The 63,100-nt window shown below is 42.2% G+C and overlaps 3 protein-coding genes across 4 annotated transcripts; all 3 read right to left on the bottom strand.

Annotated features, from left to right (window-relative positions):
- Positions 1–10,098: 10,098 nt before the first annotated feature.
- LOC112259898 (cytosolic phospholipase A2 gamma) lies at positions 10,099–24,389 on the bottom strand. Its single transcript, XM_042328263.1, has 14 exons — positions 24,336–24,389; positions 23,816–23,871; positions 20,816–20,923; positions 20,384–20,526; positions 20,042–20,237; positions 19,735–19,834; positions 19,267–19,407; positions 19,099–19,176; positions 17,868–17,903; positions 15,510–15,662; positions 15,241–15,408; positions 13,606–13,686; positions 10,638–10,721; positions 10,099–10,386 (listed from the first exon to the last, which is right to left on the bottom strand). The coding sequence occupies exons 2-14, from the start codon at positions 23,840–23,842 to the stop codon at positions 10,178–10,180; spliced, it is 1,524 nt and encodes a 507-aa protein (XP_042184197.1). The 5' UTR covers positions 23,843–23,871; positions 24,336–24,389; the 3' UTR covers positions 10,099–10,177.
- A 12,033-nt stretch (positions 24,390–36,422) lies between these two features.
- On the bottom strand, positions 36,423–39,994 carry LOC121847580. The gene is made up of 3 exons (XM_042329342.1): positions 39,865–39,994; positions 37,324–38,415; positions 36,423–36,436 (listed from the first exon to the last, which is right to left on the bottom strand). The coding sequence occupies exons 1-3, from the start codon at positions 39,938–39,940 to the stop codon at positions 36,423–36,425; spliced, it is 1,182 nt and encodes a 393-aa protein (XP_042185276.1). The 5' UTR covers positions 39,941–39,994.
- A 5,361-nt stretch (positions 39,995–45,355) lies between these two features.
- On the bottom strand, positions 45,356–61,996 carry LOC112259896 (cytosolic phospholipase A2 zeta). 2 transcript variants are annotated; one of them, XM_042328261.1, is made up of 15 exons: positions 61,893–61,996; positions 61,399–61,454; positions 60,777–60,884; positions 60,380–60,522; positions 60,026–60,221; positions 59,668–59,773; positions 59,142–59,282; positions 58,874–58,951; positions 53,977–54,159; positions 53,727–53,894; positions 52,169–52,240; positions 51,906–51,989; positions 49,613–49,767; positions 48,583–48,757; positions 45,356–46,074 (listed from the first exon to the last, which is right to left on the bottom strand). In XM_042328261.1, the coding sequence occupies exons 2-15, from the start codon at positions 61,423–61,425 to the stop codon at positions 45,890–45,892; spliced, it is 1,821 nt and encodes a 606-aa protein (XP_042184195.1). In that variant the 5' UTR covers positions 61,426–61,454; positions 61,893–61,996; the 3' UTR covers positions 45,356–45,889. The 2 variants fall into 2 exon arrangements, with proteins under 2 accessions (XP_042184195.1, XP_042184196.1); XM_042328262.1 differs by having other exon boundaries at positions 61,399–61,484; positions 61,893–61,989.
- Between the last annotated feature and the right edge of the window lie 1,104 nt (positions 61,997–63,100).

Here is a 63,100-nt window from a genome sequence, read left to right as displayed (position 1 = left end):
AGCTTGAACGTCCTGGCTGATCTGATCTAACTCCATTCCAACAGCAGGCAGTAATCATGGTCAACAGATGTGAAAATGAATGGGATTTTGGCGCCGACAGGCAGCATCTCGTGGTGGGATTAGCGGCTGTGAGTATACTGTATATGTCATTACAATCTGAAATCGGGAATAAAGTAACCCATGATCAATACAGCACTGATTTTGTGTGGCACCTGACCTCCGGCTTGACTGTCATGCTCATGACAGGTTTAGGCAACAAGAGGAAATGTTGGTGGAATTAGTTTCCAGATTAGCCAACACAGTTTGAATGTTCATTGCTTGCTACTTGATGAGGCCCAATCCTTCAGTAGATTCAGACTGGCGCTTTGCTTTGGTGTATGTCCCAAAATGATGTATTCTTATTCACCAATGGAGGAGAGGATAAGGTTTTTATTTTTTGCAAGGCAATATAGTTGGCAATTAAGCTTTTCTCTGCAATTTCAGTTATGCCAGAACTGTGTTTTTGATCTGCAGTCATTTCTGGTTTCTATCAGGACTGGTGTTATTCTGTTATGATGTCAATCCAGTCAGGTTTTGGGGCATTTAGTAGAATTTATGGATCTCGCAGTACTGGACCTGTTGGAAAACCCTATTTTCTTGGCAAACTGTTGCCTTTGACTGGTTTAATTAACTATAGCATATAGGCTAAGGTAATGAAATGCATTTTTGTCCAAACATTTCAGCAGGCTGTCCACCCATATAATCAGTCAATCACGAGCCGCCACTCATATGAATGTCCCTAAGACTGATTGGACTGATTGTACCAGAGTAAGTGCTCCTCTGCAAATTTAAGCAAATTACAAGGCTAAGATTTGTCTGTATCCTTTACACACAAAAAAGTCACTAGAAATTTGCATTTCACCCCCCAAAAACAAATCTTACCTGGTGGGATACAAAACCAGACCTTTCAATATAGTTCTGAAACACCCTTTTGTGCTTTCCCAATGGCAGTGAAATTATAGACAATCGAAGATAAGTATGTTCATGCATGCTTATTTCATTAATGTAATGGTGCTGAAATGATTGTAACATGAAAAAACCCTTTCTGTTCTGCACAATTTTATTTTTTATGAATATAGCTATATACATTTAGATTTGCACCTAAATAGACATGTCCAAAATTATTTTTTTTCATGTGTTGGCCATGCTGAATAGTTCTAGAAAGGTCTGGAACTCACCTTTCTGTGAAACAATGGTTAGAAATTGCTGAGGTGTACTAACTTGAGGTCACGGGTTCAAGTACAAATATTATGGAAAATATGAAAAATTATTTTCTTCCCCCTATTCAGCAACAGGCCTTTCTAAATATAGTAACGACAAATAAAAAATGACCAAGATTTTACCTTTCTTACAACAAAAATAAATGTTAAGTGACAAATTGCCACCATTTTACATTACTGTCAGAAAGTTCTGCGTCACACAGCTACCATTCACATGTCTTCACTTAACGCTGAAGTTGTAAGGAGTCTGATTTCCTCCCTCTGTGAGAAAGTAGAGTCATCATATATACATTTGACAGGAAAAAAATAATTTTGAGAGCTTAATCCATCTGAGAAGACCACAGCAAGTTCAAATGGTGGGAGAACGTTCACAAATGCGCACCACTCTCCCCTACCAGAAAACAACCCATGAGGGACTGCGACATACTGAGCCAGAGGATATCAGTCCTTTGTCCGAATAGGCCAGAAAATGTGACATCACTCCCTATGCAAATGAGGGATGTGAAACCTGACACTTCAAGTCTGCTCTGCACTGGAGAATGGCGGCGGAATAAAGGATTGGACCCTGTGACGTTCACAAAGCTCTGTAAACAAAAATATAGGTCGGAAGTGGTCCAGAACGACTACTAATATCCAAGAGGAAGACCATTACAGCACTTTACTGTGTTGTAGTGGAGCCCTGGGGAAGAGTTGCACTGGACAGAAGAGCGGGTGAATGTAGGGGATGATCAGGTGACGATGGTACACACAAAAAGTAATCATTAGTATCAAAGTAGGGTTCTTAATTTTCCCCTGTAGGAGCCAATGGTCAGAGCATCCTTTTGAAGAGTCCTGTTGGGTTCCATGTTGAACCATTTCCACTGAGGTTTCTAAACAGAACCCAAAATGGTTCAACTTGACCAGATCCACAGATTCTATTGGAGAATCAGGAATAATGGTGGGCTAATGCAAAGTGTAACAGAAAATTAATAATCTGCTACTCTCAATAAATCCGACTATTTAAATAGAATCTGTGGCTTTGGTAAAAACCTATCGACAAATAGAGAGTAGGGTGCTACAAGTGAAATCAGATTTTTTACAAACGGAATTGCATGCTCACCTGCGAAATGATGGCATCCAACATGTTCAGCTAACTCCATGTTTCGCGGAACGCTTCCAGGTCAGATTGTAAACGTAGGGACGGAATGGAATGGGCATTGTGGCAAAAATGTTAGTGGGGTGGAGACATGTCCTCAGTGTTTATTTCCTGCTCCCCCATAATTTCAATTTAAAAGCTAGCTTCTAGGTTCCAAGATTAATACTCTGCTAACACGATACCTCTTAGAAATGGATGTCATTCATGATTTAGTTTCCATAAACACTAGTGTTGGAGCCAAATTCCCATTTTATTTGTCCTATATTTATTGTTTTTGCTCCATTTACAAAAATATTAAATATTGCCTATGATAATGTGATTATGAATTTACTATGAAAATAATACATACATGAATGTTCTTAATTCCTTATGTTTGTGTTTTTTTTTCCTGGATACCATTTCCCTATGGCAATATTGGCATGGAAAGCCCTGGGTATTGGCATGGCAAACAGATTTTGACCACACCCATAGTTTATGATTTAGTTACCCGATTGCTTAATTTTTTAACCTTAAAGAAAAGTTCATAGCTGTTAGATAACAAAGGCTTTTGTTGTAAATCTCAGTTTCCTTGAATGAATATTTGTTATGACAAAGGAGATGATTGTGGACTTCCGGAAACAGCAGAGGGAGCAACCCCCTGTCCACATCGAAGTGACAGCAGTGGAGAAGCTGGAAAGTTAAGTTCCTTGGTGTACACGTCACAGACAGACTGAAATGGTCCACTCAGACAGACAGTGTGGTAAAGAAGGCGCAATAGCGCAATGTCCGTACTGTGAGACGTACTAAGACAGCACCACAGGGAGACAGGATGGACAGCTGATTGTCCTCGCAGTGGCAGACCACGTAACACCTGCACAGGATCGGGTACATCACACCTGTGGGACAGGTACAGGATGGCAACATCTGCCCGAGTTTCACCAGGAATGCACAATCCCTCCATCAGTGCTCAGACTGTCCGCAATAGGCTGAGAGAGGCTGGACTGAGGGCTAGCAGGCCTGTTGTAAGGCAGGTCCTCACCAGAAACAACGTCGCCTATGGGCACAAAACCACCTTCGCTGGACCAGACAGAACTGACAAAAGTGCTCTTCACTGACGAGTCGCGGTTTTGTCTCACCAGAGGTGATTGTCGGATTCGCTTTTATCGTCGAAAGAATGAGCGTTACACCGAGGCCTGAACTCTGGAGCAGGATCGATTTGGAGGCAGTGTGTCACAGCATCATCGGACTGAGCTTGTCATTGCAGGCAATCTCAACGCTGTGCGTTACAGGGAAGACGTCCTCCTCCTGCATGCTCATCCTAACATGTCCCTCCAGCATGACAATGCCACCAGCCATACTGCTTGTTCTGTGCATGATTTCCTGCAAGACAGGAATGTCAGTGTTCTGGCCAGCGAAGAGCCCGGAATTTAATTCCATTGAGCACGTCTCAGACCTGTTGGATCGGAGGGTGAGGGCTAGGGCCATTCCCCCAGAAATGTCCAGGAACTTGCAGGTGCCTTGGTGGAAGAGTGGGGTAACATCTCACAGCAAGAACTGGCAAATCTGGTGCAGACCATGAGGAGATGCACTGCAGTTCTTAATGCAGCTGGTGGCCACACCAGATGCTGACTTTTACTTTTGATTTTGACCCTCCCTTTTGTTCAGGAACACATTCAATTTATGTTAGTCACATGTCTGTGGAACTTTTTCAGTTTGTCTGTTATTGAATCTTATGTTTATACAAATATTTACACATGTTAAGTTTGCTGAAAATAAATGCAGTTGGCAGTGAGGACATCTTTTTTTTTTTGAGTTTAGAAAATGAGTTTAGAAAATGACCCAAGTTTAAAATCACCTGGTAAAATACTACTTGAGTAAAAGTATTTGGTTTTAAATATACTTAAGTATAAATCACATGACTTATATTAGCAATCCAGACAGCCAGGGGCACACTCCAACACTCAGACATGTAAAGAAGAATTTGTGTTTATTGAGTCCTAATCACGGGGACAATCTAGCTTTTCATACGTAAAAACTGCGAATTCAGAGGAAGGGTGTGATGTGTCTGCACTCAAAAAGAAAATCAAGTTTTTTTAATGCATTAGAGATAGCATACACAGACCTTTCAGTTTTCTCTAGTGTGTAGATACAAATCTTTTTAAATCAAGACAGCATTTGTTGGGAACACAGATGAGTAGCAGGTGCTTCTAATCAGTCAACCAGATCAGAGGCAGCAGGGACTAACAGGTTGGGATGTTCTCTTGATAAGTGCTTGAATTATACATTTTCTGTCCTGCTAAGCATTCAAAATGTAACAAGTAGGCTACTTTTGGGTGTCAGGGTAAGTGTATGGGGTAAAAAATATACTTTTCTTTAGAAATGTAGTGAAGTAAAAGCTGTCAAATATAAATAAAGTAAAGATACCAAAACAAATATATATATATATATATACTGTAGTACTTTACACCACAGATACAGACTATTGAGCCACTGACTTGCGATTCTTTCTGCGTTGGACAGCCATAATGATCTGTACCAGGATCCTGTATTTGTTGTTCTTCAAGTTGTCCTTGGCCTTCTTCAGGAGGCGTTCGTTCTCAGGCGCACCGTAGGGCTGCCGTAACGTTGTGTACTTCTCCCTCTCCTTCTTAATCCCCTCCTCGTCTAGGAAGAGAACAGAGAGCCTTACAACACAACTTTGAACATATTGAACACAGAGGGTTCTATTTACAGCTGGGGGATTAAGGCGACGCTAGTGTCAAATACATGTACGTTTGCAATTTCGTCATGTAAAAACTGACCCACTATCATGTTCCTGCCCGAACACCAGGTTGAGCAATTTACCTGTTTTATATCAGCTCCTTGCAATCAGATGGGAGGAGTGGAAATATTTTAGGTGTGTCCTTAAAAATATGATTAAAGTGGTAATTTCAGTCACCGCTGATTGGGATATTTATAACTAACCAAAAGCTGTTTTGGGGGGGGGTTGACACACTTCCCATATGCGCATGGAACAAGAGCAATCACGAGGTAGTCAATAATGTCAATAAATGGTTTGACTCCTGAGACAGCTTGGAAATAAATCTTAAAATCACCAAAACGTTATTCAAATATTAAGTTTCAGAGGAATAATTCCTTCCTCGTTTGGGAAGAAACAAGCCTGAAACCAAACAAACGAACAAAGACTGACATCTAGTGGAAGCCATAGGAATTGCCATCTGGGAGCTGGATTTGGATATGACCCTATACGTTCCATTGGAAGAGCATGGGCTCTCAAAAAAAATAAGTCCAGTTGGTTTTTCTTTGGATTTGCTCCTACCATATCAATTGTGTTATAGTCTCATACAATATTTTTAACATTTCTACAAACTTCAAGGTGTTTGCCATCCAATGGTACCAATTATATGCATATCCTGGCTTCTGGGCCTGAGTAACAGGCAGTTTACTTTGGGCACATCAGTCAGACAGGAAGTGGAGAAAAATAGACCCTGCTCCTGTTGTCTTTGTGATGACTTGCTGTAACTCTACGGTTCTAAATAAGTAGTTTAGTAAACTGTCGAAAACATTGACTTGTTTGACCTTGCTGTAGGTGAGAACTGGATGGTTATCGTCAATTATCTGAGCAGTAATAAACCCCCACCTCGCAACCCAATCGACCCCAAACTGTTTACACACCTGTTGTTGGCAGAGAGAACATTTTGACGTTTTAAAGCTCATTTCTACACATTTGTCCATGTCTTATGTGTGTTTATGATACCTGGGATCAAAGTCCGACTGAGTAAAACCAGTTTTGTAAGTATCTGTGTTCTTAGTCTCTTGGCTCTATTTTTAACAAACCTAGTGCCATGGTAAATCTAAGCGTTGGCGGTAGCACTATAGCAGCCATACTCAAATGCGTTCCGGATCCAGACCCATAACAGGTTCTATACGGACCGCGGGTCCGAGTGTGACAACCTCCCACTCTGTCTGCCAAATAATTTTTCTTTGCTCTTGTTTTCCTTAATAGGATGTCGGTGGGCGGAGCCGGGAGGGTTGTAAGGGAAATGGGACACACCTGGGTTTGGGTGTTTCTCGAGGATAAATTCACCTTTCCCCGGTTCATTGAGGAGACTCACTCCACGCAGACACAGTTATTTTTGGTTGTGGCATTTTGTGGGTTGTTTGTTTTGGCACCTTTCAACAGCCCTCATTATCACCATCTATGTACGCAACCACTCCCTTACATAAGACCACACCCCATTGTTAACTGTATATAGTTTAACTCAGTTAATAAATATATTTTTGTATTCCATGATCTCTGCGTTGTCTCCCTTTTTGTTACGGGATACGAGCCGGTTCATGACAAGTGATAGCTCATCTGGGATTATATGGTTGGTTCCTAGACATTTTTGCGTATAGTATTTTGTTGCATTATAAGGGATTAATGCTAATTGGGATGCGCTTTGGTTGGTATTCACTGCATAGGCTTATAAGTGTTTGGTATAGTGCCTTAATAGAAGTATCAGTGATTTTGGTTGTTCTGTGATGTCATCAAATGGTACGTTGCATGGAAAAGTATGCCAGTAGGCCTAATTCTAGTCTCGTTAAGCTAACTGGTAAGTGTATTTTGTTCGGGAGAAAATGTGGAGTTAGTGTTTGATAAACTCTGTAGCTGCTTGTTTGCAGCTTTTGGTACAGCTGTTTTGAGTTGCGCTGTTTGGTAAGCCCAGTGTTGGTTGCCTTTGTTTGTTAAACTTGCCGCTGCGGTGGATAATTGGTTATGTGCTGCGTTGGAGTAACATTGATTCGTTTCCAGGCCCCTGCACAGGCTGGGAATTCTTGCTCCTCTCACTGTTGGGATAATGGTTCGAGGAGCAGAGTTCAATCTGCTGTGTACCTCCAATGAGAGATTTGGGTAGGGTAGTGCCACTTGCTACCAAGAGCTATAGCCTTTCTTTTCCCTTGTTAGGCTTAGTGACATGTTCCACTTTGAAATACGTTGGGCATGGTTATTTTGTTTATTCTTTTTGTGTGGTGTCTGGACAGAGCAGTTGTCTCGGGGGCACATCCGTGCAGTTTTTCCCCCTGTGCCAGCGGGCTACAGTGCGTAAATACACACCGCAAATCCACATGAAGACTAAGGTTGAGTTATTGTAGGATTTGGGGAAGCTCCTTATGCATCTCATCTCTCTCCTGTGGTGCCCAGTATGATTTGTGTTTCTCTTGTTGTGGTCTGGTGTGCTCAGCAGACGGGAAGAGTAAGATTATTTTTAGTAGTTACTTGTGACTATGGCGTCTAATTTAGACGAGTTCATTCACATTCCATCAGAGGAACTGTTAGAATTATGTGCTAAAGAACAGCTGATGAAGATCACTAATCACTACCAGGTTGAAATTGATATTGAAGGACAATCTGATGGAAAGTGGTATAGTCAACATTACCACTGTGGCAGCCTCTGACAAGGACTCGCCACCCCCCAGCAGCCTCTGACAAGGACTCGCCACCCCCCAGAAGCCTCTGACAAGGAGAAACTGGTCCCCAGTTTTATGGGGGAGGTGGGGGGCATAGCCAGGGACACCCCTCATTATCACATCTACGTACGCAACCACTCACATTACTGACTACACACAGCATTGTTAATTGTATATATTTTTCTTTAGTTAATACATATTTTTGTTATTCCTTGATCTCTGCATTGTCTCCCTTTTTGTTACGGGCTACGAGCCAGTTCGTGACACGAGTGTAAAAAATTATAATAATCATATAGAATTTTTTTACACTCCGGACCCGCAGTCCGTATTGACCCAGTTCTGGGTCCGGATCGCGCTTGAGTATGGCTGCTATAGTGCTACCGCCACCGTTTAGATTTACAATGGCGTGAGGGTGTTAAAAATAGAGTCCAGAGAATTAATACAGATACAACACTTAGAACAACTTAGAGACTGAGACAGAGACTAACATGCTGACCGCTCTTGTCGAGTGCAGTATCCAATCATTGCACCCACAATGCTTGTGCACTGCAAGTCACGCCTCTCGCATCTCCTCATTGGTGTTTAGGAGAATATACCCACGTGGGTGATTGAAAGATAAACTGAGGTCCACACTCCAGTCCAAGTCGGTAGTGGTAGCCTAGTGGTTAGAGCGTTGGACTAGTAACCGAAAGGTTGCAAATTTGAATCCCTGAACTGACAAGGTTGTTCTGCCCCTGGACAGGCAGTTGACCCACTGTTCCTAGGCCGTCATTGAAAATAAGAATTTGTTTTTAACTGACTTTCCTAGTTAAATGAAGGTGAAATAAATAAAAAAAATACTAATGCCATCATAAAAAGCAGACAGTTGGTGCAGATAAACAAGAAAAAGACATGACACAGAGATTTTAAAAAAAAGACAGGGGAAAAAAGATGTCAGAACAGGGCGTAGTCAGAGAGACGAGGATAAAAGTCAGACACAGTCATCATAGTAGTCTGTGTCTACAACTGACCTTGGCAGTTCTGCAGGTTGAACAGGGGCATGTGCATGACGGTGGGCTCTTCAGGGTGTCGCCCCTCAAAAACGTAGCAGCCCTGCGGATGGTCTTTCTCCTCCCTCACACTCTCCTTCACTGGGGGAAAGGGAAGCTTCTGCTGAAGCGCATACTTTTTGGCATTAAACACCGTCTGTGAAGAGCAGAATCAGTAGTATGGTTATGTCAATGTCCTTCTCCAAACCAGCCCCTAGTCCCTACTCCCTAGACACTAATCCCTAGTCCCTATTTCCTAGTCACTAATACCTACTTCCTAGTAACTTTTACCTAGGCCCTAGTCCCTAGGTCAGGGGTGTCACTCATTCCATGGCTGGCTGAGTGGCTCAGGTTTTAGTTTTTTTCTTTCAATTAAGACCTCCACAACCAGATGAGGGGAGTTCCTTACTAGTTAGTAACTTCATTTATCAATCAAGTACAATGATGGAGCGAAAACCCTCAGACACTCAGCCCTCCGTGGAATGAGTTTGACATGTGCCCTAGGCCCTACATCCTAGTCACTACTCCCTAGCCCATACACCCTAGAGAGAGAGCAAGAGAGGGGAGAGAGAGGACAGAAACACAATTAGACCTAACCAAATCATGAGAAAACAAAAAGATAATTACTTGACACATTGGACAGAATTAACAAAAATCAGAGCAAACTAGAATGCTATTTGGCCCTAAACAGAGAGTATAGAGTGGCAGACCTAAACTTAAGGAAAGCTTTGACTATGTACAGATTCAATTAGCATAGCCTTGCTATTGAGAAAGGCCGCTGTAGGCAGACCTGGCTCTCAAGAGAAGACAGGCTATGTGCACACTGCCCGCAAAATGAGGTGGAAACTGAGCAGCACTTCCTTACCTCCTGCCAAATGTATGACCATATTAGAGACACATATTTCCCTCAGATTACATAGATTCACAAATAATTTGAAACAAACCCGATTTTGATAAACTCATATCTACTGGGTGAAATACCAGTGTGCCATCACAGCAGCAAGATTTGTGACCTGTTGCCACAGGAAAAGGGCAACCAGTGAAGAACAAACACCATTGTAAATACAACCCATATTTATGTTTATTTATTTTCCCTTTTGTACTTTAACCATTTACGTTGTTACAACACTGTATATAGACATAATGACATTTGTAATGTCTTTATTCTTTTGGAATTTCTGTGAGTGTAATGTTTACTGTTCATTTTTGTTTATTTCACTTTTGTATATTATCTACTTCACTTGCTTTGGCAATGTTAACATGTGTTTCCCATGCCGATAAAGCCCCTTGAATTGAATTGAGAGGGTCACTACTATCTAGGCACATCATGTTCTTCTGAAAGGCTTGAATAGGAATAAACATTGTGTGTGTGTGTTTGCCTCAAAGGGGTCTCCTTCGCTGAAGTCCAAGGAGATGATGAGGTCGACCTTCCTCGATGTGCGCAGGACGGGGGGGTAGGGAGAGTTCAACTTTAACCCAGCGTCTACCAGATGAATCTTCTCTTTGGACGCCATGCTGCTCGGAACGTTAGTATCTGGGGAGATTGAGAAAGGGGGGTAGAGGGAGAGGGAGCGAGCGTAGAGTGAGGGGGTAGGGAGAGCAAGGGGTACAGAGAGGGGGATAGAGAGAAATGGGGGGTCCAGAGAGAGGGGGAGCGAGAAGAGAGAGTAGAGAGAGAAAGAGATAACCAACCAAGAAAGCTGCTATTTTGGAGGGAAACATAAGATCCTGATGACTGATACTAGTTATGCTATCAAGTTAGGAAGAGGTCTGATGTTACTGTACCGTCGATCTTGAAGAGGAAGTTGGACGTGGTTCCCCATTCCCATTTTTGGACCAGAGGGAAAATGTTCTTCACAATCCACAACCCTGGGGGAGACACACACACCAATTTCAAATAATTAATATCAACTGGTCAAAAATAATCTCAGTGATGGAGAGAGTATATAGTCTGTTCTGTATCCTTCCTTTACTGGAATAACACACACCTTCCGTTGTAATCATACTGAATAGAAAGTAAATGTAAAGGTACGTACATACTGGATAGAAAGGTAAAGGTACGTACATACTGGATAGAAAGGTAAAGGTACGTACATACTGGATAGAAAGGTAAAGGTACGTACATACTGGATAGAAAGGTAAAGGTACGTACATACTGGATAGAAAGGTAAAGGTACGTACATACTGGATAGAAAGGTAAAGGTACGTACATACTGGATAGAAAGGTAAAGGTACGTACATACTGGATAGAAAGGTAAAGGTACGTACATACTGGATAGAAAGGTAAAGGTACGTACATACTGGATAGAAAGGTAAAGGTACGTACATACTGGATAGAAAGGTAAAGGTACGTACATACTGGATAGAAAGGTAAAGGTACGTACATACTGGATAGAAAGGTAAAGGTACGTACATACTGGATAGAAAGGTAAAGGTAAGTACATACTGGATAGAAAGGTAATGGTAAGTACATACTGGATAGAAAGGTAATGGTACACATACTGGATAGAAAGGTAATGGTAAGTACATACTGGATAGAAAGGTAAAGGTAAGTACATACTGGATAGAAGGTAAAGGTAAGTACATACTGGAAAGAAAGGTAAAGGTACGTACATACTGGATAGAAAGGTAAAGGTACGTACATACTGGATAGAAAGGTAAAGGTACGTACATACTGGATAGAAAGGTAAAGGTACGTACATACTGGATAGAAAGGTAAAGGTACGTACATACTGGATAGAAAGGTAAAGGTACGTACATACTGGATAGAAAGGTAAGTACATACTGGATAGAAAGGTAAGTACATACTGGATAGAAAGGTAAGTACATACTGGATAGAAAGGTAATGGTAAGTACATACTGGATAGAAAGGTAAAGGTAAGTACATACTGGATAGAAAGGTAATGGTAAGTACATACTGGATAGAAAGGTAAAGGTAAGTACATACTGGATAGAAAGGTAAAGGTAAGTACGTACTGGATAGAAAGGTAAAGGTAAGTACGTACTGGATAGAAAGGTAAAGGTAAGTACGTACTGGATAGAAAGGTACGTACATACTGGATAGAAAGGTAAAGGTAAGTACATACTGGATAGAAAGGTAAAGGTAAGTACATACTGGATAGAAAGGTAAAGGTAAGTACATACTGGATAGAAAGGTAAAGGTAAGTACATACTGGATAGAAAGGTAAAGGTAAGTACGTACTGGATAGAAAGGTACGTACATACTGGATAGAAAGGTAAAGGTAAGTACATACTGGATAGAAAGGTAATGGTAAGTACATACTGGATAGAAAGGTAAAGGTAAGTACGTACTGGATAGAAAGGTAATGGTAAGTACGTACTGGATAGAAAGGTAATGGTAAGTACATACTGGATAGAAAGGTAAGTACATACTGGATAGAAAGGTAATGGTAAGTACATACTGGATAGAAAGGTAAAGGTAAGTACATACTGGATAGAAAGGTAATGGTAAGTACATACTGGATAGAAAGGTAAAGGTAAGTACATACTGGATAGAAAGGTAATGGTAAGTACATACTGGATAGAAAGGTAAAGGTAAGTACATACTGGATAGAAAGGTAATGGTAAGTACATACTGGATAGAAAGGTAAAGGTAAGTACATACTGGATAGAAGGTAAAGGTAAGTACATACTGGATAGAAAGGTAAAGTACGTACTGGACAGAAAGGTAAAGGTACGTACATACTGGATAGAAAGGTAAGTACATACTGGATAGAAAGGTAAGTACATACTGGATAGAAAGGTAAGTACATACTGGATAGAAAGGTAAGTACATACTGGATAGAAAGGTAAGTACATACTGGATAGAAAGGTAAAGGTACGTACATACTGGATAGAAAGGTAAGTACATACTGGATAGAAAGGTAATGGTAAGTACGTACTGGATAGAAAGGTAATGGTAAGTACGTACTGGATAGAAAGGTAAAGGTAAGTACGTACTGGATAGAAAGGTAAAGGTAAGTACGTACTGGATAGAAAGGTAAAGGTAAGTACGTACTGGATAGAAAGGTACGTACATACTGGATAGAAAGGTAAAGGTAAGTACATACTGGATAGAAAGGTAAAGGTAAGTACATACTGGATAGAAAGGTAAAGGTAAGTACGTACTGGATAGAAAGGTAATGGTAAGTACGTACTGGATAGAAAGGTAATGGTAAGTACGTACTGGATAGAAAGGTAAAGGTAAGTACGTACTGGATAGAAAGGTAAAGGTAAGTACGTACTGGATAGAAAGGTAAAGGTACGTACGTACTGGATAGAAAGGTAAAGGTACGTACGTACTGGACAGAAAGGTAAAGGTAAGTACATAGTGGACAGGAAGGTAAAGGTACGTACATACTGGACAGAAAGGTAAAGGTACGTACATACTGGATAGAAAGGTAAAGGTAAGTACATACTGGATAGAAAGGTAAAGGTAAGTACATACTGGATAGAAAGGTAAAGGTACGTACATACTGGACAGAAAGGTAAAGGTACGTACATACTGGATAGAAAGGTAAAGGTAAGTACATACTGGATAGAAAGGTAAAGGTACGTACATACTGGACAGAAAGGTAAAGGTACGTACATACTGGATAGAAAGGTAAAGGTAAGTTTTTTTTCTTGAACTGCATTGTTGGTTAAGGGTTAAGGGCTTGTAAGTAAGCATTTCATGGTAAAGTCTACACAACTTGTATTCGGCACATGTGGCAAATAAAGTTTGATTTGATTTAATGAAAAAAAAAAACATTACCATCGGAGAGCCAGGAGTTTGTTATTGGCACTTTGTCTGGCTTTTTCGATGTTCTCATCGACTCCCTGGACATCGCTTCATCTGCAGAGAATAAGACAAAGATGACCTCATGGTCTGGCATGTATCACACAGTTTGAAACAGCACGTGATAAAAATGAAGCTTCAGACATCATTGATGTCGTACTTTTGATAAAATAATACGCATCGGCACACTGCTTCAAAGTTAGCTGCTTAGAGACTTCGACACATGCCTCAGAGATCCAGTATCAAACCTAACATCACTAGTTAAGGTTAGACGTTAACTTTGAGTGGTTAGGATTAGGATTAGGCATTAACTTGGAGTGGCTTGGATAAGGGTAAATTGTCAATGGAAAGTACTGTCAAAAATGTGCATTAGCAACAATAATTAGAAAACAAATACACTTAAAGCACTTTTGTCAAGATGGACCAGAAACTGATTTGAACTCCTGACGTTCAGGTTGCATGTCATTGTTGTACGCCCGCTCACCAACCCCAATCTACCACCTTGCAAGCCAATCTTCCATTTCTATCCCTCTGCTGGTTACTATTGTCTGATATGTGCGTGCACACACACTTAGCCAGTAACCACTATCCCCTACAGCAGGAACACGTATTCTTTTAGTGACTGAGCGGCTGGACATGATGCTGAACCACAAGGGGCTGGTGGTGGGAGAAATCGGATCATGGGTTCACTACAATGGATAGAACAGAATGAGAAATCGTACCAAACACGTGTTTGATATGTGTTTGATACCGTTCATGATGCCATTCCCAAGCATTACAATAAGCAGTCCTCTGATTTCTCCCTCCACCAGCCTCCCCTAGTTTACCTCTGTTAATACATATATTTTTGTTATCCCATGATCTCTGCGTTGTCTCCCTTTTTGTTACGGGCTACGAGCCAGTTCATGACAAGTGATGGCTCATCTGGGATTATATGGGTGGTTCCTAGACATTTTTGCTTATAGTATTTTGGTTACATTATAAGGGATTAATGCTAATTGGGATGCGCTTCAGTTGGTATTCGCTGCATACTCTTATAAGTGTTTGGTATAGTGCCTTAGAGAAGTATCAGTGATTTTGGTTGTTCTGTGACAACATCAAATGGTGCGTTGCATGGAAAAGTATGCCAGTAGGCCTAATTCTAGTCTCGTTAAGCTAACTGGTAAGTGTATTTTGTTCGGGAGAAAATGTGGAGTTAGTGTTTGATAAACTCTGTAGCTGCTTGTTTGCAGCTTTTGGTACAGCTGTTTTGAGTTGCGCTGTTTGGTAAGCCCAGTGTTGGTTGCCTTTGTTTGTTAAACTTGCCGCTGCGGTGGATAATTGGTTATGTGCTGCGTTGGAGTAACATTGATTCGTTTCCAGGCCCCTGCACAGGCTGGGAATTCTATCTCCTCTCACTGTTGGGATAATGGTTCGAGAAGCAGAGTTCAATCTGCTGTGTACCTCCAATGAGAGATTTGGGTAGGGTAGTGTCACTTGCTACCCAGAGCTGTAGCCTTTCTTTTCCCTTGTTAGGCTTAGTGACATGTTCCACTTTGAAATACGTTGGGCATGGTTATTTTGTTTGTTATTTTTGTGTGGTATCTGTGGACCGAGCAGTTGTCTCGTTACCGTTGCAGGTGTAGCGTTTGTCCTTCCAGTCTTTTGCCCAGCTGTCTGAGGAGAGGATGAGCTTCAGACTGACTGTCTCTATGAACTTCTTTCTCTCCACCAGGCTGGTTCTCTTCCAGCTCTCAGGGTCCATGTTCCACAGCATCTCACCCTTACTGCTCACAAGACCTAGAGTCATTATACACATTATCAAACAGTTCATGAGTCTGTCTGTCTGTCTGTCTGTCTGTCTGTCTGTCTGTCTGTCTCTCTGTGTCTCACTCACTCACCCTTCAGTAGCTGTCCCAGTGTGGTGATGACTTCCTTTGTCTTCAGTGGATCTGGGTCATCAGCGTACTTGATCAGCTCAGACACACACCTCACCACTCGGGAGGGCACACACTCACACACCTCCCCTTCCTCCCTCTTAATGCTCTCGTACCCTGCAGAACAAAGCAGGTTGGTCAGGTGTAGTGGAGGTGATTTGGAAACACAACCTCCTCTCATGATGAGGTAACCCTGTCTGAGACATCTAAATCTCAAGTCCCACCCTCGGACCTTGAGGATGTCCTCTTGGCCAATTCCTTTCCAGCTATTACAATGAGCCTGACCTCCTATAGCTTCTCCCAACAGCCTCCTCTGGTCAATTTACCTCCCCACACCAGCTGGAATGCGGTTTTAACCAATCAGCATTCAGGATTAGACCCACCTGTTTAATGTCTAGTGTTGTCTTGTAGTTTGTCTGCTATTGTCCCATAGTTTATTGTCTATAATACAACGGGTGGGTCTAATCCTGAATGCTGATTGGGTAAAACCAGTTTCCAGACGGTGTCGATTCCACGGCTAAATCTATGACATTAAAATAGCTGTTTACTCTGTTCCATCTGACTACGTAATTCTCTGTCTCATCAGCCCAGCCAGGCAATTTATAAACTTGATCTCTACTATAAAAGCATCTAGACATAATCTCACATTTCTTTTAGACTAACATTTAGTTTTCAACAGCAGAGATTTGTATAAACCTTGCTGTCTATCTCCGACATTTGCAACATTGTTTCAATTTACCAATTCGATCTCCTTGACACGTGAGCAAATTTCTATGCCATGCAAAATTGCACCTCATTAGCCCACTGTTATGGATGTCCTCAAATAATGTCACAAGAAAACAGCTTAATTAAACAAATGCAAATGCGGGTACATTGCTGTTATTCTGGCTTTTTGCCGTGACTGTAATTAGCCGCAATTGGCTAGTTAGCAAGCAAGGGATAAGAACGTCCAAAACTTGGATCCCTCCACAGTCTCATAGAGGATCAGGATAATTTTTCGAACCTCTGGATTACAACCAAATTGTGATAACTGTGTGTGATAAATATTACATATTGGATCACTAAAGAATACTATTTTTACATTAACATGTAGTTTACCATTAAAATGGTCTGACGGTGATGTGGATATACTCTGTATAAATATCCAGAAAGAAAGAAATTCTCATTCCAATCATTTTAATAGAAAGTTAGCAAAAATAGATCAAATCTTGCTACCATGGAAAGGTAAATACCTTTCTATTTGTGGAAATATTACCCTGATTAACTTTTGAGTCTTTTCCCAGTTGACCTATTTGCTTATGGTCTTGCTTACACCTAGCCAACAGGTTTTAAATTATATGAGAAAAAAATATAGAATTTTATTTGAAACCGCAAGCCAGACAAAATTAAACGGGTCTATTTATATAATGAATATGAATTTGGAGGGCAGAAATTATTAAATATTCAAGCATTAGACATCTCACTAAAGGTTTCAGTCATACAAAAGTTATACTTAAAGACCGAACTGGTTCTCTAGCAAATTAGTAAGAATGTCTCACCTTATATAAAAAAAATACCTTTTTCCCTTTATTCAGATTAACCTCTCACTTTGAGTTATTTGAAAATATTGCTATTTTGCAATCAATCAAATGTATTAATGAAGCCCTTTTTACATCAGCTGATGTCACAAAGAGCTATACAGAAACCCAGCCTAAAACCCCAAACAGCAAGCAATGCAGATGTAGATCAACGGTGACTAGGAAAAACTCCCTAGAAAGGCAAAAAACCTAGGAAGAAACCTAGAGAGAAACCAGGCTCGGAGGTGTGGCCAGTCCCCTTCGGGTGTGCCAGGTAGAGATTAAAACGATAATCTTGGTTGTTTGCAATTTAAATGTAATCCACCAGAAAAGACAAAACAAATAATACACCAAATATTGTGGTTAAACTCAAATATATCTCAAATATATTAATTGGACCGCTGTGCTTCTCAGGAACCCAGAATTGGTTAAAGAAAATTGTGATAAATAAAAAAGTATCAGTTTCATTTAAGGACCAAGACATTGACAGCTGTGCCATTATAGATTGCGAAATATTTGACGTACCGATTCCATGGCACATGGTTTTTGAACTGATACGCAAAATGACGCCAGATTAAAAACTTTTCAATTTAAATTATTATACTAATTCTCGCAACCAATAGAATGTTATTTATATGGGGGATACAACCTTCCCAGCAATGCAGATATTGCTGTGAAGAGGAGGAATCATTGGATCATCATTGGTGTTTTGGTACTGTCCATAAAGTCACAGGTCCAGGAATGGTTGAAGAATTGCAATATTTACCTGGAACAATCCCTGCAGATGGCACTACTGGGCGATCTGAAAAGTCATAGTCAATTGATCAATAATATAATAATACTTTTAACAAAACAGTTTATTTTCAATTTACAATCTGTAAAAACAATGAGAATAGAAAGGTTCAGAACTTTTGTGAATCATCACAGCACAGTAGAAAAATATATGGCAAATAGAAATCCAATATGGATGGTGTTAAGAGATAGATGGAAGGGGTTAAATGGAGCTGAAGGTTGGGACTAATAACAACAAGATAACTCATGTAAAACATACTGTGCCCATAAAACGTATACACGTTAAGAACTGTTTTGAAAAAGTACAGTTTGAAAGATATGGCAATTAGAAATCAAACCGGATGGACATCAGAAATAGATGGGAGAGGTTGAGAGTAGAGGAGGGACAGGAGTAATAACAAAATAATATATATATAACTATTGTAAAATAGACTGTGTCCATAAAATGTATATAGTATGTATAAGCTGGAAATACAGGCCTCAGTGTTGTTGTTCACTAGTTTGCTCCAATTGGGGGAGGGGTGGTAGGGTTGGAGGGTAATAAAGGAAATGTATACATTTTATAAAGGTACTGTTCTCCCCACTGTATGTATGTATGTATGTATGTATGTATGTATGTATGTATGTATGTATGTATGTATGTATGTATGTATGTATGTATGTATGTATGTATGTATGTATGTATGTATGTATGTTTAAAAAAATATATATGGGGGATTGGAAGCGATGAAGACAATTACATTGATGGAAGCTATAATCTACCTGCAATATTAAAGCTGATCACAGCCAGTATGGCAAAGGAACATTTAGAACAAACGACTGGGTCACGCCCATAGATACAGAACAAAAAGACTGAACAACTGGATCACGTCTCTAACAACTTAACCGACCAGCCGGCTTGGGTAGCAACCCTAGATTTGTGTTGCGACTATATCTTGTGGAAGGATGAAATAGTATTAATAAATTCATCAATGTTTTTAATAAAAATATGTCAATCATTATTTGAATATGTAGCTAACCCATTGTATAAAAGTGATTAAGTCCTCGAAGCCGGTGTTTGGAGGATATATTGGCACAGTTCGCCAACCCTCGGCTTTGTCTCGAGCCTAACAACTCCTGTGCCAAAATATCCTCCAAACACCGGCTTCACTGGCATTATCACTTAACAACTAGCAGGCTAAATAGCATGCTGTACTGTAGCTTACCTCCAAACAAGCTCCAGATCCTTTTTACTACCTCATCATTGTTTATCTGCTTGTCTGCAAAGGTACTCCCACAGATACCTGCCCAGCAACAACAAACAAACAACAATAAATTGATGTGTGGGTGTGTGCACACGTTTGCTTGTACCTGTGTGTCTGTGGGTTCCCCACCTTGCAGCAGAACCATGTCCATTTCCTTCCTCTTCTCTCTCAGTGCTCCACCTTCAAACTTGCTCCCAAGACAGGAAGTGGGGATGAAAGCGCCCAATCCGGAGAAGCCACTCTCGTAGGGGGTCATCTCAAACCACACCCCTACAGAAAATTGGTAAATGACAGAAATTTACATTCATTGGCTTTGTCTGAAATGACAAACTATTCCCTATGTAGCCCGACTGGGACTCAGACTAATGCCTGGCTTGCTTTTTGGGTGTCTACAGATGAGTGTTAGTTCATATCGTTCATATTGCATGAGTTGTTTATATTATTTGTATTGTTCTTGCACTGTGAGACAATTGTCTTTGTTAAAAATGTAATGCAATTACATTTGATTGATTTGATGCTGCGTTCACTATGCACTCAGAACTAGGAAACTAAGAAAGTTCTGAATTTCCGAGTTTGCATGAACCCTGCATAAGTCACCTTTAGTGTCATCCTGTTTGCGGCAGTCTAGTTCTATGGCGCTGTAGATGGGGTAGGGTTTGATGATGTGAGTATCTTCAGAGAGACAGCGAGTGTGCATCTGATACAGGAGAGAGGGAACAAGGGGGAAGAGATGGGAGTGGAGAGATTGGGGGTGGAGAGACAGGGAAAGATGGGGGAGGGGGAAAGAGAGAACAACCGTGGTGAAGAGATGATGGGGGGGATAATTAGCTCAACAGAGGCAGACACACAAATACACACACTGGCAGACAGACAGACACACACGCAAACACAACCATACACTGACCTCTTTCATGAAATAGGAGGCAGTGAAGGCGCCCCAGAAGTCAGTGAGGTTGAAGTCCTGGCTTTCTTCTTTCCTCAATTTCAGCCACTCCACAGCTTTGCTCAAGTTCACTTTAGGACCCCTCAGCTTCTTTATCATTTCATCACAACGCTCACTTAAAGACAAGGCTGGATCGCTGTACAGGGATGACATGCACCTGTGTGTGTGTGTGTGTGTGTGTGTGTGTGTGTGTGTGTGTGTGTGTGTGTGAGAAGGAGTGAAGGAGAGAGCAAGATAACTAGCATATTCAAAATGAACTTTCCTGCTAAGAACAATAGTAAATAAGTGTGTGTGTGTGTATACCAGGTGGTGCCAGACACCCCACACATATAGAGGAGGCTGCCCAGCAGGTTGTCCTGTTCCAGCTGATGCAGAGATCCCAGCATGCCCACTGCTGCCCTCTCTCCTCCACCTGACCCCAGCAACGCTATGTTAGGAACATCCTCCTGAGAGATGGGGAGAGAGAGCCAGAAAGAGAGGAATAAAGAGAGAGATATAGAGAGAACGAAAGACAGAGAGAGAGAGACTGAGAGAGATAAAATCTAAAGGATTTTACATCAGTATCCCATCATACAGTGTGTTATTTAAGGATAAGGGGGGGGGCAGGGCTAACAACTGGCAGCTGGACACATGGGAGTGGGCTCCATATGTAGTTGGCTGTGGAGAGAGGGAGGAGTTAGAGAAAGAGCATGAGTACCAGAGATAGTGATCGATAGAGAAGACAGGACTACCCACCAGTTCACAGTTGAAACCCTGACCTTTCAGCCACTTCTTAATCAGAGTCTTCCTCAATGTCACGTATTTTCCCTCCTCGTCATTGATGGAGTGAGACAGACGCACAGTCTGACAGAATGAACGAGAGACAGAAAAAAAGATCATCAAGGACAACAACCACCCGAGCCACTGTCTTTTCACCCTGCTATCATCCAGAAGGCGAGGTCAGTACAGGTGCATCAAAGCAGGGACTGAGAGACTGAAAAACAGCTTCCATCTCAAGGCCATCAGACTGTTAAACAGCCACCACTAACATTGAGTGGCTGCTGCCAACATACTGACTCAACTCTAGCCCCTTTATTAATGGAAACATTTATGTAATCAATTTATCACTAGCCACTTTATATAATGCTTACATACCCTACATTACTCATCTCATATGTATATACTGTACGCTATACCATCTACTGCATCTTGCCAACTTGATGTAATGTATCACTAGCCACTTTAACTTCTTATGGCTGGGGGGGCAGTAGTGAGTAGCTTGGACGAATAAGGTGCCCAGAGTAAACTTCCTGCTACTCAGGCCCAGAAGCTAAGATATGCATAATATAGTAGATTTGGATAGAAAACACTCTGAAGTTTTTAGATCTGTTTGAATGATGTATGTGAATATAACAGAACTCATATGGCAGGCAAAAACCTGAGAAAAAAATCCAACCAGGAAGTGGGAAATCTGAGGTTTGTAGGTTTTCAAGTCTTTGCCTATCCAAAATAGTGTAAATTTGGTCCGATTGCACTTCCTAAGGCTTCCACTAGATGTCAACAGTCTTTAGAACCTTGTTTCAGGCTTCAACTGTGAAGGGGGAGTGAATAAGAGCTGTTTGACTAAGGGGTCTGGCAGAATGCCATGAGCTAAGTCACGCGCGTGGCCATGAGAGCGAACTGTGTTCCCTTTAATTTCTAAAGACAAAGGAATTGTCCGATTGGAACATTATTGAAGATTTATGACAAAAACATCCTAAAGATTGATTCTATACATCGTTTGACATGTTTCTACGAACTGCAATGGAACTGTTTTGACTTTTCGTCTGGACCTAGTGCTCGCGCCTTGTGAATTTGGATTTGTGAACTAAACGCGAAAACAAAAAGGAGGGATTTGGACATAAATGATGGACTTTATCGAACAAAACAAACATTTATTGTGGAACTGGGATTCCTGGTAGTGCATTCCGATGAAGATCATCAAAGGGGCGGCAGGGTAGCCTAGTGGTTAGAGTGTTGGACTAGTAACCGAAAGGTTGCATTTTCAAATCCCTGAGCTGACAAGGTACAAATCTTTCGTTCTTCCCCTTGAACAGGCAGTTAACCAACTGTTCCTAGGCCGTCATTGAAAAGAAGAATTTGTTCTTATTAACTGACTTGCCTAGTTAAATAAAGGTAAAATTAAAAATGTAAAAAAGGTAAGTGAATATTTATAATGCTATTTCTGACTTCTGTTGACTCCACAACATGGCGGGAAACTGTATGGCTTGTTTTGGTCTCTGAGCGCTGTACTCAGATTATTCCATGGTGTGCTTTCGCTGTAAAGCTTTTTTGAAATCTGACACAGCGGTTGCATTAAGGAGAAGTATATCTTTAATTCCATGCATAACACTTGTATTTTCATCATCATTGATGTGAAATTGATGTGGCTCGGATGTTTCGGAAGCTAAATATTACTGAACATAATGCGCCGATGTAAACTGAGATTTTGGGATATAAATATGAACTTTATTGAACAAAAGATACATGTATTGTGTAACATGAAGTCCTATGAGTGCCATCTGATGAAGATCATCAAAGGTTAGTGATTAATTGTATCTCTATATCTGTTTTTGTGACTCCTCTCTTTGGCTGGAAAAATGGCTGTGTTTTTATGTGACTAGGCACTGACCTAACATAATCGCATGGTATGCTTTCGTCGTAAAGCCTTTTTGAAATTGGACACTGTGGTGGGATTAACAACAAGTGTATCTTTAAAATGGTGTAAAATACTTGTATGTTTGAGGAATTTTAATTATGAGTTTTCTGTTGTTTGAATTTGGCGCCCTGCACTTTCACTGGCTGTTGTCAAATCGATCCCATTAATAACGGGACTTCAGCCCGTCTCATCCCTAAGAAGGTTTAAACAACACTTGATATGTTTTCATACCCTACATTACTCATCTCATATGTATATACTGTACTCTATACCATCTACTGCATCTTGCCTATGCTGTTCGCATCACTCATTCATATATTTTTATGTACATATTCGTATTCATTCCTTTACACTTGTGTGTATAAGGTAGTTGTTGTGAAATTGTTAGGTTAGATTACTTGTTAGATATTACTGCATGGTCGGAACTAGAAGCACAAGCATTCCGCTACACTCGCATTAACATCTGCTAACCATGTGTATGTGACAAATAAATTTGATTGGATTTGAACTGATTGGCTCAAACAAACAAATTAAGAAGGAAAAAAAATTGAAATGAAATTGAAATGCAGTCCAGGCCACCTCATGAAGCACGTTGAGAGAATGCCAAGAGTTGTCGTGGAAAATTGCAAGATTAGGTTATAATGCTTGTATTGCATTATAATGGTTGTTTTATTCGACAAAATAGAGTATTCTGTTAACTATTGTGGGTGTGTTCTACTGAGGATGGGCCTCTATGAGATAGCACTTACAGAGGAGATTCACAATGTCTTTGGGTGATTAAACCTAAAGAGCATTCCAGATAACATGAGGTAATGGTTTTGTGCTATGAAGTACCAGGAATGAGATTAGAACCTCGTCTTAGGGACCAAACTGAACAATAATGTATAGCGAATGTTATCTGGCTAAGGGATAGTCCTTTCTCAATTATAAAGTCCCTTTGTGAACTGTTCCTAAGATCTGTGGTTCGTCATGTAGGTTATCAATAAGATATTTTATAATATTGTGTGGTTTCTTTCATACAAATGTCCTATTCTATATTGTGAAGATGAGTTTCTTACCTTAGGAGTATCTCTTGGTTGCAACATTGTTCTCACTGAGTCAACTAAAACAGCTCCTTTAAACACAAACCAATCCCTTTGTTTGTATCCATGTCATAGGGTCAGAAAAAACTCTTGATAAGATCTTATTTGTAGTAAAAATACATTAATAATAATAACATTACTGTGATTGACAATTACCCTAAATTATCACATTTGGGTCCAAGGACTTATAGTACTCAGTTGAAACCCAAAGACATTCTAATATATATGTATATGTCCTAAACATATCTATCAATGTGACTTCAGAACTAGAAGCCAAAGACTCTAGACTGATTTGAATATAGGTCACCTGTATCATTCTATTACACAGCTATCAATCACATTTATTTATATAGCAATTTTTACAAAGACAGATTGTCAAAGGGTTTTATAACAATATCATATATATATATATATATATATATATAAATAAATAATCGATCAAATTATAAAACTACACACAAAAGCTACTTGCAGTGTTTAGACAGAGAAGTCTTACCAGAGATGTACAGTGTAGTACAGCAGACTAGTCCAGTCTTAATCTTCACCTCCAGTTGATCTCCACACTCTAGTCCCATCCTATGTCATCTTATATAGGCCCAGTTACACACACACACACACACACACACACACACACTCCCACACACACGCTGGGAGTGACAGATACTGGGATAATACTCAGGAGAAACTTAACTGTTGCTCAGTAACACATAATTAGTGACACATCCTTGGGGAACAGGAGTGGTAGGATATTTGGGGGCTGATGTTATCATACTGAATAATACCAGTAGACCTACACCTATGCCCATTTAACATTCACTTGTACCAACATGACATGTCACTTGCCTCATATTTTGTTTTAATGTCACTCAATCCTCAGTGTCACTCAGCCTTACTGATGTACCTTAATGCTGCTACAGTATATACAGTATTTGCCCTGACTGCTATGCAAAACTCTGTCTCTGTTTTTTGTCATGTCATGCTACTTTGTGATTAGTGAATAACCTCAATGACTGGGCAACCAACAACAATGTTAACATTGGAGCACATGCAAATAAGACTTGATATACGTGTGTCAAAAGTCTCATTGTTTTCTAATTGTCTCATTGAATTATGAAGTGCTCAGGGGTGAAAGTAGAATTCATTACTTCCTGGTATGGGATCTCCTATGTGTGCACAAACAAACAATCACTCAAAAGGTCTCCTTTACTAGGCTACCTGCACACATTCATCCACGACCAACAGACATGTATTTCCAGCCTTGTGGTGAATGGGAAGATACATTTGTTACACAAAACACCAAAAAGTTAATGACATTTGGCAGTTGTCAATTAGGCCAGGAGTCATGCCGCCACTGCTGTCCGCGCACATCTAGGCTAATCATCTCTGCCTTGAAAAAATGTCAATGTTCTCGTAGAATAACATCACATTTTGGAGCATAGGCTATACCACCGGTTTTCAAGTCCATTCGCTCAATTGTCATGCCTCTGACTGGCGGTAATTATAATGGTGTAACAGCCTACAGTTGTCCTGACGTTTTGTTTTCATTATTGTGATAGGCTCATGTTTTACCGGTACGGCGCACCCCAACTATTTATTTTTCCGGTATGCATACCGGACCGTACCACCTTAATTTCACCCCTGGAAGTGCTATAATTGGACCTTTCTGGACGTTTAACACCATTTAATTCAACAGTGGGAAGTTATCTTCATGAAAGTAGCTCATGCAGTTACTGAAACAGTGATACCTCTTGAATGACAGTAGATATTTCTGTTCTGATTTCAATGGTATTCACCAATGATGTGGATTTAAGCCTCCTCATCATAAACTCCACAAACAGCAGATTTGCCTGCTACAACATGCCATCACACTGCCTCCTCCATTCCTGAAGAGGGTGGCTTGAAGCATCATCGTCAAAAGCCCCACAAACCCTGTTGCCTCCTTCAACATGCCATCACACTGCCTCCTCCATTCCTGAAGAGGGTGGCTTGAAGCATCATCGTCAAAAGCCCCACAAACCCAGTTGCCTGCTTCAACATGCCATCACACTGCCTCCTCCATTCCTGAAGAGGGTGGCTTGAAGCATTATCACAACCTCCACAAACCCTGCTGATTCAACTCTGGTTTACATCACATGAAGTGCAGCCTAGCAGGTACCTCTCTCTTGTTATAAAACTGTAGTTTCTTCATATCTCCCAGAATTGTTTTTATTTTTATTTCACCTTTATTTAACCAGGTAGGGCAGTTGAGAACAAGTTCTCATTTACAACTGTGACCTGGCCAAGATAAAGCAAAGCAGTTTGACACAAACAACACAGAGTTACACAAGGGATAAACAAACGTACAGTCAATAACACAATAGAAAAATCTATACAATTTCACGTACGTGAGGAGAGACGGACCAAGGCGCAGCGGAAATTGAGTTCCACATATTTATTTAAAGTGAAACTTGAACAAATAAAACAATAAACTAAAGAAACGTGATGACGTGGTGCACAAACACAAAATATTATCCCACAAACACAGGTGGGAAAAATGCTACCTAAATATGATCCCCAATTAGAGACAGCTATTACCAGCTGCCTCTAATTGGGAATCATACAAATCACCAACATAGAAAAAGAAACTAGAACCCCACATAGAAATTATAAACTAGAATACCCCCAGTCACGCCCTGACCTACTACACCATAGAGAAACAAGGGCTCTCTATGGTCAGGGCATGACATATACAGTGTGTGCAAATGTAGTAAGATTAGGGAGGTAAGGCAATAATCAGGCCATAGTCGTGAAATAATTACTATTTAGCAATTTAACACTGGAGTGATAGATGTGCAGAAGATGAATGTGCAAGTAGAGATACTGGGGTGCAAAGGAGCAAAAAAAGAAATAATATGGGGATAGGGTAGATGGGTGGGCTATTTACAGATGGGCTGTGTACCGGTGCAATGATTGGTAAGCTGCTGTGACAGCTGATGCTCGTTTAACCCCCAATCCGTTTCTGATATCCCAAACATCACATGGTGTGTTCCCTGGAAACAGAGATGGTAGTTTCTATATATTAATACTGAATCAGTGGTGGAAAATACATTATTACCTGTTTCTCTTTAGTTATACCATTATATCCCTCCCTTCCCCATAACTAACATAACAGTGACATATGTCCTTGTAGGTGGCACTAAATTGCTATGACATGACAAACAAAGCCCAGTTCAGTTCTTTATTGACAAAAAAAGATGTCCACAAGATATGACTAATGATGGATAACACAGGTGACATTCAGTGACATTGCGCCTGTTTCCCTCTCATTGACTAGATTGCTCCCACCTGGTCTTGACTAGTCCCGACTGCCTTCCAGTCTCAGTACCAGCCTCTTTAAAATAATCTTTATTGAAGTTTTTCACATTTTTCCATTATAATAGGTTAGATCATATATATATATCCACAAATCAGCTTTCACATCAATAAAAGGGTTCATTTTTAGTCCACATAATAACATGGTGTACATATTTAATAGTGTCCATGGAAGTTTTTGTAGGACATCTGTTTCTTGGAGTCCAGCTTTCTTTAAAAAGTTGTTTTATAGTCAAACATCTTGTCTTCCAAATTATTGTTCACAATGCACATTATTGCTGTCATGTTCTGACCTTAGTTCCTTTATTATGTCTTTGTGTTAGTTTGGTCAGGGCGTGAGTTGGGGTGGGTAGTCTATGTTCTTTTTTCTATGTAGTATTTATGTGTCTGGCCTGGTATGGTTCTCAATCAGAAGCAGGTGTCGTTCGTTGTTTCTGATTGAGAATCACACTTAGGTAGCCTGTTTTCCCCATTTTAGTTGTGAATGTTTTCTGTCTCGTTATTTTGTGTTACTTTTTATTTGATTTTTTACTTTAGTTTATTTAGTAAATATTTTGTTAATTATATTGCTTGAACTGCATTGTTGGTTAAGGGCTTGTAAGTAAGCATTTCACGGTAAGGTCTACACTGTTAGTTAAGGGCTTGTAAGTCAGCATTTCATGGTAAGGTCTACACTGTTGGTTAAGGGCTTGTAAGTAAGCATTTCACTGTAAGGTCTACACTGTTGGTTAAGGGCTTGTAAGTAAGCATTTCACTGTAAGGTCTACACTGTTGGTTAAGGGCTTGTAAGTCAGCATTTCATGGTAAGGTCTACACTGTTGGTTAAGGGCTTGTAAGTCAGCATTTCACGGTAAAGTCTACACTGTTGGTTAAGGGCTTGTAAGTCAGCATTTCACGGTAAAGTCTACACTGGTTAAGGGCTTGTAAGTCAGCATTTCAACAGTAAAGTCTACACTGTTGGTTAAGGGCTTGTAAGTCAGCATTTCACGGTAAGGTCTACACTGTTGGTTAAGGGCTTGTAAGTCAGCATTTCACTGTAAGGTCTACACTGTTGGTTAAGGGCTTGTAAGTCAGCATTTCACTGTAAGGTCTACACTGTTGGTTAAGGGCTTGTAAGTCAGCATTTCACTGTAAGGTCTACACTTATTCAACGCATTTGACAAATACAATTTGTTTTGATTTGATTAGAAGTTTACTTCAATATGATGCTTATTATATCAATATTTGCGTATAAAGGTGTGTCCACCACCGTTTCTTGCAAGATTAATTTTACAGACACAAAAAGATCCAACCATGTCGAATGGCGACTTACAGTCGTGCGTTCAAAGTTTTACGGACAGTATTGGTGGCCCTGTGAATTGTACCCTGGCGGTACAAGCTACCAAAAGTTCCTGTTTCCAACAGGCCTGTCGTTACATTTTTTATCCAATGTACGTTACTCGCATAAACATGTTGAATGAAAACCTGTTTATTGACCTCCATACAAAAATGGCACCTGCTGGAGAAGACACATTTTCACGCATGTGACTAATGTATGTACGTACGGATGGACTGACGAAGACTGATCCACAGTCCCCTCCCGACTTCATCGTTAGGGACAACTATAACATTGATATCATGGAGGGTCAGTCCTTGTATCCATAGCTCTGTCTACTGAAACAGGCGAGGAGGACACATTGATATCATGGAGGGTCAGTCCTTGTATCCATAGCTCTGTCTACTGAAACGGGTGAGGAGGACACTTTGATATCATGGAGGGTCAGTCCTTGTATCCATAGCTCTGTCTACTGAAATGGGTGAGGAGGACACATTGATATCATGGAGGGTCAGTCCTTGTATCCATAGCTCTGTCTACTGAAATGGGTGAGGAGGACACATTGATATCATGGAGGGTCAGTCCTTGTATCCATAGCTCTGTCTACTGAAATGGGCGAGGAGGACACTTTGATATCATGGAGGGTCAGTCCTTGTATCCATAGCTCTGTCTACTGAAACGGGTGAGGAGGACACATTGATATCATGGAGGGTCAGTCATTGTATCCATAGCTCTGTCTACTGAAACGGGTGAGGAGGACACATTGATATCATGGAGGGTCAGTCCTTGTATCCATAGCTCTGTCTACTGAAACGGGTGAGGAGGACACTTTGATATCATGGAGGGTCAGTCCTTGTATCCATAGCTCTGTCTACTGAAATGGGCGAGGAGGACACTTTGATATCATGGAGGGTCAGTCCTTGTATCCATAGCTCTGTCTACTGAAATGGGCGAGGAGGACACATTGATATCATGGAGGGTCAGTCCTTGTATCCATAGCTCTGTCTACTGAAATGGGCGAGGAGGACACTTTGATATCATGGAGGGTCAGTCCTTGTATCCATAGCTCTGTCTACTGAAACGGGTGAGGAGGACACATTGATATCATGGAGGGTCAGTCATTGTATCCATAGCTCTGTCTACTGAAACGGGTGAGGAGGACACATTGATATCATGGAGGGTCAGTCCTTGTATCCATAGCTCTGTCTACTGAAACGGGTGAGGAGGACACTTTGATATCATGGAGGGTCAGTCCTTGTATCCATAGCTCTGTCTACTGAAACGGGTGAGGAGGACACTTTGATATCATGGAGGGTCAGTCCTTGTATCCATAGCTCTGTCTACTGAAACGGGTGAGGAGGACACTTTGATATCATGGAGGGTCAGTCCTTGTATCCATAACTCTGTCTACTGAAACGGGCGAGGAGGACACTTTGTTATTGTTTCAAAGGCTGATTGCTCCTTTAACTTTTCCTACATTTTCGGTTTGAACTCTGTGTACATTTGTGGCGAATTTATTAATTGTGTGTTTCTTTCAAGAAAATGGTGTTTCTTTCTCAAGAAAATATTGTGTGTGTGTGTATGCGTGTGCGTGCGTGTGGTGGGTGGGGGGGGGTTGCAGCATTTCACTGAATGTCTCTTGTCATATCTATCCATCATTAGTCATATCTTGTGGCTATGTTTTTTTGACAATAAAGAGCTGAAATGTTTGTCATGTCATAGTAACTTATGACATGACACATACAAGGACGCATGTCACCGTTATGTTATGTTAGTTATTGGGAAGGGATATAACGGTATAACTGAAGAGAAACAGGTGATGATGCATTTTCCAGCACTGACTCAGCGTTAGTACATAGCAACTACCATCGTCCGTCTGTCCGTCTGTCTGAACTCAGTATCCCTAAACACAAGGAGAAACCACACACTTGAATGACGACGACCGACCATGGATATAAATTGTGGTTTTTCATTTCATGGCGGTGTACACATTTGGAATGAACGACGCGTTTCGCATCTGCTTCGTCAGGTTCTTTCGGAGTGCAAAATGTATTCACGTTCACAGTAACCAACACATAGACTGTAGAGCCACAGCCTTCACTGCTAAACAGGAGAGTAGCAGAATAAAGTCATCCAAATGAAAACTAGTAAGGCAGTATGTAGCCTAGAGGTTAAGAGCTTTGAGCCTGTATAAACCAAAAGGTCCCGGATTCAAATCCCCGAGCTGACTTGGAGAAAAATCTGTCAATGTGCTCTTGAGGAAGGCACTTAACCCTAATTGCTCCTGTAAGTCACTCTGGATAAGAGCATTTGCTAAATGACTAAAATGTAAAGGAGGCAGATAAACTAAATTGACAAAGGAAAAAGATGTTCCCAAGGCGGGTGACCACGGTCCCAAGTAGATGTAATGTAGCGATTACTGGCATAGGAGTAAGACCTAGCCCTGGACATACTGTGTATCGTATTGACTCATTACCTGTGGTTATATGCCATGCCATGCGGGAGAAAACAATGCATACAAAATCCAGAAATGTATTGTGCAATTCATATCTATAGGCTACATTGAGGCTTTTCTTTCATTATTTATATATTTTTTGAAGCGTACCTGAAAGCTGGACATTGACTGTAGGTCTATAACCTCTCACCTTGCCTGTTATGATTTAACTTCTGCAGAATTATGTTTTTCTTGCAAAACTATACACTAAATGTACATTTTAACAGGAGTGTGGAAATATTATTTCTTTCTTTCAGCATATTGAGAGAATGAATGTGTAGTTAGGGACGTTCTGTAAAGGTGTTCTCTTTATCAGCATCATAAAAGCTGATAGTATTTCAACCACATAAATAGCCTATACATCCAAGCCAAACTGATATTTTATCAAAAGCATGTTGGGTCGTTTTAACAACTTTTGATGTCCTTAAAATCGGTCAAACTGATGTCATTTTACAGCTTTTCATCATGAGGTAGGAAAGTATGTGGATATATTGAAGCAACATCTCAAGACATCAGTCAGGAAGTTAAAGCTTGGTCGCAAATGGGTCTTCCAAATGGACAATGACCCCAAGCACATTTCCAAATTTGTGGCAAAATGGCTTAAGGACAACAAAGTCAAGGTATTGGAGTGGCCATCACAAAGCCCTGACCTCAATCCTTTTGAAAATGCGTGGGCAGAACTGAAAAAACATGTGTGAGCAAGGAGGTCTACAAATCTAACTCAGTTACACCAGCTCTGTCAGGAGGAATGGGACAAAATTCACCTAACTTATTGTGGGAAGCTTGTGGAAGGCTACCCAAGACGTTTGACCCAAGTTAAACAATTTAAAGGCAATGCTACCAAATATTAATTGAGTGTATGTAAACTTCTAACCCACTGGGAATGTGATGAAAGAAATAAAAGCTGAAATAAATCATTCTCTCTACTATTATTCTGACATTACACATTCTTAAAATAAAGTGGTGATCCTAACTAACCTAAGACAGGGCATTTTTACTAGGATTAAATGTCAGGAATTGTGAAAAACTGAGTTTAAATGTATTTGGCTAAGGTGTATGTAAACTTCCGACTTCAACTGTGCCTGTCTGTCGTTGCCAGATGAATACTGGACTCCATCATTCTGAGGGAAGGGCTTAGGATCCTATGTTACATTAGTATTTCTGTATAAACATGTGAATCTTGATGTCTGTTGCATAAGAGCACATTGCACTTTTGTATGATTTCAAATCAAATCAAATTGGTCACATACACATGGTTAGCAGATGTTATTGTGAGTGTAGCGAAATGCTTGTGCTTCTAGTTCTGACAGTGCAGCAATATCTAACGTGTAATCTAACAATTCCCCAACAACTACCTAATTCACACAAATCACAAGTCATAATAATAGTAGTAACTCTGATCCCACTCAGTCATAATAATAGTAGTAACTCTGATCCCACTCAGTCATAATAATAGTAGTAACTCTGATCCCACTCAGTCATAATAATAGTAGTAACTCTGATCCCACTCAGTCATAATAATAGTAGTAACTCTGATCCCACTCAGTCATAATAATAGTAGTAACTCTGATCCCACTCAGTCATAATAATAGTAGTAACTCTGATCCCACTCAGTCATAATAATAGTAGTAACTCTGATCCCACTCAGTCATAATAATAGTAGTAACTCTGATCCCACTAAGTCATAATAATAGTAGTAACTCTGATCCCACTCAGTCATAATAGTAGTAACTCTGACCCCACTTTTTTTCTCAAAGCTGACGGAATGTCCTGTGTCCTACTAATATCACTACACTCGTAACAACTTAAGTACTATGAAATTTCTATTCGATCAAATAAACCTCATAGCAAATTTTTAAAACCCATACATTTTTGGACTGACCAAATTCTGCATTCTCATTGACCGACCTCCAAACAAAAAATAATTTATTAATGGATGAAACAGTGAAAAATACGACACCTGAGTTGGGCCTCTCTCTCTTCCTCTTCTTCTCTGCTATGAACCAGAAACAAGGAGCCAGTGAGATGTCTCACTTCCTCTTCCATCTCTGATCTAACTCCAGGTTTGCAACGGGAACGTGTCATGGTTCTGTGATCTATATATGGATCGCAGTGGAATTCAAAACCATCCTCGACCCCGCTATCAGGTCAGCCGTGACTTAACTTTAAACCGATATAGTTGTTTAGAAACAAAACCATCCCGTGCGTAACTATGAGGCAAAACAGACGGGGTTGGTTCCGATTAGTATGTGAACATTTGAAGGAGGCATAAACTAGCTGAAACGAGTCACTTAAGAGTCACTCACTTACGCCCCATATACTACCCTCCACTGCGACCTGTACGCTCTCGTTGGCTGGCCCTCGCTTCATACTCGTCGCCAAACCCACTGGCTCCAGGTCACCTACAAGTCTTTGCTAGGTAAAGCCCTGCCTTATGTCAGCTCACTGGTCAACATAGCAGCACCCACCCATAGCACCCGCTCCAGCAGGTATATCTCACTGGTCACTACCAAAGCCAATTCCTTTCCTTCAAGTTCTCTGCTGCCAATGACTGGAAAGAACTGCAAAAATCACTGAAGCTGGAGACTCATATCTCCCTCACTAACTTTAAGCACAGCTGTTAGAGCAGCTCACAGATCACTAGACCTGTTCATAGCCCATCCAACTACTTCATTCTCATACTGTATTTATTTATCTTGCTCCTTTGCACCCCAGTATCTCTACTTGCACATTCATCTTCTGCACATATATCACTCCAGTGTTTAATTGGTATATTGTAATTACTTCGCCACCATGGACTATTTATTGCCTTTGCCTCCCTTATCTTACCTCATTTGCACACACTGTATATTTACTTTTATTCTACTGTGTTATTGACTGTATGTTTGTTTATTCCATGTGTAACTCTGTGTTGTTGTATGTGTCACACTGCTTTGCTTTATCTTGGCCAGGTTGCAGTTGTAAATGAGAACTTGTTCTCAACTAGCTTACCTGGTTAAATAAAGGTGAAATAAATAAATAAAATAAATAAATAAATTCTCCACATGGCAGTTTCTTGTCATTGTTGGTAGCTATCTGGCCAAGCATAAGTATCGTGACGTTTTCAGCTAACCCATGTATGGAATGGTCAAGTGTGTGAACAATCATTTTAAAAGGTTCATGGTTATCCTTTGCTGTCCACAAGCATTGTTTCTCATAAAAATAAATGGGTCTAGATGTTATTTTATATGAACCATAGATTTGCCCTCGTGTCCTATGAGAATAAAAAGCACTGGATTATAATGACAGGCGCGAACCCTCAACCTTCTGGCCCGTAGCCCCGCGGAAATAGACAGTGCCACAAAGGCATGCTCAAGTGGAAGAGTCAATATCCTCACTTATACACCAGGCTCGCTACAGTATTGAATATGAGTTAGCATAGGATGAGATTCGGTAACAGTAGCCTAGTCACGGCAGCTGTCACGACTTCGGCCGAAGTCAGTCCCTCTCCTTGTTCGGGCGGCATTCGGTGGTCGACGTCACCTGCTTTCTAGCCATTGCCGATCCACTTTTCATTTTCCCATTTGTTTTATCTTTGTTTTCTACACTCCTGGTTTCTATTCCCCAATTACATGTTCATTCAAAAAACATCACCAGAGAGTAAGACTCAGACACAGCGGATCATTAGCTTCTTTTAAAGCTGTGGATTGTTTCAAATCACAAGCATGTTGTTCTATGTGCCTAGTTGGGACCCTGCAATTAACACATTGTTTTATTGTGTTAATTGTTTGCCTTTAAATCTTTTTTTCCCCCATTGCAAATGTCCCCAGTAGTACATTTACCGTTAATCCCCATCATTTGGTTGATTTCATTTATTTTAATGCATGTGTTACAGTCATTTACCGTTCTCATTCTAGGAGTGGAAACATTGTTTGCAGATTTCACAACCTGCTACACTTGTGAGAAACATGTTTAGGTTTATTTCGTATAATCATTTGAGTTTTGTCAATTTTTACATTGAATTTTGAGCCAATATAGAAGTAGGCTAACTGGCCAGCTGCGTGCAGATGTAGGAAAATGGATGTCTGATTTCTGATTGTCATAATTCACCAACACAAATAAGCTGAGCTTCTCAGTAATTGTTTTCTTCACCTCACACTGTAAATCAACTAAGTCCGTTTTTAAAATCCATTGTAAGTGATTATAGTTCCTCACAGTATTTGACAAATCTTTCCAACACTCCCCCTTGATAATCACCAGGCCAAAATGTCATGCTCTGAGGATCCCATATATCAGGTGGAAATTTCATAAAACACCTGAACACATTTCCCTTTGCAAAATCAGCTGTCTCTGTCTCTAGCTCACTGGCAAGGAAACTCTGAGGGCCCTGAGTAGGCTAGTTGATATAATGTTGCAAGTTCGCTACTGACAGCTTCAGGTCGGACCTTCATAAATACAGTCATTCTGCCGGTCCCAGTTGATTGAGTTGATAGGCTACAATGTTGCACTTCACTGGTGTTAACTCAAGTCAAGACAGATAGAAATAGCTCAAGCCAAGACAGACAGAAATAGCTCAAGTCAAGACAGATTTAAAGGGAGGCAGACAGGCAGAGTATAGAGATTAATGCATTGAAAGAACCTGCATTTTCATCTGGATATTTTCTGTTTTTATTTGTTGGTTTACTGCAGGCTATTTTTACTTAGTTGACAATTATAGGCCTATTGCTGCATTGACCTAGGCTATCTCTTAGTTCCATGCGCTCATTTCTTTAGCTGCCAATGGCTCACGGTGAATCAACGTGTCCATATGGCAGAGGCTGGTGCTCTGCCATCAGTGGAGTTTTAACTCTAGGATTTGTATCATTTTAATTCCGATTTGTATTATTAACCACGTGACAATGATTTTGAGAAACGAAAACGTTATTATTGAAATTAAACTGTTCCACGACATTTCACTAAGGAAAATAATAACTGTCAAACAGATTGGTAGAAATGGTAGGATAAATTGTAAGCTTCCCCAAACTTGAAACTCACGCGCTGCCTAGGAATAGACAGTTGTGAACAGAGCGCACATTTCTTTGTACTGCATAATTACAATGGATATGTGTGTGAGAGAGAGATAACGAGAGGGGTGTTGTCACTAAGATTGTGCCATTTAAAACTGAGCACAAATGGACATCTATGCGGTCCATCACAGAGAAAAGCATTCACCTCAAATCAGCACCAGCAGGTGGAAAGCACCAGTCACTGTACTGCTTGCTAGACTAGGGCTGCTGGGCCTACACATACATGTTTGACATGGAAAGGAGATGGCCTGCAAGATGAGGGCGAGAGAATGCCATGTTCCTTATTTTATATAGTTCACATTCCCTTTTCGACAAGTTTAGAATTGTAAACAACAACAACAAAAAATAGTGAATAACTATAGCGAGCACTGCTCCAGATCACTTGATATTCACTTCAAGGGGGCGAGAAGAGAGGGGAGAAAGACAGAGAGGGAGAGAGAGACCCGACTTAACTCAAACTAAACTCTAAACAGCAAAAGCATGTCCGACTCCAAACCCCCACAACTGAATAGATAGGATCATGAGCAAAACATGTGAATGTATATCATTAATGCAACAGAAAATAGTTTTTCAGCGTTTTTTATTGCAACACAAATTATTTCAGATTTACCATCTCACCTTCATCACCCGTACATCCCGCGGCTGTGTTGAATTATTGGTATTTATTTTTTATTTAACTAGTCAAGTCAGTTAAGAACAAAGTCTTATTTACAATGATGCCTACCCCGGCCAAACCCGGGCGAAGCTGGGCCAAATGTGCGCCGCCCTATGGGACTCCCAATCACTTCCGGTTGTGATACAGCCTGAATGCATTACAAAAACATATAATGTACATATGTAACAGGGTTATATTGGTGATTCCCCTTGACACTTTATTGTTAAGCCAATGGGTTTTTTGGTTTTAGAATTCCAGCTAATACTAGCTAGCAACTTACTGTGTCTGGTGGGGGGGTTCGTATATTTTGTACACTGCGTCACGTGCAGAGTTGGATGGTGAGCTGTGCATTGCACGACGTGCAATTTTGTGCTGTTTCTATAAGGTACATTGTTCAAAATATTATATTGTATTTTGTAATTGTTATATTATTTTGTTAACTACATTGCCCAGTGAATAAGCACCAAACCAGCGTGCGTCACATGCAGAGTTGGATGGTGGGCTGTGCATTGCATGACGTGCAATTTTGTGCTGTTTCTATCAGAGTAAAGCTCCATGACTGGTGTTTGAATGTTAAATGACGAGACAGAGGCATTGATGCGAGTAACCAGTCTTGTTCAGTACATGACAACACATCCCTAGAGGCGAATGCCACAGGCTGGCCCTCAACTATTTCAAACTCAAGGGTGTATTTCTGGCCACGTAAAACACACTCTGTCACAAACAGGCCTAAAGAGGTCATGAACTGGCCTGAATACAGTTTCAGCTTGGTGCTACTCTGTGTGAGTTTGTCTCTGGGCGCGAGCCTCCTTTTGTCTTTAAGGCTCATAACGTTGCATGAGGCCCCTGAATCTAGCTGGCATTGCTGTGGTTTATTATTAAGTAGCAGAGTGACAAACCACTTTTGTCCTTTTGCCCTCACTGCCCCTATGCACTCGCTAACATATATATCCTCTGTGCTGCCGTTCCCTTCATCTGTGTTTGTTCCCATGGAGTGCACTTTACCCTCCTTTCTCTTGCTTTTCATGCAGACCCTTGCGAAGTGATTAGCTGTACCACAGGATTTGCATATTTTTCCAGAGGCTGGGCAGTGTTCTTTTCCTCGTCCATGAGAAATGCCACAATATCGGCATGTATTGGGGTTGTCTACTGCAGAGTTGGCTGTAGTATTAGCATTAGCTGTGGTAAAGGGGAATTTCTTTACTGGCTGCCTGAATGTAGCATTGACATTGTCCGTATGTTGCCTTTCTAGCTCCATGGACCTTATCCGTATATCAGTAAGCTCTGCTGCACGGCATGTCTCCACTGCCAAGACCAGCGTCAGGTCACGTTCTCTCAGCAAACGTCTGCGGGTACCCTCATCAGTTATGCCAAGCACAATCGTATCTCTGATCAGTTCATCTCTTAAAGCACCATAGTCACATGTAGCTGCCTTTTCCCTTAACCTAGTGACAAAGCTGTCAATGGACTCCCCGTCCTCCTGTTTGCAACAACCGAAAACATAACGCTCGTAGATGACGTTCTTTGCTGGCGTAAAGTAATGTTCAAGAGCATCAAGAATAGCTATAGCGTTACCTTGCTGAGCTGCTGTTAGGTTCAGGTTGTGTTTGTATACGTGTCGGCATTCAGTTCCCATTATAGTCCTCAAAGTGGCAGCCACTACCTCATCTTCCTTTTCCAGAAGTCCCGTTGCTAGCGCATAGTCCTCCCATTCACCTCTAAATCAAATCAAAATCAAATCAAATTTATTTATATAGCCCTTCGTACATCAGCTGATATCTCAAAGTGCTGTACAGAAACCCAGCCTAAAACCCCAAACAGCAAGCAATGCAGGTGTAGAAGCACGGTGGCTAGGAAAAACTCCCTAGAAAGGCCAAAACCTAGGAAGAAACCTAGAGGAACCAGGCTATGTGGGGTGGCCAGTCCTCTTCTGGCTGTGCCGGGTGGAGATTATAACAGAACATGGCCAAGATGTTCAAATGTTCATAAATGATCAGCATGTTCGAATAATAAGAAGGCAGAACAGTTGAAACTGGAGCAGCAGCACGGCCAGGTGGACTGGGGACAGCAAGGAGTCATCATGTCAGGTAATCCTGGGGCATGGTCCTAGGGCTCAGGTCCTCCGAGAGAGAGAGAGGAGAGAATTAGAGAACGCACACTTAGATTCACACAGGACACCGAATAGGACAGGAGAAGTACTCCTGATATAACAAACTGACCCTAGCCCCCCGACACAAACTACTGCAGCATAAATACTGGAGGCTGAGACAGGAGGGGTCAGGAGACACTGTGGACCCATCCGAGGACACCCCCGGACAGGGCCAAACAGGAAGGATATAACCCCACCCACTTTGCCAAAGCACAGCACCCACACCACTAGAGGGATATCTTCAACCACCAACTTACCATCCTGAGACAGGGCCGAGTATAGCCCACAAAGATCTCTGCCATGGCACAACCCAAGGGGGGGCACCAACCCAGACAGGATGACCACATCAGTGAATAAACCCACTCAGGTGACGCACCCCTTCCAGGGACGGCATGAGAGAGCCCCAGTAAGCCAGTGACTCAGCCCCTGTAATAGGGTTAGAGGCAGAGAATCCCAGTGGAAAGAGGGGAACCGGCCAGGCAGAGACAGCAAGGGTGGTTCGTTGCTCCAGAGCCTTTCCGTTCACCTTCCCACTCCTGGGCCAGACTACACTCAATCATATGACCCACTGAAGAGATGAATCTTCAGTAAAGACTTAAAGGTTGAGACCGAGTTTGCGTCTCTGACATGGGTAGGCAGACCGTTCCATAAAAATGGAACTCTATAGGAGAAAGCCCTGCCTCCAGCTGTTTGCTTAGAAATTCTAGGGACAATTAAGAGGCCTGCATCTTGTGACCGTAGCGTACGTGTAGGTATGTACGGCAGGACCAAATCAGAGAGATAGGTAGGAGCAAGCCCATGTAATGCTTTGTAGGTTAGCAGTAAAACCTTGAAATCAGCCCTTGCTTTGACAGGAAGCCAGTGTAGAGAGGCTAGCACTGGAGTAATATGATCAAATGTTTTGGTTCTAGTCAGGATTCTAGCAGCCGTATTTAGCACCAACTGAAGTTTATTTAGTGCTTTATCCGGGTAGCCGGAAAGTAGAGCATTGCAGTAGTCTAACCTAGAAGTTAGACCTCTAAACGTATCCCAGTTCGTGCTCCAATCCCCGCTGAGCTTCATAACGGCGGGAAGGGGAATGTTCGCTGCCATGTCTAACCGGTGCTAACAACACTGAAGCTAACTACCAAACTCACTCTAGCTTAAGGCCAATTCCGGGCAAAATTTTACACAAATAAGCATTTGTTTGTAAACCAGAGCATGTGACTCTAATTTGCGGAAAGCATGGTTAGTTATCCGACTCTGACACCATGTTTGAATGTTAAATGACGAGACAGAGGCATTGATGCGAGTAACCAGTCTTGTTCAGTACATGACAACACATCCGGGTATCTCAAGCACCCCGGTAAAACACAAGAGTTGCAGTAATGAACATTTACCAACAGATGGCAAAACTGTGCCATCTTACACCCATAACAACTGGTGCTACAAGTTGGAGCTCGTGTCTATGATTGATTGTACACAACGCAAGAAGAGTACTGTTACAAATACGTCTATCAAGTAAACCACAAAAAGCAAATAAATATTCAACGTAGTAGACAACCAATTATAGTGACACATGGCACGCTCACTTATCCACACAAATCACTGTATTTGCTATAATCCTCTCCTGAATGCGATCCACGATGTCTTCCTTACCTTGCGCCAGAGGGTGGCAGTATTGCTATGCGTAAAATCACTGCGCCACCAACCCGTCAGTCATACAAACAGAGGGGTATTCAGAGGGGTGGGGGAAACACCATCCACAATGCAGGTCAGTGGGTAGGACAGGGTTTCCCAAAAGGACAGTGAGGAGATGCCCCATGTAGGATACATTTTTATGCCTGTCTGAAATCTGTCCGTTTTCTTATGGACTACATTTGGCTAAACTGCATAGGCCTTTTGGAGCATGAAAAATGACGTTTTAATTCCTGTGAAACTAGGCCAAATCAATATCTCATCTAGCCTGTTTAAAGGGGCGATGCAAATAACTGAAATGTTGCAGAATTTTCTATAATGGAGATTATTTTTATTGTAGTCCTCTACATATATTATTTATGGACAATCAGTCACCCCTGTAAAACCTACTGTCATGCAATATACTACAAAGACAAATGAAATTCAACATCAACAAGAACCAAAGCAATTCTTAGACCTGTTAAATTGATTGGAAATACAACTATTTGGCATTACAAGAAGAACCCACACACAGGCTCCTGAGGATTTATGGAGCAAATGATCTACCCAAAATGTACAATATCAATAGAATTTAATCCAAACATGCACAAAAATAGAAACCTGAGTAGAGAGTGGGTCTCTATCTCTCCTGTAAAGTGAGAACCACACACCCCCCACACTCTCTGTTTTAGGGTCGGTAGAGAAGTAACATTTTGGGGCATGTAGAGACAGGAAAGAATGAGAGCAGTGGGTGGGAGGTCTTAAAACTGCTAATTGACTGTGTTTGTGTCTCTCCAGTCTCTACGGCCCAATGTCCCTTATTATCTACAGCCCACATTCAGGATAACAATAGATATAGAATCTGTAGAAGGGGATGCCTGTTCTATTCATTCTGATTCTGTGAATAGAACACTGTAGTTGTCTCATTACAGACGTTGAGTTTGAGATCCATAGAGTGCAGTTGGGCCCTACCACAGTGTCATGTTTGATGTGTGTTTTATACATCTTTGCTGACATGAGCACTCAGGGTAATATGATATTGGTCACTCGCTCGCACGCAACCACACACACACACCCTGACTCATGCACGGCCACGCATGCACAAATACACACAATGAAACTGTGGTAGAGCCCAACTGCACTCTATGGATAATCCTCAAGGGGCCCATTCTATTGATTTATATATATTTTTTTAAATCTTTAAGCCATTTAGACTATAATGGATGGAAACCAGTGCAACTCATCCCATCTCATTATATTGAGGAGTCTTTTCATTGTCCTTCAATATCAAACACATTTCTAAATACACCCCACTGAATAGACTGCCTTATATGGTATTATTACAGTAATATGACCCTATACTTTCTGTATAATGTCATTATCTTCTATTTCAGTAATTTAGCTATTTTTGTCATTATATTCTATTTCCATCCACCGTGAGAGGATGAGAGCACCTAGTGCCACTTCATTATGATCTGCTTTCCTGACCTTAGTGCCCTGTCTGGATGTACCACTAACCACTGACCCCTCTAGTGACTGACCTGTCCCTGTCTCTCCTCCAGGGTGTACCACTAACCACCGTGTCCCCTCTAGTGACTGACCCTAGTGCCCTGTCTCTCCTCCAGGGGGTTCCACTAACCACCGTGTCCCCTCTAGTGACCCCTGCCCTAGGGGACCACTGACCCTAGTGCCCTGTCTCTCCTCCAGGATGTTCCACTAACCACTGTGTCCCCTTCTGACCCTAGTGCCCTGTCTCTCCTCCAGGATGTTCCACTAACCACCGTGTCCCCTCTAGTGACTGACCCTAGTGCCCTGTCTCTCCTCCAGGATGTACCACTAACCACTGTGGGACTGACCCTAGGGTCCACTAACCACCGTGTCCCCTCTAGTGACTGACCCTAGTGCCCTGTCTCTCCTCCAGGGGGTTCCACTAACCACCGTGTCCCCTGTCTCTCCTCCAGTGACTGACCACCGTAGTGCCCTGTCCCTCTCCTCCAGGGGTTCCACTAACCACCGTGTCCCCTCTAGTGACTGACCCTAGTGCCCTGTCTCTCCTCCAGGGTGTACCACTAACCACCATGTCCCCTCTAGTGACTGACCCTAGTGCCTCTCCTCCAGGATCTCCACCATGTCCTCCAGGATGTTCCAGGATGTACCACTAACCACTGTGTCCCCTCTAGTGACTGACCCTAGTGCCCTGTCTCTCCTCCAGGATGTACCACTAACCACCATGTCCCCTCTAGTGACTGACCCTAGTGCCCTGTCTCCCTCCAGTGACTGATGTGCCCTCCTCCTCCAGGATGATGTCCCCTCTAGTGACTGACCCTAGTGCCCTGTCTCTCCTCCAGGATGTTCCACTAACCACCATGTCCCTCTAGTGACTGACCCTCCTCCAGGATGTTCCACTAACCACCATGTCCCCTCTAGTGACTGACCCTAGTGCCCTGTCTCTCCTCCAGGATGTTCCACTAACCACCATGACTCCCCTGTCTCTCCTCCAGGATGACCACTGAACCACCATGTCCCCTAGTGACCCTGTGCCCTCTCTCCTCCAGGATGTTCCACTAACCACCATGTCCCCTCTAGTGACTGACCCTAGTGCCCTGTCTCTCCTCCAGGGGGTTCCTCTAACCACTGTGTCCCCTCTAGTGACTGACCCTAGTGCCCTGTCTCCAATCTCTCCAAAAGAATGTGGTGATCGATGGTATCAAAAGCAGCACTAAGGTCTAGGAGCACGAGGACAGATGCAGAGCCTCGGTCCGATGCCATTAAAATGTCATTTACCACCTTCACAAGTGCCGTCTCAGTGCTATGATGGGGTCTAAAACCAGACTGAAGCATTTCGTATACATTGTTTGTCTTCAGGAAGGCAGTAAGTTGCTGCGCAACAGCCTTTTCAAAAAAATTTGAGAGGAATGGAAGATTCAATATAGGCCGATTAGTTTTTTATATTTTCTGGGTCAAGGTTTGGCTTTTTCAAGAGAGGCTTTATTACTGCCACTTTTAGTGAGTTTGGTACACATCCGGTGGATAGAGAGCTGTTTATTATGTTCAACATAGGAGGGCCAAGCACAGGAAGCAGCTCTTTCAGTAGTTTAGTTGGAATAGGGTCCAGTATGCAGCTTGAAGGTTTAGAGGCCATGATTATTTTCATCATTGTGTCAAGAGATATAGTACTAAAACACTTGAGCGTCTCTCTTGATCCTAGGTCCTGGGAGAGTTGTGCAGACTCAGGACAACTGAGCTTTGAAGGAATACGCAGATTTAAATAGGAGTCCGTAATTTGCTTTCTAATAATCATAATCTTTTCCTCAAAGAAGTTCATGAATTTATCACTGCTAAAGTCAAAGTCATCCTCTCTTGGGGAATGCTGCTTTTTAGTTAGCTTTGCGACAGTATCAAAAAGGAATTTCGGATTGTTCTTATTTTCCTCAATTAAGTTAGAAAAATAGGATGATCGAGCAGCAGTAAGGGCTCTTCGGTACTGCACGGTACTGTCTTTCCAAACTAGTCGGAAGACTTCCAGTTTGGTGTGGCGCCATTTCCGTTCCAATTTTCTGGAAGCTTGCTTCAGAGATCGGGTATTTTCTGTGTACCAGGGAGCTAGTTTCTTATGAGAAATGTTTTTAGTTTTTAGGGGTGCAACTGCATCTAGGGTATTGGGCAAGGTTAAATTGAGTTCCTCAGTTAGGTGGTTAACTGATTTTTGTCCTCTGGCGTCCTTGGGTAGACAGAGGGAATCTGGAAGTGCATCAAGGAATCTTTGTGTTGTCTGTGAATTTATAGCACGACTTTTGATGTTCCTTGGTTGGGGTCTGAGCAGATTATTTGTTGCAATTGCAAACGTAATAAAATGGTGGTCCGATAGTCCAGGATTATGAGGAAAAACATTAAGATCCACAACATTTATTCCATGGGACAAAACTAGGTCCAGCGTATGACTGTGACAGTGAGTGGGTCCAGAGACATGTTGGACAAAACCCACTGAGTCGATGATGGCTCTGAAAGCCTTTTGGAGTGGGTCTGTGGAATTTTCCATGTGAATATTAAAGTCACCAAAGATTAGAATATTATCTGCTATGACTACAAGGTCCGATAGGAATTCAGGGAACTCAGTGAAGAAGAAAAAAACAATTGGCGCCAACTACCTCACGGACCCATACAGCCAAATAGAAACGAGGGGAAGTGAGTGTGATCATTAGTACCTGCAAGAGGTCCGTAATGAGGTCTGTGTCCACATTATGCTGCTGCACTGGTCGAGGAAATGAGACGTGAGATGCAGGCTATACTCCAATGTGCAGTGTATGTAGTAGGCCTATCCACCTATATGTAGCCCTACTAGTATAGGCCTATACATATGCAGGCCCATACATATACTTATAGGCCTATAGACCTACATGCATATTCACATTTAGTTATGCATACGTAGTCTAAAAGGTCAACAAGTCATTACTCTATCACCATCAAACTCAACTCTGGACCTCGAAGCCAGTGTCACTGCGTTTGCTTTTGTTGTTCCCTCTAATCAGGAACTGATTGAGATCTGAGACACCAGATGGGTGCAATTAATTGTCAGTTAGAAAAGAAAACCAGCAGGGTCCAGACCTCGTAGGGTCAGAGTTGAATACCCCTAGTCTATGAGAACAAGAATAGTCTAAGTGCCAGAAGCATATAGACCAGGGCTCTCCGACTCTGTTCCTTAAGTGCTACCCTCCTGTAGGTTTTCACTCCAAACCCAGGAACAAGGTCTGGAGCAAAAACCTACAGGAGGGAGGCTCTCCAGGAACAGTATCAAAAGGAAAAAGGATAAATAAATTCAAATTCCTTATATTAAGCAACCCAGACGGCACCATTTTATTTTTCACAGATAGCCAGGGGCACACGCCAACACTCAGACATCAAACAATGGATGTGTTTAGTGAGTCCTAATCAAAAAGGGGACAATCGCAATCTCTCAGAAGCAGACAAAGAGTGTGATGTGTCCGAACTCAAACAGATGTTGCATAAAACATATTTTTTTTATATTATTTTTACTGCATTAGGGATAACTACACAGACATTGCAACTTTCTCCAGTGTGTAGGTACAAATCATTTTGATTCAAGACAGCATTTGTAGGGAACACAGGTGAGCAACCGATGCGCAGCAGGTGCTTCTAATCAGTCTGCCAGATCAGAGGCAGTAGGGAGGAACAAGCATGTCCTCTTGATAAGTGCATGAATTACACTTTTTCTGTTCTGCTAAGCATTCAAAATGTAACAAGCTAATTTCGGCAGTCAGAGAAAATGTATAGAGTAAGAATATTATTTTCTTTAGTAATGCCTTGAAGTAAAAGTTGTCAAGTATTAATAGTAAAGTACAGATACTTTCCACCACTGATTAAAAACTATTGAGCCACTGACATGCGCTTCTTTCTGCGTTGAATGACCATTTTGATCTGTTCCAGGATCCTGTCTCTGTTGTTCCTCATGTTGGCCCGGGCCTTCTCCAGGAGGTGGTCGATCTCCTGCGCACCGTAGTGAAGCTGTAACGTTTTGTACTTCTCCCTCTCCTTCTTAATCTCGTCCTCGTCTAGGAAGAGAACAGAACAATGTACATGTCTTACATCAGCTGGCTTGTGCTCAGATGGGAGGGGTGGACATATTTGAGGTGTGTCCTTAAGAAAATGTTCAGCAATGTAACAAAGTCATGACCTTTCAAATAAGTTACATTTTGTTAGCTACGCTATAAAAACCGAATAGCATATCATTACAGCACTATGTAACAGGTATGTCAGCTACCCACTGTAATGTTAGTTGGCTACTAATACATCAAACGTGCATTATATTTACTAACTGCCCAACGTTTATTGACTTGATTATTCACGTCATTCAAAAGCTTAGCTAAGTGGTATAGTGTTGCAGGTGTGTTTGTAAATTCGCTCTGGCTATCTACTCCGATTTCTGAGCACTCTCATCTGACAATACCAGAGCACAGAATGAATACATTTACGAACGCTCAACACCCATTGAATGTGGCCGGTGTCAGTAAACGTTGGCAAAAAAAAAAGAGTAATTAAATTGTTCCGAGAGCGAAACGCTCTGAATTTACAAACGGACAAACTGACAACTCCCTGACACTCCCGATTGAATTTACGAACAAACCCAAAGTCTAGCTAGTGATTTGTTATGCTAACAAGCTAACAAGCGGTTGCATAGCAACAGCATCAACTTCTGGTCGACATGCGAAGCGATAGTACACTCAACTGAAAGGATCCCGTTAATTTACAGTATGCTAAATTGAACTAATAGTATATACACGTTAAGTATGTAGTATACAGTATGTTAGTATGGGTATTCGAACACAGCTTCTGTGTTTTTATACTTTTCAGGTCACTTCGTAAGTGGCTGAATCTCACCGGATAAATCATCTGAGGGAGGGAAACAGCGCCCCTCTGTGTCAGTATGTGTAGCTCATGCATCTGATGCTGCCTGGACCCAAAGAGTATAACATGTTGCAGCAGTAGCATTTGATTGAGTGATGCCAGCAAGCTTTTTGGACTTCCTTTATCATTGTTTTAAATAATTAACCTATCAGCATTGAGCTGATCTCAACATTGGGTTATCCTAGTGTAACAGTATAACTTTAGACCGCCCCCTCGCCCATACCCGGGCGCGAACCAGGGACCCTCTGCACACATCAACAACAGTCACCCACGAAGCATCGTTACCCATCGCTCCACAAATGCCGCGGCCCTTACAGAGCAAGGGGAACCACTACTTCAAGGTCTCAGAGCAAGTGACGTCACCGATTGAAACACTATTTAGCGTGCACCACCGCTAACTAGCTAGCTATTTCACATCCGTTACACTAGTACAGCAAAACGCACCCCAAGGGAGGCCAGTTTGGATATACACTAATCAAATCCTTTCCTAAGAAAAACGTCATTTTCAGAAAAACGTTAGTTTCTGGTCTGCTTGTGTTGATGTCCTGCAGTAGCTTGCTTGCTAAATCGTCCCTTTCCTAAACCATGGATGGAGATGGGGTTTTGACTTAATTCTCTCTTCAGGCCAAGGATTCTGATTCCGATGTAACCATAAATGAATATGTTGTCCCACTGGCTTGACATGATTGAGGTTCAATAGACTTGTTTCTGTGTTTACAAACATTCTCACACGAGGGCGAGGTGTGCAACCTGGTGTCAGAACAAGGAGGAGTTCTTATAGAACGCCAACAAGAAAAGCCTCTCCATGTTGCTTATGAGTGCATTTCAGACTACTTTTGGATTATAATTGGATTTTAAAGTTTGTATGAATGTCCTGCTATTTCAATGATCGTTAGCATTCTAGATAACTGCTGTATCGAAAATAGTTATTTTGCAAAGATCACAACCAAATATAATCTTAGCGACTGTTCAAGCAAGAATCAAAACATCATTGTAAGCATATGAGAACCCCAAAAAGTTATTTTGTTTAGAAGTAATAAAAACAAATCTATGCTGTTTAATTGTTGAAGATGGCGATGTGTTACGCACTGCCGCCAAGAGTCACGCGCATCTGTAGGGTCTATATGTAGTCTAGTAGTCTCATGTCAACTAGCTAGCTAATTTAGCTGGGTCATGGTTGCCCATGCAAGGAAGTTAGGCAAGCAAGAATTTTAGCTCGGTAGCCTATGACAACAAAAACTAAAAGCCATAGACCGTTATGTCAACATGAAAGAGACGAGGATGGCATTGTCGTTCAACTAGTCTACAAGTAGGGTGAGTCAACATTTTCCATTTTACTTGTTCACGCATACACACACAGAAATGATTACCATGGACAGCCACGGGATATTTAATAAACATTGGACTAAATTGTTTTTGGTATCTTTAAGTTTGTTTAGATTTACCATTGTGTTTTGTGTGAACCCCAGGAAGAGTAGCTGTAGCAAATGTGGCTCCTGATAAACAATACTAATGCCATCATAAAACGCAGACAGTTGGTGCAGATATAAAGGAAAAAGACATGACACAGAGAAAAACTAAGTCAGAAAAGGGCGTAGTCAGAGAGACAAGTATAACAGACAGAGACACTGACTACTATGATGACTACCACACACCTTGGCAGTTCTGCAGGTTGAACAGGGGCATGTGCATGACGGTGGGCTCTTCAGGGCATCGCCCCTCAAAAACGTAGCAGCCCTTAGGATGGTCTTTCTCCTCCCTCACACTCTCCTTCACTGGGGGAAAGGGAAGCTTCAGCTCATCCGCATACTTTTTGGCACTAAACACCGTCTGTCAGGAGCAGGACCAGTAGTATGGTTATGTCAATGTCCAAACCAGCCCTTAGTCCCTAATTCCTAGGCACTACTTCCTTCTCACGAGGCCCTACTCCCTAGGCCAGGGGTGTCACTCAGTCCAGGGAGGGCCGAGTGGCTGCAGGTTTTTGGTTTTTCAATGAAGACCTAGACAACCAGGTGAGGGGACTTCCTTACTAATTAGTGACCATTCATCAATCTAGTACATGGGTGGAGCAAAAACCCACAGACACTCCCTCCATGGAATGAGTTTGACACGTGCCCTAGTCACTACTCTCTAGAGCGTGAGCAAGAGAGGGGAGAGAGAGATAGGGTCACTACTACCTAGAGAGCACACGAGAGAGATAGGGTCACTACTACCTAGAGAGCACACGAGAGAGATAGGGTCACTACTACCTAGAGAGCACACGAGAGAGATAGGGTCACTACTACCTAGAGAGCACACGAGAGAGATAGGGTCGCTACTACCTAGAGAGTGAGCAAGAGAGGGGAGAGAGAGAAGGTCACTACTACCTAGAGAGCACACAAGAGAGAGATAGGGTCACTACTACCTAGAGAGTGAGCAAGAGAGGGGAGAGAGAGAGATAGGGTAACTACTACCTAGAGAGCACACAAGAGAGGGGGGAGAGAGAGATAGGGTCACTACTACCTAGAGAGTGTGTGTGTGAGAGAGAGAGAGGGTCACTACTACCTAGAGAGCACACGAGAGAGAGTCACATCTACCTAAAGAGCACATTAGAGGGGAGAGAGAGAGAGGGTCACTACTACCTAGGCACTTCATATTCTTCTGAAAGGCTTGAATAGGAATACATGTGTGCGTGTGTGTGTTTGCCTCAAATGGGTCTTCTTCGCTGAAGTCCAAGGAGATGATGAGGTCGACCTTCCTCGAAGTGCGTAGGACGGAAGGGTAGGGAGAGTTGATCTTTAACGCAGCGTCTACCAGGTGAATCTTCTCTTTGGATGCCATGCTCTCCGGAACTCTAGTATCTGGGGAGATGGAGATGGAGAGGTAAATCGAAAGGAGGGGTAGAGAGTGAGGGGGCATAGAGTGAGACAGGGGGTAGAGAGAGAGCGAGCGAGCACTTAGCTAGAGCGGGGGGGTAGAGCGGGGAGGGAGGTTAGAGAGCGAGCGGAGGCGGGAGGGTAGAGAGCGAGCAGGGGAGGGTAGAGAGAGCGAGCGAGGGGGAGGGTAGAGAGGGAGTGCGGGGAGTGTAGAGAGGGAGAGCGGGGGAGGGAAGAGTTAATGAGCAGGCGGGGGAGGGTAGAGAGAATGAGCAGGCGGGAGAGGGTAGAGAGAATGAGCAGGCGGAGGAGGGTAGAGAGAACGAGCGAGCGGGGAAGGGTAGAGAGAGCGAGCGGGGAGGGTAGAGAGAATGAGCAGGCCGGGGAGGGTAGAGAGAATGAGCAGGCCGGGGAGGGTAGAGAGAATGAGCAGGCGGGGGAGGGTAGAGAGAACGAGCGGGCGGGGGAGGGTAGAGAGAATGAGCGGGCGGGGGAGGTTAGAGAGAATGAGCAGGCGGGGGAGGGTAGCGAGAATGAGCAGGCGGGGGAGGTTAGAGAGAATGAGCAGGCGGGGGAGGGTAGAGAGAATGAGCAGGCGGGGGGGAGGGTAGAGAGGGCGAGCGAACGGGGGAGGGTAGAGAGAACGAGCGGGGGGGAGGGTAGAGAGGGCGAGCGAACGGGGGAGGGTAGAGAGAACGAGCGAGCGGGGGAGGGTAGAGAGAGCGAGCGGGGAAGGGTAGAGAGAGCGAGCGGGGGAGGGTAGAGAGAGCGAGCGGGGGAGGGTAGAGAGAGCGAGCGGGGGAGGGTAGAGAGAGCGAGCGGGGAGGGTAGAGAGAATGAGCAGGCGGGGGAGGGTAGAGAGAATGAGCAGGCGGGGGAGGGTAGAGAGAATGAGCAGGCGGGGGAGGGTAGAGAGAATGAGCAGGCGGGGGAGGGTAGAGAGAATGAGCAGGCGGGGGAGGGTAGAGAGAATGAGCAGGCGGGGGAGGGTAGAGAGAACGAGCGAGCGGGGAAGGGTAGAGAGAGCGAGCGGGGAAGGGTAGAGAGAGCGAGGGGGGGAGGGTAGAGAGAATGAGCAGGCGGGGGAGGGTAGAGAGGGCGAGCGAACGGGGGAGGGTAGAGAGAACGAGCGAGCGGGGGAGGTTAGAGAGAACGAGCGAGCGGGAAGGGTAGAGAGAGCGAGCGGGGAAGGGTAGAGAGAGCGAGCGGGGAGGGTAGAGAGAGCGGGGGGAGGGTAGAGAGAATGAGCGAGCGGGGGGGAGGGTAGAGAGAACGAGCGAGCGGGGGAGGGTAGAGAGAACGAGCGAGCGGGGGAGGGTAGAGAGAATGAGCAGGCCGGGAGGGTAGAGAGAATGAGCAGGCGGGGGAGGGTAGAGAGGGCGAGCGAACGGGGGAGGGTAGAGAGAACGAGCAGGCGGGGGAGGTTAGAGAGAACGAGCAGGCGGGGGAGGGTAGAGAGAACGAGCGAGCGGGGGGAAGGGTAGAGAGAACGAGCGAGCGGGGAGGGTAGAGAGAACGAGCGAGCGGGGAGGGTAGAGAGAACGAGCGAGCGGGGAGGGTAGAGAGAACGAGCGAGCGGGGAGGGTAGAGAGAACGAGCGAGCGGGGAGGGTAGAGAGAACGAGCGAGCGGGGGAGGGTAGAGAGAACGAGCGAGCGGGGGAGGGTAGAGAGAACGAGCGAGCGGGGGAGGGTAGAGAGAACGAGCGAGCGGGGGAGGGTAGAGAGAACGAGCGAGCGGGGAAGGGTAGAGAGAACGAGCGAGCGGGGAGGGTAGAGAGAACGAGCGAGCGGGGGGGGTAGAGAGAACGAGCGAGCGGGGAGGGTAGAGAGAACGAGCGAGCGGGGGAGGGTAGAGAGAACGAGCGAGCGGGGGAGGGTAGAGAGAACGAGCGAGCGGGGGAGGGTAGAGAGGGCGAGCGAACGGGGGAGGTTAGAGAGAATGAGCAGGCCGGGGAGGGTAGAGAGGGCGAGCGAACGGGGGAGGGTAGAGAGGGCGAGCAGGGGATGAGAGAGTGCGAGAAGAGAGAACCAAGAAAGTTGCTATTTTGGAGGGAAACATAAGATCGTGATGACTGATACTAGTTATGCTATCATGTTAGGAAGAGGTCTGATGTTACTGTACCTTGGACCTTAAAGAGGAAGTTGGATGTGGTTCCCCATTCCCATGTTTGGACCAGAGGGGAAATGTTCTGTAGAATCCACCAGCCTGGAGGAGACACACACACCAATATCAAATTATTCATATCAACTGGTCAAAAATAATCTCAGTGATGGAGAGAGCATGTATTCTGTATCCTTCTTTTAAGGGAACACCCCCCCACACACACACACACCACCTTCCATAGTAATCATACGGGACAGAAAGGTAATAAAAAAAAACATTACCATCAGGAATCCAGAAGTTTGTTATTGAAAAATTAACCGTCTGTCCCGTAGTCATCATATACTTTGGTCCATCTGCAGAGAATAAGACAAAGATTACCTCATGGTCTGTCTGGCATGTAACACACGGTTTGAAAAGCATGTGATAAAAATGAAGCTTCAGACGTCATTGATGTCGTACTTTGATAAAATAATACGCATCGGCACACTGCTTCAAAGTTAGCTGCTTAGAGACTTCGACACATGCATCAGAGATCCAGTATCAAACCTAACATCACTAGTTAAGGTTAGGCATTAACTTTGAGTGGTTAGGATTAGGCGTTAACGTTGAGAGATTAGGATTAGGTATTAACTTGGAGTGGCTTGGATAAGGGTAAATTGAAGGTACTATCAAAAATGTGTATGAGCAACAAGAATTAGCAAACAAAAACACTTTTGTCAAAATTGACTTGATGCTGATTTGAACTCCTGAATTTAAGGATTCAAGTCATTGTTGTACGCCCGCTCACATACCCCAATCTACCCGGCAAGCCAATCTTCCATTTGTATCCCTCTGCTGGTTGTTATTGTCTGATACATGCGTGGACACACACTTAGCCAGTAACCACTATACCCTACAGCAGGAACACGTATCCTATAAGTGACTGGGCGGCTGGACATTTTTTATTTAACCTTTTATTTAACTAGGCAAGTCAGTTAAGAACAAATTCTTATTTTCAATGACAGCCTAGGAACAGTGGGTTAACTGCCTTTTCAGGGGCAGATCAACAGATTTGTACTTTGTCAGCTCGGGGATTTGAACTTGCAACATTCCAGTTACTAGTCCAATGCTCTAACCACTAGGTTACCCTGCCGCCCCATGACATGATGCTGAACAACAGGGGGCTGGTGAAGGGAGAAATCGGATCATGGGTTCACTACAATGGATAGAACAGAATGAGAAATCGTACCAAACACGTGTTTGATATGTGTTTGATACCGTTCATGATGCCATTCCCAAGCATTACAATAAGCAGTCCTCTGATTTCTCCCTCCACCAGCCTCCCCTATTGGAGCTGTACTAGATACAGATGTCCACTGTTTATAACTACTTAGTACCATATACCCTCTTACACTAAGACCATATTACCACATAACCATACTGCATTTTACATCCAGGTCCCCAAACCTTCTGTAAAAAACTCAGCTCCAAGGCATCAGCTCAGTGAACTAACAAGGTCTTGAGTCATGAAGGCAAAGTCAGGTAATAGAAGTGGTACTGTGGAAGTTAGTGTTACCTGTGCAGGTGTAGGGTCTAATGCCTCTAAGTATAAAAGTACTACATAGTGCTACCTACCTATAAAGGGCTCTTCAGTTGTCTCTGTGGTAGAACCCTATTAAGTTCTATGTAGAACCTTTTCCACAGAAGGTTATACATGGAACTTAATGGGGTTCGACAGTACATGGAACCCATAAAGGTTCTTCAAAGTGTTCTCCCAGTCAGCCAGACCAAAAATATTTTTGGAACCGCTGTAGTTCAACGGGCTAACCTGGTGTTGGAGTAATAAAATGCCTTTGTTACCGTTGCAGTTGCAGCGTTTGTCCTTCCAGTCTTTTGCCCAGCTGTCTGAGGAGAGGATGAGCGCCAGACTGACTGTCTCTATGAACTTCTTTCTCTCCACCAGGGTGGTTCTCTTCCACCTCTCAGGGTCCATGTTCCACAGCATCTCACCCTTACTGCTCACAAGACCTAGAGTCATTATACACATTATCACTAGGGTCATGATTATGGTGTCTTTGTGCACTAGTGAGTGTATAAGTTTGTGTCTTACCTTCCAGTAGTTGTCCCAGTGTGGTGATGACTTCCCTTGTCTTCAGTGGATCTGGGTCCTCAGCGTACTTGATCAGCTCAGACACACACCTCACCACTCGGGAGGGCACACACTCACACACCTTTACCTTCCCGCTTCTCTCAACCATATTCATGTTCTCCTTCAACATCATGCTCTCGATCCCTGCAGAACAGAACAGGTTGGTCACGTGTAGCAGAGATGATTTGGAAACACAACCTCCTCTCATGATGAGGTAACCCTGTCTGAGACATGTAAATCTCAAGTGTCGTCCTTGGTTTTGAGAATGTCCTCTTGGCCTATTCCATTCCAGCCATTACAATGAGCCTGACCTCCTATAGCTCCTCCCTCCAGCGTCCTCTGGTCCCTCTCCCATCACCGGCTAGAATGCGGTTTTACCCAATCAGCATTCAGGATTAGACCCACCCATTATAAAATGTCTACTATTGTCCTGTAGTTTTTTTTACTACTGTCATGTCGTTTGTCTATTATACAACGGGTGGGTCTAATCATGAATGCTGATTGGTTAAAACCACATTCCAGCCAGGGTCTATTCCACAAATTACCACCGGCTAAATCCATGACATTAAAATGCCTATTTACTCTGTTCCATCTGACTGCACATTCCACTGTCTCATCAGCCCAGCCAGACACTTTATAAACTTGATCTCCACTATAAAAGTTTAGTTTTCAACAGCAGAGATTTGTATAAACCTTGCTGTCTTGTCTCTTTGACTTTTTCAACATTGTTTCAGATATTCAATCTCCAGCTGTCCCATAGTAATGAACGTGTTGGGTGTCGGGACGAGACAGACAGGCAGACAGTGTTTCCCCGCCAGTAAATCATGAATCAGTACTATTTTCATTGATATATACATAGAAAGTAATATTGAAAACAGGTCAAACGAAATGAAATGCAGCTAGTTTGCAGTCTTTCAAGCTTCAGTTTGAAGTGATGGTGTTCGCTGTGGGATGTATCCCAAAATACTTATCTTCGATTATAGTCACAGCCTTGGAGACTAAAGACATTTGGCTTGTCTCCTAAAATCCTCACAAACTTTTACAGATGCACAATCGAGAGCATCCTGTCGGGCTGTATCACCGCCTAGTACAGCAACTGCACCGCCCTGAACCGCAAGGCTCTCCAGAGGGTAGTGAGGTCGGCAAACTACCTTCCCTCCAGGACACCTACACCACCCGATGTCACAGGAAGGCCAAATAGATCATCAAGGACAACAACCACCCGAGCCACTGCCTGATCACCCCGCTATCATCCAGAAGGCGAGGTCAGTACAGGTGCATCAAAGCTGGGACTGAGAGACAACACATCTATCACTAACATAGAGGCTGCTGCCAACATACAGACTCAAATCACTTGTAACTTTAATAAATGGATTTAATAAAGGTATCAATAGTCACTTTAATAATGCCAATTTAATAATGTATACATATCTGACATTACTCATCTCATGTATATACTGTATTTCATACCATCTATTGCATCTTGCCTCTGCCACATGGTCATCGCTCATCCATATATTTATATGTACATATTCTTATTCCATCCCTTTACATTTGTATGTATAAGGTAGTCGTTGTGATTTTGTTAGATTACTTGTTAGATAATACTGCACTGTCAGAACTAGAAGCACAATCATTTCGCTACACTCGCATTAACATCTGCTAACCATGTGCATGTGACAAATAACATTTTATTTGATCGAAAAACATAGCTGTCACTAGAAAACAGCTTAAAAAAATGCAAATGCAGCTACTTTTCTGTTACTTTTGGATTAGACTGTAAGTTCGCTGTAGTTGGCTAGCTAGCAAGGAAGAGATAAGATATTTCCCAGCCAGTATGGCAATGGAACATTTAGAACGAACGACTGGGTCGCATTCATAGATACAGAAGAATAAGACTGAACGACTGGGTCGCGTCTTTAGCAACTGAACCTATCGAATGACCGACCAACCTGCCACACCCTGACCTTAGAGAACCTTTTATTCTCTAATGTGGTTAGGTCAGGGTGTGACTAGGGTGGGTACTCTAGTTTTTGTATTTCTATGTTGGCCTGGTATGGTTCCAAATCAGAGGCATCTGTCTATTGTTGTCTCTGATTGGGGATCATTTTTAGGCAGACGTTTCCCACTGGGTTTTTGTGGGATCTTGTTTTTGTGTAGTGCCTGTAAAAATTGCATTTACTTCACGTTTCGTTTGTTCTGTTTGTTTTTGGTGAGTTTCATTTATTAAAACATGTGGAACTCTACGCACGCTGCGCCTTGGTCCATTTATTCCAACGACCGTGACACAACCGGCTTGGGTAGAAACCCTAGATTTGGGTTGGGACTATATCTTCTGGAAGGATGAAATAGTATGAATGAATTTATCAAATAAAAAATTTTAATGAAAATATGTCAATCATTTTTTGAATATGTTGGTAACCCGTTGTGATAATGGCCTCGACTTTGTCTCGAGTCTAGCAACACCCAAAGACCGGCTTCTAGGTATTGTCATGTAGTTTATTGTCTAGTATTGTCCTGTAGATTATGGTATCGTATTGTCCTGTAGTTTATTGTCTAGTATTGTCCTGTAGTTTATTGTCTAGTATTGTCTTGTAGTTTATGGTCTAGTAGTGTCCTGTAGGTTATGGTCTAGTATTGTCCTGTAGTTTATTGTCTAGGATTGTCCTGTAGTTCATTGTTTAGTATTGTCCTGTAGTTTTTTGTATAGTTTTGTCCTGTAGTTTATGGTCTAGTATTGTCCTGTAGTTTATGGTCTAGTATTGTCCTGTAGTTTATTGTCTTGTAGTTTATGGTTTAGTATTGTCCTGTAGTTTATGGTCTAGTATTGTCCTGTAGTTTATGGTCTAGTATTGTCCTGTAGTTTATTGTCTTGTAGTTTATGGTTTAGTATTGTCCTGTAGATTATTGTCTAGTATTGTCCTGTAGTTTATGGTCTAGGATTGTTCTGTAGATTATTGTCTAGTATTGTCTTGTAGTTTTTTGTCTAGCTTTGTCCTGTAGTTTATGGTCTAGTATTGTCATGTAGTTAATTGTCTAGTATTGTCATGTAGTTAATTGTCTAGTATTGTCATGTGGTTAATTGTCTAGTATTGTCATGTAGTTATTTGTCTAGTATTGTCATGTAGTTAATTGTCTAGTAGTGTCATGTAGGTAATTGTCTAGTAGTGTCATGTAGGTAATTGTCTAGTATTGTCATGTAGGTAATTGTCTAGTATTGTCATGTAGTTAATTGTCTAGTATTGTCATGTAGTTAATTGTCTAGTATTGTCATGTAGGTAATTGTCTAGTATTGTCATGTAGTTAATTGTCTAGTATTGTCATGTAGGTAATTGTCTAGTATTGTCATGTAGGTAATTGTCTAGTATTGTCATGTAGGTAATTGTCTAGTATTGTCATGTAGTTAATTGTCTAGTATTGTCATGTAGGTAATTGTCTAGTATTGTCATGTAGGTAATTGTCTAGTAGTGTCATGTAGGTAATTGTCTAGTAGTGTCATGTAGGTAATTGTCTAGTAGTGTCATGTAGGTAATTGTCTAGTAGTGTCATGTAGGTAATTGTCTAGTAGTGTCATGTAGGTAATTGTCTAGTAGTATCATGTAGGTAATTGTCTAGTAGTGTCATGTAGGTAATTGTCTAGTATTGTCATGCAGTTAATTGTCTAGTATTGTCCACTACTTTATTGTCTAGTATTGTCTTGTAGGTAATTGTCTAGGATTGTCCACTACTTTATTGTCTACTATTGTTTTGTAGTGTCATGTAGGTAATTGTCTAGTAGTGTCATGTAGGTAATTGTCTAGTATTGTCATGTAGTTAATTGTCTAGTCTTGTCATGTAGGTAATTGTCTAGTATTGTCATGTAGGTTATTGTCATGTAGGTAATTGTCTAGTAGTGTCATGTAGGTAATTGTCTAGTAGTGTCATGTAGGTAATTGTCTAGTAGTGTCATGTAGGTAATTGTCTAGTAGTGTCATGTAGGTAATTGTCTAGTAGTGTCATGTAGGTAATTGTCTAGTCATGTGTCAGTGTCATGGGTAATTGTCTAGTAGTGTCATGTAGGTAATTGTCTAGTAGTGTCATGTAGGTAATTGTCTAGTAGTGTCAGTAGTGTCTAGTCATGTAGGTAATTGTCTAGTAGTGTCATGTAGGTATTGTCTAGTAGTGTCATGTAGGTAATTGTCTAGTAGTGTCATGTAGGTAATTGTCTAGTAGTGTCATGTAGGTAATTGTCATGCAGTTAATTGTCATGTCCACTATTTATTGTCTTGTAGGTAATTGTCTAGTAGTTGTCTAGTATTGTCTTGTAGGTAATTGTCTAGTATTGTCATGCAGTTAATTGTCTAGTATTGTCCACTACTTTATTGTCTAGTATTGTCTTGTAGGTAATTGTCTAGTATTGTCCACTACTTTATTGTCTACTATTGTCATGTAGTTAATTGTCTAGTATTGTCCACTACTATATTGTCTACTATTGTTTTGTAGTATTGTTTTATGTTTGTGTTTCTTTTTGATTGAAGGTGATTCTCTTCATTGTTGTTTCTTTGTGTTTCTGTACTGGGTCTGTTCCTGGGTTGTATTATACATACAGACACTATGTTCATTTTTATTCTTTCTTCTTGACTTTTCTTTTACATTTTCTCTCTAACATTGTCTGATGGATGTTTTATCGTCTGGTTGGTTGGGAGTAAAGGGAGGGGTGAAAGACTACCGTTTTGCAAGAAGTCTTACCTAATTAAAAACATTTAAGATATTTATCACAAATGAATGCAAAGGGAATATTGTTTCAATGACCCCCCCCAAAATTACAATCTTACACACTAGCCTTGCAGGCTAACTAGCATGCTGCATTGAAGCTTACCTCCCAGTAAGTCCCAGATCCATTGTATTACCTCCGCAATGTTCCTCTGCCCATCTGCAATGGCACTCCCACAGATACCTGCCCAGCAACAACAAACAAACAGCAATTAATAATATATAAGAGTTTTGAAAGAAAACTATGATATCAACACTGGGGACAAAGTTTTGTGTGTATGTGTGTATGTGTGTGTGTGTGTGTGTGTGTGTGTGTGTGTGTGTATGCGTGTGGGGGGGGTATGTGCTTCTGTGTGTATCTGTGCGTGCCCCACCTTGCAGCAGAACCATGTCCATTTCCTTCCTCTTCTCTGTCAGAGCTCCACCTTCAAACTGGCTCCCAAGACAGGAAGTGGAGACGAAAGCTCCCAATCCGGAGAAGCCACTCTCATGGGGGGTCATCTCAAACCACACCGCTACAGACAACAGTGTGGAAAAATGATCTGAAATGACACCCTATTCCCTATATAGTGCACTACTTCTAAACAGAGGCCGACTGGGACTCAGACTAATGCCTGTCTTGGTTTTTGGGTGTCTACAGTAAAGTGTTTGTTCATGTTGTTTGTATTGTTTTTATTGTTCTAAAACACTTTGAGACAATTGTCTTTGTAAAAAGCGCGATACAAATACATTTGATTGATTGATGCTGCATTCACAGTGCACTCGGAACTCTGAAACGTTCAACTTGGAACCTCGTTTTACAAAGATGATACCCGAGTGTCAGAATCAAGCAATAGGAGCTTTACTCAAATAACATAAATTTGAACTCTGAAGTTTGAATGAACGTCTCATAACAGTCACCTTTAGTGCAGTCCAGTTTGTTGTGCTCCAGTTCTATGGCGCTGTAGATGGGGTAGGGGTTGGTGCTGTTCCTGTGAGCTTCTTCAGAGAGACAGCGAGTGTTCATCTGATACAGGAGACAGAGAACAAAATGGAAGAGATGGGGGAAACGGGGGGAAAGATGGGGGAGAGAAGGGTGGGGGAGTAATCAGCTCAACAGAGGGAGAGAAAGAGAGAAAGACAGATGGACACATACATAAACCATACACTGACGTCCACACACACTGGCTGGCAGACAGACAGACAGACAGACAGACAGACAGACAGACAGACAGACAGACAGACAGACACGGAAAAACACACACAACCATATACTGACCTCTTTCATGTAATAGGAGGCAGTGAAGGCGCCCCAGAAGTCAGTGAGGTTGAATTCCTGGTTTAGTCCTTTCCTCGATTTCAGCCACTCCACAATCTTGCTCAAGTCCACTGTAGGACCCTTCAGCTTCTTTATCACCTCATCACAACGCTTATTCAATGACCAATCTGGATCGCTGTACAGGGATGACATGCACCTGTGTGTGTGTGTGTGTGTGTGTGTGTGCATGTGTGCGTGTGTGTGTCAGTGATTTTGCGGGAGGGAGAGAGATAGAGAAAAATGTATTTGTTTTAAGGTCATTCAAAATGAACTTTCCTGCTAAGAATAATAGTAAATAAGTGTGTGTGTGTGTACCAGGTGGTGCCTGACACCCCACACATGTAGAGGAGGCTGCCCAGCAGGTTGTCCTGTTCCGGCTGATGCAGAGATCCCAGCATGCCCACTGCTGCCCTCTCTCCTCCACCTGACCCCAGCAACGCTATGTTAGGAACATCCTCCTGAGAGAGAGAGACAGAGAGAGACAAAAAAAGAAAGATAGAATTAAAAAAGGGATCAAATCTACAGAATTTCTCATCAGTGTCCCATCATATTTTAAATAAGAAAGAAGGGGGGTTGGGCTAACAACAGGCAGCTGGAGACAAGGGAGTGGGGAGGGGGCTCCGTATGTAGTTGGCTGTGGAGAGAGGGAGGAGTTAGAGAAAGAGCATGAGTACCAGAGATAGTGATCGATAGAGAAGACAGGACTACCCACCAGTTCACAGTCGATACCCTGACCTTCCAGCCACTTCTTAATCAGAGTCTTCCTCTCCTTCACATACTTTATCTCTTCATCATTGATGGAGTGAGACAGACGCACAGTCTGACAGAATGAATGAAAGAGACAGAAAAATGTATGTGTACAGGATATTACTTCATAATGATATAGTTTGCTGAACTGAAGTGTTGATAGGTAAGAAAAATATATTTTATTCAATGTCTTTAATTGAGCCATAACACTTCTAAAGTAACATGGCATTTCATAAAAAGCTATTTTAAGATAAATAAAACATAATTCTCACTTAGTCAGGAAAGTATATTATATTACTTAATTCTGGATGCATATTCATATATATGTATTACAGTACAGTTTGGTATGTTACAGACAAATGTCATCCTTATATTGTGTAAACATCAACATAATGAAGTAAGTTTCCTTTCATTATGATTTAATTTGGTGAGTTTAGTATTGACAGCAACAGAAAAGGGTTGTGTTCAATGTATATTTGAGCGATATCAGCTATGCAGTAGCAAAGTATTTGACGAGAACCAAACATAATATTGTGTGGTTTATTTCAGACAAATGTCCTACTATATTGTGATGATGAGTTTCTTACCTCAGGAGTATCTGTTTGTTTCAACATTGTTCTCTCTGAGTCCACTAAAACAGGTCCTTTAAACACAAACCAATCCCTTGTTTTTTCTGCATGTCATAGGGTCAGAAAACTCTCAATAAGATGTTATTTGGGTTAAAAAACATTATAATGCTAATAACAGTACTGTGAAGGTCAATTACTCCCTAAACTCTCAGATTTGGGTCTAAGGAGATATAGGGCTCAGTTGAAACCCAAAGACATTCTAATATAATTGTTTTTGTGTCCTAAACACATCTATCAATGTGACTGCAAAACTAGATGCCAAAGACTCTAGACTGATTGGAATAAAGATCACCTGCATCATTTTATTGCACAACAATCAACAACATTTATTTGTATAGCACTTTTTACAAAGACATATTGTCACAAAGTGTTTTACAACATGAACAATATAAAATATATAAACAATAAAACACACAAAGTCTACCTGCAGTGTTTAGACAGAGAAGTCTTACCAGATAGTGTAGTTTAGCAGACTAGTCCAGTCTTAATCTTCACCTCCAGTTGATCTCCTCTTGATCTCCACACTCTAGTCCCATCCTCTGTCATCTTATATAGGCCCACACACACACACACACACACACACACACACACACACACACACACACACACTCTTAAGAGTGACAGTTACATAGAAAAATGCAGGAAACACTTAACATTACCCTTTTCTATGGTGGTGAGTATTTCTTTGTTATCAAATCAAATTGTATTAGTCACATCTGACGAATACAACAGGTGTAGACCTTACAGGGAAATGCTTATTTACAAGCCCCAAACCAACAATGCAGTTTAAAAAAAAAGATGGATAAGATTAAGAAATAACAGTAACAAGTAATTAAAGAGCAGCAGTAAAATAACAATAGCGAGACTATATACAGTGGGGTACCGGTACAGAGTCAATGTGCGGGGGCACCGGTTTGTTGAGGTAATATGTATATGTAATTAAAGTTACTATGCATAGATGATCAAAACAGATAGTACCAGCTGTGTAATTAGGGGGGGGGGGGCAATGCAAATAGTCTTGGTAGCCATTTGATTACATGTTCAGGAATCTTATGACTTGGGGGTAGAAGCTGTTTAGAAGCTTCTTGGACCTCGACTTGGCGTTCCGTTACCACTTACCATGCTGTAGCAGAGAGAACAGTCTATGACTAGGGTGGCTGGAGTCTTTGACGATGTTTAGGGCCTTCCTCTGACACTGCCTGGTATAGAGCTCATGGATGGCAGGATGCTTGGCCCCAGTGATGTACTGGGCCGTACGCACTACCCTCTATTGCGCCTTGAGGTCGGAGGTCGAGCAGTTTCCATACCAGGCAGTGATGGAACCAGTCAGGATGCTCTCGATCGTGCAGCTGTAGATCATTTTGAGGACCTGAGAACTCATGCCAAATCTTTTCAGCCTCATGAGTGGGAATAGGTTTTGTCGTACCCTCTTCATGACTGTCTTGTGGTGCTTTGACCATGTTAGTTTGTTGGTGATGTGGACGCCAAGGAACCTGAAGCTCTCAACCTGCTCCACTGCATCCCCGTCAATGAGAATGAGGGTGTGCTCAGTCCTCTTTTTCCTGTAGTGCACAATCATCTCCTTTGTCTTGATCACGTTGACGGAGAGGTTATTGTCCTGGCACCACACAACCAGGTCTCTGACCTCCTCCCTATAGGC

Source organism: Oncorhynchus tshawytscha, linkage group LG10 (assembly GCF_018296145.1).
Source record: "Oncorhynchus tshawytscha isolate Ot180627B linkage group LG10, Otsh_v2.0, whole genome shotgun sequence".
Lineage (NCBI taxonomy): Eukaryota > Metazoa > Chordata > Actinopteri > Salmoniformes > Salmonidae > Oncorhynchus > Oncorhynchus tshawytscha.
Note: the sequence above shows the minus strand (reverse complement) of the source record. Positions and strands in the feature narration are given on the sequence as shown.

Bases quoted from the DNA above. Each gene is read 5' to 3' on its own strand.
- LOC112259898 (XM_042328263.1), bottom strand. From the start codon at position 23,842: ATGTTGCAACCAAGAGATACTCCTAAG. The intron at 20,924-23,815 runs GTAAGAAACTCA...TCATTCTGTCAG, and splicing joins AACCAAGAGATACTCCTAAG to ACTGTGCGTCTGTCTCACTC. The intron at 10,722-13,605 runs GTAATGTTTTTT...TGTCTCCCCCAG, and splicing joins AAACTCCTGGCTCTCCGATG to GGTTGTGGATTGTGAAGAAC.
- LOC112259896 (XM_042328261.1), bottom strand. From the start codon at position 61,425: ATGTTGAAACAAACAGATACTCCTGAG. The intron at 59,774-60,025 runs GTCAGTATATGG...CTCCTGTATCAG, and splicing joins CCTCCTATTACATGAAAGAG to ATGAACACTCGCTGTCTCTC. The intron at 53,895-53,976 runs GTAAGACACAAA...TAATGACTCTAG, and splicing joins ACTGGGACAACTACTGGAAG to GTCTTGTGAGCAGTAAGGGT.
- LOC121847580 (XM_042329342.1), bottom strand. From the start codon at position 39,940: ATGGCAGCGAACATTCCCCTTCCCGCCGTTATGAAGCTCAGCGGGGAT. The intron at 38,416-39,864 runs GTCTAACTTCTA...TTTGATTTAGAG, and splicing joins GAACTGGGATACGTTTAGAG to GTGAATGGGAGGACTATGCG.